The sequence below is a fragment of the Cibotium barometz genome, chromosome 57 (genome assembly GCF_041138505.1).
Source record: "Cibotium barometz isolate CiBa-2024 chromosome 57, ASM4113850v1, whole genome shotgun sequence".
NCBI classification, from domain to species: Eukaryota; Viridiplantae; Streptophyta; class Polypodiopsida; order Cyatheales; family Cibotiaceae; genus Cibotium; species Cibotium barometz.
The window spans coordinates 34,724,722-34,796,810 of record NC_141102.1 but is presented as its reverse complement, the minus strand read 5'-3'; the positions used below and the strand labels follow the sequence as shown (position 1 = coordinate 34,796,810).

The following is a 72,089-nucleotide window of genomic DNA, read 5'->3' as shown; positions in this document are numbered from 1 at the left end:
TCAAGAGGTTTGGGATGGTAATCCCTTAGTAGAGCGTCTATATATCCTTGAGTGGCTAAACGAAGAAAGACAATTAGCTGTATACAATGCCCTTGTGGAGAAGGATAGAAGGAAAAAATGGTTTGATCGCCACCTGAAGGACAAGGACATCAAGGTTGGGGATAAAGTCCTGATGTATGGAGTGCGTAACAAAAAGAAGAAGCTCAAATATGCTGGTAAGGGACCGTATAGAGTATGTGAAATTACCCCACAAGGTACCATCCGAGTGGAGACTCTCGCGACGGAGTTGAAACCATTGGATTCCTTAATGGGAGTAAATTCAAAAGGTACTATGACCCCCTGAGCCAAGAGGAGTTACATGCAATCCATCAAAAGAAGGCAGCTAAAGAACAAGCTGAGCTTAAAAAGATACAAGCAAGAATTGAAGCCAAAGAACGTCAACAGCGTGCTAGGCACCAACGAGAAGCCAACTTGGGGATTACACAAGCATTTTTCGAGGAGGCAAACAAGGATTCACTGGAATCTGACCCACCTCTAAGATACCCAATTGAGTTACAGAGTCCTTACGGGGAGGTGCTGTATAATGCATTATTGGATACAGGAGCTCAACACAATTTGTTATCATATGGCATGTGGTGTCAACTTGGAAAACCACCTTTATCCAAGGGTGCTATCCAAGTTCAAGGAATCAACAAGAAGAAAACCCCTGTCTTAGGAATTCTGCACACTCCGGTTGCCTATGACAAGGGGACCGTAATTCAAAGTTTTTTTGTTATGCCTACGGATACCATGGAAGGGACTGTAAACTTAGGGCGCAAATGGATGATGGCCACCAAGTGCAATATCGATTGGGCAACCAGACGAGTCACAACGCAAGAACCAACACTAGGTCTGACCGCTCAAAATCCCGCACCTAAGTCATCCACTCAAATGTTCAATAATGAAAAATCACAAAGTCCAGTGGCAAAACCATCTTTGATTGTTTGCCACCCCTCTAACGCTTCAACGCCAAGAGTGGAAACATGCAGGGTGGTCTCTAAAACTCCGCTTACTATGCCAAAAAATACATACAAATGGGTCCCAAAAGCTTCGTTAACAGCTACTTCCCCTGCTCAATCTCGTTCAGACAAGAAGCCTCGTAGGAAGAAAACAGCTACCCACCCGAGAAAGGGCAATGTAACATCACGATGGATCCCTAAAAAATTATTAGTAACCCAAGGGTCCTACGAGGGGAATGACCAGATTTGGGTCCCTAAACATAAGCTGAATCCCTCTACATCACCTGTAAAACCTTGCAAACCAATTGTTGCCACCCCAACGACAATTCAAGACCGTGGTAAAAAAGGGAAAGGTAACAGAGTGCTCCGCACCACTTCTTCCAGAGTTAGTTTGGATTCCCAAACGATATCGATCATTACCACCTAGCTCAAGAAGGGGGGAGCCACATGAAGCTTCTAGCTCCTCATGCCAGGCACACACTGATATAGAAGTTTCTACATGCTCTACACCTACTCTTGTCAACACCCAACAAAAGACCGATGAGCCTACGTCTCCCCTTGTAATAGTATCGTCGGAAACCATTTCCTCCATTCGTCAATGGAGAGCGTACACTAACATCTCTGTAATTGGATGTGGCCACAAGGGTCATAAAAAGCTATCTGCCCACATCACAACCTATGACCCGCTGGACAAATTGGTTCCGAGAGGCTGCAACATCATTGCAAAAAATATGATCTACCCAAGGAAAGGGGGAGCATGTACTCACGCTCGACATTCTAATGCTTCCTCCTTAACCTTCTCCCCTGACCATGTAATTGCCAAATTCAAGGGGATGTATATATATAGCTTCATACACAGAAAAGAAAAGCAAAAAATAGTAAAAAAAGCAAGAGCATGTTAAGAGCAGAAATATCCGTATATACAATCAAGAACTAGATTGACCTGTCATAAACCTACTGATGCTATATCTATGTTTGCAGATATGGCAAATGCACGATCATCATACACTTCATCCACTCCCACCTTTGGTGAGAGGTATCATCTGTACCTTTCTCAGATATTTCACATGTGCTATCCTCTAATTGAAAATGAATGGGATCATATAGATGTGCTAGCCAAAGAGGAAAATGTTGAGGAATTAGAATGGCTAATTCGCCTGTTGACCATGACTGACCCCTACTCCGTAGAGGACATATCCCCGATAGCCCAATGCTTTCCTTTTCCACAAGATGACTATCCTCGCATGGTTACATTCTTGATGAGTTTATGTGGATGGGAAAATGAAAAGGAAATATCTGACAATGATGAATAGACGGATGAAACTCATGGCACTACTGAGGCTGACTTTATTTATTTGGATGATGCGGATAGAGGCTTAGCCTTAGGGCTAGAGCCAGGACTCTACAACATCCTCTTACCATATCCTCAGTAGTAGTGTGGTGACTGGTAGGTAGGTTAGTATTTTTAAGTTTTTTCTAGTTTGGATTCCTTAAACGAGTCTTTAATTTTTCACACTGATGTGCCTCTCGAGGTATAGTGCTTGTTAGTTGGTTGTACAGGTGGAAAAGTTTGAGGTGGGTTTGCTTTCAAGTCCTGAGATAGCCGCAACGCTCATACATAAATATCTCATCAAATTGCAGGCATTTTTCTCATCGAATCAAGGAGATCTCCAAAATACAGGTGTAATTCTTCCATACCCACTCTCTTTCATTTTTACTGTTCAATTAATTGCATGAACTATAATGCATGACCACATGGAAATTGTCAATGTACTACTTAGTTTTTGAAGTTGCTTGACGTGCTAGTGTAAATCATTAATGAGCTTAACTTTATTGGATATATTCCTAGGCAGCATGATGTCTTTAGTTAACCTTGGAATACGATTGTCTTAGGTCTAGGGTCAAACCATCTTAATGTTTGACACCTCGCCATGTGTGTGTTGACCTCTAGGACATAGCTTTTACCCCTTTGTCGAAAGGATGCAAGACAAATTATAGTTCAGGAGCGAAGATCAAAAGAAATATATTTTTTTTTAAAAGCCTACAATAAATGGCAATACAAGTCTATGATGTGCTTTAATGTTGGCCTATCGCCTTATTGATACTCGGTAGGCGAGGAGTATTCTACTCCAGACCGATGCCTTGGTTGGTAGGGGGTAGCCTTGCCTAAGGTGAACTAATAGATTCTTGGATAATGCCTTGTGTTAAACATGGTACCAAGATCGATGTTAGTTTTGCCTTAGGAAGATCGCCATTGTGTGTAAAAATTGTCACGTGCATAAAAAAATAAAGGCAAAAGGCTCTTGTAACTCTGATGTTTCTTGTGTCCCTAGGCTCGCGGTATTAACATGTTCTTAGAGTAGACACAGTGTGGTCATCTGTTTATTTATTAAGCTTGGTTATTTTCCTTGACTTAGGCTAGTTATAAACCTTGATTAACCTTTGACACCTTGCTAACTCTTGATTTACTTTCAATAATTTTAAACTCTTATTAATTTGCTACACTAGCTCATTCATGTGACCCCTTAAACTAAGTCTCAAGCAACATCCATTGTGGTCTAACATGCTTGAATTTATACACTTTATATCTTTTGAATTCCAGCATACTTTCACTCTACTTCCCTGTTTTGCAGACGGTCTACCACAACAACCCTATCGAGCTTACCATACCATAGCTTCCGAGGACAGAATCTACATCAGGAAGGGGGGCATGTTAACCTATGACATGTTGCCATATATATATATAGGCAGTGATGTGTGTGAACACACTTAGGACCGCCGGGGCACTTTTTCCCTCTTTAGGAGGTTTTTTCCCCCAGCTTGTATATACGCCCATCCTTCTAGGGCTAACTTATCTTTTGTACATTGACACAATCTAATACACTTTGTGTTGTGTGCATTTTTTCTTCTTCTTCTCCAAGCTTTGTGTGCTTTCCTGCAACCCGAATTCCAAGAATTGGTATCAGAGCAGGCATCGGCTCCCAGGGCTACGCCGCCAGCACCCTCCGACTCACGTTCTCTGATTGAGGTGAGTTTTCACGAGCGCTTGCAGGTCTCTATACTCTGCAAATAAGCCCATAGGGCTTAGCGTTCTCAGAATTTGCATCTGAGGTCATTTCGGGCTCCTTTTTTGCATTTCAAGTTCTGCACAGGTGCTTTCGTCATTTTCTGCAGAAATTTCGACAGTGCAGTTTTTTGCAAAACAGGCATACGTATTCTATTGTGGACCGTGCTACATAGCACGAGTTGTTTTCTGTTCAGTCTTTGCTTCATTATAGGCAGCTTTTGCATCAGTCTCAGTCAGTGGCCATGGCTGATAACAGCAATGATGTATTTCGCATGTTGTCTGCTGATGACAAACTGGATGGAGACATCAACTACCCACTTTGGGCATACATGATGCAGCATGTTTTGGTTGCAAAAGGAGTGTGGAACATTGTGCAGGGTACGGATGTACGTCCAGGTTCTGTGGATGTAGGATCTGTTGAGGATGTTGTAGGTTCTAGCAGCTCTACTGTTGCTGTTGTTTTACCCACTGCTGAACAAGCTCGTTGGGATGGTAAAGATGCGCAGGCTCATGCCTTGATTGCACTTTCTGTCAAACGTAACATCACCCCACATATTCGTTCATCTAAAACAGCAAAACAGGCTTGGGATATTCTAGCTGGTTTGTATGCAGGTCGTAACGAGGTAAAAATCGCTTACCTGCGTAAAGAGCTAGAATTGAAGATTATGCAAGAAGATGATGACATGAATGTTTTTCTTGCTGAGATTAAAGATCTCAAAGAACAGTTGATTTCTGTAGGTGAGATTATTCCTGATCATTCTCTTGTGCAGACTGTTCTTGATGCTTTACCTAAGACATATCAGACTTTTGCTTCCACGTGGAGACTTCTTAATGAGGATAGACCTGATGCTGTCAAGTATGATACTTTAGTCAACAAGCTCTTGCAAGAAGCGCAGTCCAGGCAAAACAGGGCCAGGCAACGTGCAGTTGATCAAGCATTTATTGCTGCCCAGCAACAAAGAAGAAGTGGTAAGGCAGCCCCTTCCACTGTTTCTTCTCCTATTAGTAGGTCTGCAACTTCTTCTCCTTCCACAGGTAGCAACAATAAGTCTGAGAAGGCTCTTGATAAAGACAAGAAAAAGACCAGGTGCAACTATTGTAAGGCAAATGATCATGTCATTAAGAATTGCCCTAAGCTAAAGACTAAAGAGGCAAAGAAGAAAGAGTCAAATGCAACCACAATAGCGGATGCTTCTACAAATGCCGATTCTGCAAATGTTGTGCAGGATACAGAATGGGCGTTTAGCGTGTATTGCCAGTATGACCCATCTGTACATGATGCATGTTTGGCAGTTTCTGTTGACTCTCATGTATGGTATTTTGACAGTGGTGCTACAAAGCACAATACCTTGCATCGTGATATGTTCACTTCTCTTGAGGCTGTCCCTAATGGGAATACTGTCACATGTGCCAATAATGCTTCTTACCCAGTGAAGGGCATTGGTAAAATTATGCTTACTGCTGCAAATGGCAGCGCTTTCACACTTTCAGATGCTTTGTATGTGCCAGGGATAAAGAAGAATCTATTGTCTGTCTCTGCGCGCTTGCTAGACTTGGACTTGTAGTCAAATTTGTGGATGACAGATGTACTCTTCATGATTTGACTTCTGGTGATACGATTATTGTATCTGGCACCTTGTTTCGTGGGCTGTATAGGCTCAATTCTTATGACAAGTGTGTGGAAGATTCGACAAATGCAGTTTCTGATGAAAAGGCAGTTTCAGATGCAAAACTATGGCATGCTTGTTTTGGTCATCTGAACTTTGCTACTTTGCTGCGTTTGCAGAAATTTGATATGGTTGCTTCATTGTCCCCTCTTGAGGCACCATTGAAACATGTTTGTGAAGGCTGTATTTTGGGCAAAATGCAGTGTTCTGCGTTTCCAAAGGATGGTTCTGTGCGGGCCACTCGCAAATTGCAGCTTGTACATAGTGATGTATGTAGGCCTATGCAAACTCCGTCATTTGGTAAACACTTGTACTTCGTGACTTTCATTGATGATTACTCAAGGCATGCATGGATATATCCACTGAAGGCAAAGTCCGAAGTGTTTTTGTGCTTCAAACAGTTTTTTCTTATGGTTGAAAATGTATCCAATTGTACTGTGGGCACCCTCCGTACTGATCGAGGGGGGGAGTACATGTCTAAAGAGTTTGATGCATTTCTGGCTAGTCGTGGGATAAAACACCAATGCACAGTGCTGTATACCCCTCAGCAAAATGGTGTTGCTGAGAGGAAAAACAGGTCACTTATGGAGAACAAGAGCCAAGCTTTGCCACATGCGTTTTGGCTTGAGGCTGTCATGTGTGCTGCATATGTACTCAACAGGTGTCCCACTAAGGCCTTGCAGTCTATTACTCCATACGAAGCTTGGCATGGCAGGAAGCCTTCTATTGGTCACTTGCATGTCTTTGGTTGCTTGGCCTATGCTTTAGTGCCTGTGCAACAACACAAAAAATTGGATGATAAGGCTGTCAAATGCATTTTTGTTGGTTACAGTGTTGAGAGCAAGGGTTACAGATTGTATCATCCGCAGTCAAAGCGTATCTTGATTAGTCGAGATGTTGTTTTTGTGGAAGATGTTGTGCAGCCTTTGTTATCATGTACCAAAGAGACAGGTGTGAGCTCACGGGATGTATTTGATACATTGTTGCCTCTCTTTACAGGTGGGAATTCAAATGTAAGTCCTAATGAGGCAAATATTCAGCCTATGCAGATTTCAAATGACATCATAGATCAGCCTATTTCTCTGATGCAGATTTACAGGATGTAATTCATGAGGATAGGGCTGAAAATGAGCAGGCTAGAGGTATGCCTAAATGGTTGGTGCCCCTGGGGCTTTAGACACTCCTTTCTGACAGACCCGTTGAGACACAAATCTGTGTGTTGTTTTCCATTTGTTTCATGCATCAGGAGCGCATACCAACAACTGGCACAAGTCATGTGGTTTTTGGGTAGGCTTTGTACCCACCTCGACTTGGCACGCAGAGTTGAGGCTTTCGAGTGGATCCCGAGGGACACTCCAGTCCGCTGTCTGGGATACCGGGTGGGCAACCTATGACTAGTCGTACTCGTTCAGGTTTTCAGCATGCCTCTTATGCATCAGATTGTTATGCTTTGGCTGTGTCTAGTATGTGTGAAGAGGAAGAACCTCTTTCATTTGATGAGGCACAAAATTCAGAAAATTGGTTGGCTACAATGCAAAGTGAATATGATGCTATAATGAAGAATGGTACATGGTCTTTGTGTGATTTGCCTATTGGTAAAAAGGCCATTGGATGTAAGTGGGTTTTTAAGTTGAAACGAAAGCCAGATGGCAGTGTTGATCGCTATAAGGCTAGACTTGTTGCAAAGGGTTATGCTCAAGAAAAGGGCATTGATTTTGATGAGACCTTTGCTCCCACTTGTCGTATGACTACCATTCGTAGCATTTGTGCATTGGCAGCTCATAATGGTTGGAATGTACATCAGTTGGACATAAAGACTGCGTTCTTGAATGGAGATTTGCATGAGGAGGTGTATGTATCGCAGCCTCGTGGTTTTGTTCAAAGAGGGTAGGAAAACAAAGTGTGCAGGTTGAAAAAGGCTTTATATGGTTTAAAGCAAGCTCCACGAGCTTGGTATGAAAAGATACATGCATATTTGACTGCACATGGTTTTCACAATAGTCCAACAGAAAGCACTTTGTATGTTAAACGTGTGGATGATGTACATCTAATCATTGCTCTCTATGTCGATGACATGCTGCTCACAGGACCAAATGAGAGTCATATTGCTGATTTTAAGGCTGATTTGAATGCCTCTTTTGAGATGTCAGATTTGGGGCATTTGCATCATTATTTGGGGATACAATTTAAGCAGTGTGATGGAGGTATTGCTTTGTGTCAGACAAAGTATATTGAGACATTGTTGCGGAGATTGGCCTTAGACTGCAAGCCTATTGCTACTCCAATGGAGACAGGTTTGAAATTGAGTCTTCATGATGCTGGAGATCACTTTGATGTCACACTCTAGCTGTTGGTTGCCTCATTTATGTATGCATTACGAGGCCGAACATTCAATTTGCAGTCTCACAGGTGAGCAGGTTTATGCATAGCCCAGGGTCTTAACATTGGAAGGCAGTTAAACGTATCTTTCGCTACTTGAGTGGCACCATACATCTTGGGTTGTTTTATCCCAAGGGGGGATCGTTGCCGCCAGATTTACATGCTTTTTCGGACTCAGATTGGACTGGTTGCTATGACACAAGAGTGTCCACAAGTGGTTTTTGTTTCATGCTCGGTAGCTCATGCATATCTTGGTTGAGCAAGAAGCAACCTACTGTGGCCACTTCTAGTTGTGAAGCTGAGTACAGGGCAACTTTCACAGCTACGGTTGAGTGTGTGTGGCTCAGACGGCTTATGGCTGACTTGGGTGTTGGACAGGAGTCTGCCACCTCTATCTTCACTGACAGTCAGAGCGCATTGGCAGTTGCGAGAAACCCAGTTTTTCATGCTCGCACAAAGCACATTGAGGTGCATTATCACTATGTCAGGGAGAGACTCTCAGCAGGAGAGATCAGCTTGGCCTATGTGCCAACACAGGACAACCTCGTCGATCTTTTCACAAAGGCGCTTCCTCGTGAGAAGTTCGAAGCTTTCCGCAAAGCTTTGGGCTTGCTGCCCTTTGTGGACTGATCTACTTCGGGCATGGCACTCCCCTATACATGAGTGCCAGCTCTCGTTCACACCATCACTCCCAGGGGGGATTTGTTGCCATATATATATATAGGCAGTGATGTGTGTGAACACACTTAGGACCGCCGGGGCACTTTTTCCCTCTTTAGGAGGTTTTTTCCCCCAGCTTGTATATACGCCCATCCTTCTAGGGCTAACTTATCTTTTGTACATTGACACAATCTAATACACTTTGTGTTGTGTGCATTCTTGCTTCTTCTTCTCCAAGCTTTGTGTGCTTTCCTGCAACCCTAATTCCAAGATGACGGACATTGAGACGTACTATGTTTTACGTCATTAATTTAAATATTCTGAGTCATGGGCCGGCTTGTCGGCACCATATGTTAAGGATAAAGGGATTGGGTGATCGAGGCGCACCTTGAATATCAGCAGGGTAAGGGTTAGGATCGGCCGGCCATGTATGGACGCCCATGTGTGAACGGACAAGTCACCTATAAGAGTCAAATGTAACCCTAAAACTCTCATTCTCATGTGTTGAATACAAGAGTGCTCTTGCCTTATCCTCTTGGTTTCCTTCTCTTGCGTGTGTGTGTGTGAGAGAGAGAGAGAGTGAGAGATCGATCGAGCACTGTGTAGCGGCACGGCGGCGGAGGCGGTAGAGCGGCGACGGGGCGGCTCCTTCTTCATTGCGATGCGGGAATCCTTCACGGCGACGGTTTTAGCGGTGAGTGATACACCTTTGCATTCTGTTTGAGCTTGCTTTCCTGGTTGTATGCTTGCAGCCATTCGTGGCTCGCATACGGTGTTTGGCAAGTCCCCAGCTACGACTCGTGCAGCAAAAAGTGCACATATATATATATGTACATAAGTATATATGTATTTATGTTTCTTTCTTTCAACATAGCTATTTTTTTGTTGCGGTTCCGTCCTGCCACCTGGCCGCATGTGTCAACAATAATCCCACATGCGAATTCAATGGTTCTTGACCATGATATATAAGGGCTATAAGCCCATAGCCCTTCCTAACCCTCCACCTTTATGGTGCTGGATGGGTTTGAGGAGGTCAGGGGGGGTGGCTGCATCTGAGAGTTGGCCTATGCACGTAAGCCCATAGCCCTTCCTAACCCTCCACCTTTATGGGTTTGAGGAGGGAAGGGGGGGGGTGGCTGCATCTGAGAGTTGGCCTATGCACGTAAGACCATAGCCCTTCCTAACCCTCCACCTTTATGGTGTTGCATGGGTTTGAGGAGGGAAGGGGGGGTGGCTGCATCTGAGAGTTGGCCTATGCACGTGTGGCTGTTGTCCACTTCTATGCTACTTGTGAGCATTGATTATGGCCATGCTTCAGCTCTAATATGGTATTAAAGTGGGGGGCCTACTCCCTCACCCCTTCTACGTTGCCACACTGCTTGACTACCATCGATACAAGCCAAAAAAGGGGTTGTGTTCACATTTGATATCGTAAGCACCATTGTAAGCCTAACTAAATGTAAGACCTACAGGCATCTAGCATGGCCGTCATAACTGCTATTGTAATTAGTAATCAAATGTGCCAGTAGTGCCTCTGTCATAAGCAAAACAAAAGGCTTCATCCATGTTGGATGTAAGCACATGTCAGTAGTAATCCCGCTTCAAAGTAACGTACTTTAATCTATGGAGAGGGGGTGTGTAAATGCTAGAGAAAAAACATAGATATAAGGAAGGGGGGTGACATAGTCATTTTTTAAGGTATCCTTATAAGCTTAAATAGGGGGGGTGTTATCATCTTATGAGCATCATATATAGGAGGTTTTCTTGAGGTTCATGCACGCAGGTGACGTCCCCCTTTATTATGAGTGAATACCCAGGCGAGCATTGACTGTGGCCATGCTTTAACTCTAATATGGTATCAGAGCAGGGGGACTTCTCCCTCACCCCTTCTGCATTGCTACACTTCTCAGGTGACGTCCCCCTTTATCATGAGTGAATCCCCTAGGTGAGCATTGACTGTGGCCATGCTTCAACTCTAATATGGTATCAGAGCGAGTGGGCTGCTCCCTCACCCCTTCTACATTGCCACACTTCTCATTTACATCCTCATTAATCCCACTAATCTTGCTTAATCTAAAATTAGTCCATTATCACATATTTAGTCCTTTTTCCTCTTCTCCTCTTCTAGTGGAGCTCTCCACAATCATCCATTGCTCAAGCCACTTGAGCAGCATCAAAAAGGCTCATAGGCACTACCATCCCAACAGTTCAATGGTTGCATGAATCGTGCACAATAGCCCGCCATTGTCATCCTGATTTGTAGAGAGCTTGTTATTTGGGAAAATTGACCTTGCACGTCACTTCCTTCATTTTAATCTAATTCTTAGTAGCCCCCTGGGTTTTCAAGGGTGGTGAACATGCTTGTGGTCAGATTTTTTAAAACATAACTCCAACTATGAAATCTTGCTCTGGGTGCATCACAAAAGCTAGTTTGGCAAAAGTGACATTAACACATGATTATAAGTGTTAATCATGTGCTTATGGGTTAAGACATCAGTAGACTCATTGCTCCTCTTAGACCTAAAAGCTTTTTTGAATTTTGCTCAAGCAGGGTGGGTCATTATTTTCCCTCTCCAAGTTGCCCCTTTTTTTGCACTGTTATAGAGCAGAAAACTTTGTCCATTAATTGAGCTTTAATTGTTGCTAATCATCTCTGATTTTTTTGAACCATTGGGGGATTCAAATATGACATTGGGCACTTGCTACAACTCCCTACAACATCACAATCAATTTTCCCTTTGGTTTAGTGCTCAAATCTTGTACTTCAAATCACACTATTTTTCTGCACATGCTTTTGGGAGTGCATTTGTTAATCATTGCTTAATACTTTCATTTAGCAAATCTCTGCTGTCAAGGGATTAAACACTACCACGGGAATTGTTATCAGTGGTTAGACCTTCCCAAACCCTAAAATCATTATGGGGTTTCTTATGCATACATTGTTGATGACCAAGGTCATCATTCTTATCATCCTCATGATTTTTATTAATGAAGTTCAGGTAATCATTGAAGATGTAATGAAAGCTTCATCAAGAAGGGTTGAACCAACACATGCTTTAATCAAGAAGATCAAGAGCTTCAGCAATATGAGGAAGACCAAGAGCTACATCGAAAAACAACAAGAAGAAGAGCACAAAGGAGAGGCCTCCACTGGGGCCAACTGCATCAAGGATAACCGGGCTTGCTAAGACTATCTAGGACCTGCCCACTTGTAGTCACCCCTCTATCCTAAGTGAAATGTAATCATAATGAGATGTCTAACATCTATCATCATAACTGGCATTATAAACCTCCATGAGTAAGACCTAGATGGTCATCATAATTAGCATTGTAATAAACAGTAACTAGAGCTAGCATTGACATCATGTTAGCCATAAATATTTTGTCGAGGGAGGGTGTTGAAAGAATACACCAAAATATCATACATGTGACATTGGGGGTATGGGCATATGGTTCAAAGATCTTATAGCCATCATACATATGGTGTATTCTAGTCAAAGAAGGATCCAAATTAGCATATTCTAGGCGCCTATTGTTGCAAGTGGAGGAGGATCTTGCTTTCCCTCAAAACTAGGCAATGGGTGCTCAGTTTTAGGTGCTCAAATCAAGGAGAATGGTTGAGAGATTCTAGGAGAGATTATGGATTAATCTCATTACTAATTACTTGTACTCAAAGCCTATATAAGACACTCACATCTAATGGAAGAGTACACCAATCTCATTCTGTCTCACACATTGTCATTATGTTATCATTAGCCGTAATATCATAGATTAGTCTTAATCTCTTTTGCTTAGTCTTAATGGTACCTTCACCACATAAGTCTAATCATCACTTGGAAGCCACCATGAATTCCAACATTTTTCTTTATTATGTTGTATTGACAACCAATTTACTCATGGTTCATGTGTAACATCTCGCTTTTGGATAAGCGATCGTAGATAGCACACACACACACACACTCTCTCTCTCTCCGGTTCTTGCTTGAGGTGTTGGCAAAATAGCAGAGCAATAGGACCGAGCGGATCAGTTGTGGAGGGTTGCACAAGAGTAGTGCTACATTGTAAGGTTATAACCTTAAAAATGTATGGTTACAACTTTAGTTGTATAAAGTTTGAGTGACTATATATATATATATATATATATATATATGTATGTATGTATGTATGTATGTATATATATATATATATATGGATATATCTACCTGTTATAAACTTTGAGTGAACATCTACATTTTATAATAATAGCACTAGTAAAGCAAACAAATATAAAAAAGAAAGAAAAAACATAGGGAAAAAAAGACCGAGCTGGAGCTTGTTGACCCCCCTCCTGCCATTTTTTTGAGCCCAAATTTATCATCTATGCTTTACCCACCCTGCTTTATTTCTTTTGTTTATAAAGCTTTCATGGCATCTTTTCTGTAAATTCTATCCTTTCCAGTCGTCTTGGTTTTCTTTAGGCGTCCTCTTATTGCTGAGCAGGCTTTCCGGAGCTTACCCTAATTTTTTTCAGCTCCTTAAAACCCTAATTTACAGCTTCTGGAAATCCTAATTTCGAGGTTTTTTTTCTTTTTCTTTTCCAACGCTACAATAGTATGCTTGAATAAATTCGCTTATCAAATTTGCCAGGCATTTCCACCCCCTTTTTGACTTCTTTTTTTGTGTACATACTGTGCTTTTTTTTTTCCTCCATCTATTCTCCCAAAAAAGCATAGAAAAAAATAATAATTCCACAAGGTTTTACCCTACTTTGCTTTTCTCTCCTAGCCCCCTTTTTTTTTGGGATAATATTTGAAGAAAAAGCATTTTATTGGCTCCTCCTCATCACAGGCTTCTTTGAGCCTCATCAGAGAGTGCAGAAAGCCTTGAGTAGCCCTTGTATTTGCAGAGGAGACTAATGGGAAAGCAGGGTCCTTGCTGCCATTGCGGAATCTCCAGTAAGTGGCACTCCCATCAAATGTTCCACACAGGCTATCATTTACGCTTCTTTACATCATCTGCAGGCTACTTTCATAATTATCCTATGTGAGCATGCAAATTCGATGTATTTGTTCTTGGTTTGCTGCTAATCCTTGAATGATTTTGTGGTTTTTGGTCTCACACACACACACACACACACACACACACACACACACACACACACACATACAATACATTACACATACACACACACATCCAATACATTACACATACACACATACATACACATGTATGTATGTAATTGCTTATCCTTTTGTGCATGCTGTGTTTGAACAAATTGTAAATGTGAACCAAATTTGGTATGTCATGATGTTGGTAATTAAAGTACACATCATTCTCAACCATGGCAACATCAAAGCTCATGTCAAGAATTTGTGTTCACATGTTGAGACATTTGACTTTACCCATTTTATTCATCGGATGTCTTGACTTAAAAGGGAAATTGAAACGAATTTCCACATTGTTGATAGAGATCACATGATTTTGTGATCTCTATCAACAATGTGGATGGATGTGATGTTAAGGAGCTGTTAGGAAGAGAAATTATGAAAACTTCTTGGAAAATGGTTGGTCACTTTAGTCTAAGGTTGGATAGGAAGATTGGGCTATAAGATTGAGGGTAAGGGGATTGTAAATATAGTTATGGGAACCCGGGAAATAGAAACGGAAGGCTTTTCACAGTCATGAGGTATATTTACAGAAGCCGACTAGGTTTACCCAGTCGTGGAGGCTTCTTGCACCAGCCGACTGCTGTTGGAGGGGGGTATAAAAAGCATGGAGTTATTTCCCACTTCAACATTCAGGTATTCAGCAGAAAGCGACTACAGTTTGCAGCATCCTGCTCATCTCCAGGCAACAAGGAATTTACTCTACAACTCAGCCAGCATATGTGCAGTCCTTCAGTCATCTCGACTTGCATCAGTGGCCAAGGAGAGTCTTCAGCAGAGCCTCGGGATAGTTGGAATTGACAATCTCAGCTAGCTTAGCAGGATCAAGTCGAATGCCTTTTGCACTAATTATGTATCCAAGGTAATGCACCTGGAACAAATAAAATTCCGACTTCTTCTCATTGACGTAGAGCTCGTTGCTTTCCAGCAACTTAAGGACTTTCTCCACATTAATGTCATGCTGCTCAATCGTAGTTGAAAATACCAGTATGTCGTCCAGAAATATGAACACACTTTTCAATTAATTCCCGGAAAACATGCATCATCATGCAGTTGAATGTAGTTGGGGCGTTCGTCAAGCCAACAGACATGACCACAAATTCATAGTGGGCCCGTTCCGTACAGAAGGATGTCTTTGGGATGTCCTCCTCCACAATTCGCACCTGGTGGTACCCACTCTTTAAATCGAGTTTTGAGAACACCTTAGTCCCATTCAGCCTCTCGAGAATATAATCTATTTGAGGCATCGGGAATCTACTCTTGATAGTCAGCTTATTGAGTGCACGATAATCGACACACAAACGAGAAGACCCATCTTTTTTCTTGACAAACAAGATCGGTGCTGCAAATGGCGACACGCTGGGGCGGATGAAGCCAAATTGCAACAATTCTTGGAGTTGGCGGTCCAACTCCGATTCCATTGCCTTGGAAAGGTGATATGGAAACTTGCTCGGGGGTTCCAAGCCTGGGAGGAGGTCAATCTTGTGGTCCTCCGGTCTGGACTGGGGGAGCTGAGGAGGGAGATTGTCCTGAAGAATAATCTTGTGGAACTTTTCATGGAGATCCAAATACTTCTCGGAAGCATTGGCCACCATCTGGGCAGTCTGGAATATCATAAGCCTGCAAGTGGCTTATGAGCGGAAAGTTTGGAATTCCTGGCTCACACTTAATGGTTAGTGGGGCGTTTGACACATTCCGATTAATCTGGAAAGTGTGCTTATCCCACTTGACATCAGGAAGAAACTTGTGAAACCACTGAATGTCCAATATTATGTCTGCTCCTACAAGAGGGGCAACCATAAAATCACGCACAAACTCTATGCCCTGAATAGCCAATTTAGCACCTAGAGCTTCACACTTGACGCTCATTGTCATGCCTGTGCTATAACCCTCAACTTGTTTGTTCATTGAAGTCATGACGAAACGGGCACGCCGAGCGGCTTGTTCCGTGACCACGTCCTCCGTGTTGCCGTTGTCAAACAAGACGACGACTCTCTGGCCACCTATGTAGCCAAAGGTCTTGAGCAATTCGTTGCGCTCATACTCCTGGTTATGGGTGCCCTTTTGCTTATCTTCGAGCTCCCAGCTAATGATTGCTCCAATTGAAGCATTGGGATTTGAAGAACTAGGGGCAACCACTGGGGTCTGTGTGGGAGCTGGGCTCACCACAGAAGCTGTGGAGGTGGTCTTTGGAGCGGTAGTCTTCTTAGGACATTCCCGAGAAGTGTGGCCTTTTGTATGACAAAAGAAACACCTACCCTCCTTGTACTAAGAAATCTCCTTAACACTCAACTTGCCACCCGTCTTGCCTGCGTCCGCTTTCTGGTCTGGAGTAAGCTTGGACACATTGTTCGAGTTCTTGGAGCCAGAGGCTCCCGTGCTCTGTCTTGGAGAAGAACCCATCTAGTTGTGGCCTTTTCCCCCCGAGGCGGTAGCCTTGGGAGTAGTCGTCTGGGAAGTCTTGGGCTTGCCACCATTATGCTTCATTTCAGCACTCTGCGCAAGTGAGAGTGTGTCTTCGAAGGTGGCTGGCCTAAACATACGCACCTCCCACTGGATTTGCATGTCAAGGCCATACAAAAATCGCCCTTTCTTGTCTGAATCAGATAAGCCTAATTGCAAACATAAAGTCGAAATTCTATTGGCAAACTAAAGGACTAGTTGCGAACTCGTCTTCGAGTCGCTCAAGGTAATGGGGCGGTAGAAACCGCTGCTTAAGGTCGCGGACAAACTCGTCCCACACATAAGCTGCCATACCTAATCTGGTGTGGGCATGAGCCCACTGAGTCCACCAAGGAATGGCCTCACCTTCCAAGTACTAATTGGCTAAGATCACTCTGTCAGTATCTGTCTTTCTAACTGCGGCAAAGTAAGCTTCAAACTGATGCAACCATGAATAAAGAGTTGTGGGGTCGAGTTTACCATTATACTGTCAATCTGGCATCCAAAGCTGCAAGGTAATGCTCATGTTCCACCCGTTGCATGGCTTTGTCTTCACGTTGTCGGATCTCCAATGCACACATCTGCAACTCAAGCAAAGAACTCGGCTGCGGTTGTGACCCTGCGAGAGGGTCCTTGTGTAGAGGATCTGGAATCTGGGATACGGAAGGAGAGGGAGATGGAAATCGCGGCGCTGGAGAACGGTACCGGGTACGCTCTTCCAGAGCCAGGATTTGCGCCTTCTGCTCTTCCAACTTGGTCGTCTGGTCTGCGATTACTCGCATCATCTGCTGGAACATCTCTGTAACACTCAAGCCTGTTGCCCTAGCTGGGCTGCCCGGTGCACTCTGGTCCCAAGGTTCTTGGTCTCTCTCGTCGTCAAAGCTTGCCATTGCAGGAAAGCGCACTTTCTTTCCGGAGCGCAATCTGACCATCCACTATGTGTGGGAGACTTCCGGAGGCTGAAAACCAACCGTCCTTCGAGGGACAGGAGTCACTCCGAAAGGGGTAGTCCAACGGAGTCTGAAAACCAACCATACGAGCAAGAAAAAATTCTGGTTTCTTGTTGAATCTTTACACTTGCAAGTAGGCTTTGATACCACTGTAACATGCGGAAGCTTCGGGGGAGATCGGTAACTTCAATGCTTAGAAAGCAGCACACTTTTTGCGACGAAATTAACGCACAAAACTGAATATAGATGTGCAGAAAAATAGAGAGAGAAATGAAATGTTATATTAACGTCTTCAAAAGGCCAAAGTGACCTATGAGACCAAAGTTACAACCATGTGACATCTAATACACTGTCTGGAAAAGAAAAGAAAGAGAGAGAGAGAGAGAAGAGGACACAGTATTGGGTCTTGAATACCCTCTGTAGGGCCCCTACCACGAATGGTGTATTTGCTTTTATTAGAATGATGCAAAATACTGAAATAAAAGACTGACTAAACCTTCTTGGCTGAGATGGATCTCTGCCCTTGACCTTCAATCCTTCACCCCTTCTGCGTTAGCTTGTTCTAGGCTGTCCTGGCCCTTGCGTCAGCTTCAGCACTTGGTAAATGATGAGATGAATGAAATGATCTGTGGGCTGGGGTATTTATACCCATCTGGACAGCAGTCAGCTGGTTCAAAAGCAGTCGGCTGTCTCAATATTGCTCCACGACTGAATAAATACAGCAAAAAGACTAAATAATACTGCGCATGACTGAATATTGGGCTGGGCACTTAGGCGCATGGTAAACTGGAGGCTGGGCATTGTGCGCATGATATCCTGGAGGCAGGGCAGCCTGTATGGGCTGCCCCACACTTGCCCTACAGCCCCTTTAGGGCTGGATAACCAGTCGGCTACCCTTGCAAAGGCACTAGGGCTGTCCTTCAGCCCTCCTATGGCCCTCCCATGGTTGGTGGGTACAACCAGGGCCTTCTTGGACCTTATGGGGGTTGTCTTACACTTTCCCCATGCCCACAAGAGTCCTTGGGGTAGCCCTATCGGCTGCCCCCCTTTCCTACATGCAAACCCTAACTGTCTACACAGTGCTCTGGCATCCAGTATCATACCAGATACACAGAGTCACTGTCATCATTCCAGAGGGAGACTCACAGCGCGGACTGGCACTGTTTCATGTATAGGACAATGCACACCTGACCTTGGACTCATGTGCAGGACAATGCACACCTGACATCGGACGACCAGGATGGAACCCTGGCTGACTCGTCCTGGACTGGGCTCACATGGGACCAGTTTTCCATCCCAAGTCCTGCACTTTCAGTATAGATATGTCTACGTGGCATCCAAGTGCGGGATGCACGTGACAGTTCTCTTCATAGCTTTCCAATGTGAAGTGCATGGGCTGTGCATAAACTTGCTTAATAGGGAAACACCATAAGATATATTCAGTTTGGTGTTACATAGACAAATCAAGCATCTAATAGCTTGACTATAAAGAATGGCATCCATAGAATCCCTTGCATCAAAGCTGCTAAGCTTGACGACTATCTCAATAGGAGTTGCAATTGGCTTGCAGTTTTCCATTTCAATTTACTTCAAAATCCCATTGATGTACTTAGTTTGAGACATAACAATGCCATCCTATTTCTACACAAACTCTATGTCCAAATAATAATATAGCATGGCGAGATTTGTCATCTCAAAAGCTGCCCCCAAATCAGCTTGAAATGCCGAAATTTTCTCTCAAGTATAGGGAATCATGTCTTCAACATATAGCAAAATTTCTGAACTTTGTTTCCAAATGTAAATGGTGATCTTAGTTGGACTATTCTGGAAAGGGAACTCCTTGCCATGTTCAGGCCTTGAAACATTGGAAACATTTCCTATATGGGTGGGAATTTGAGGCTTGCACTTATCATCGGGCATTGTGTTGGCTTCAGGTGATGCCAAGTGTGCAACGGAGTAACTGGCAGCATTGTTGAGCAAGATCTCCAAGCAGTATGGTGGCATGATGGAGTACCTTCCAGGCAAGGCCAATCCAGTGGCTGATGCATTGGGCAAGAAAAGAATCGTTTCCTACATCCAATCCACACGGGTGGATCTCGCTTTGGTACACTAGATAAGATGAAGTAGAAGTACGCGAATTTTGAGAAATTTGGTAGTCATTGGGAACAGGCATTGGATACTACATGACCATGCCATTTCTTGATATGGACGCCCATGATGCCATCACTGGTGGTCATAGGGGCGTTGGAGAAGATAGAGGCAATTCTATTGGCCCACTGTGCAACATTGTCTAGTTTGTCAAGAGGTGAAAGTGTTGCATGGGAAGAAAGCAAGTTTCTAACAACCATTGCCAATTCTCGAACGACCTTTCCAAGATATATCTGTGGGTTTTGTGATGAATTTGCCTCCCAGTGTGGGTAAGTGTAACATGCAGTGTTTAATGATTGTTGATCGGTTTAGCAAAATTGTTATGCTTATTCCATGTAGGGCTAATATTGATGCCGAAGATGTTGCAAAACTGTTTATCTGGCATTGGTACCCAATTGGTGGCATACCTAGGATCACTGTACAAGGTTAGGATGCCAAGTTCACCCCTCATTTTTGGAGGGCGTTGTTTGATAATTTTGGTACTAAGTTGAATTTTTCAGTGCATTCTACCCACAGACTGTCGACAAGACAGATATTTACAATCAATTGGCGTTTGACGTGCTGAAATGTTATGTGTTTATGATCAGCAAGGTAAGTGGGAATAGTATGTGCCTTTGGTTCAAGCAATTCTTAATGACTCTTTTTCTTGGTAGGACTCCATAAGAGGTGGCGTTTTGAAGACCGTTCCATTGTTGACTAGACCATTGTTTTCAATGCCCAACGCTAAGTTCTAACTGATTGGCGAAGTCTTAACAGGCGATCTTTGTTGGGTATTTCGGAGCTCATATATATGTGTGTGCACACCCCCTTTGAGTGTGTGTGAACCCACTCTTAGAGTGGTTAAAATATCTAGATATTATTTGGATTTGACATAGCAGTGATGTCATTCACATAAGCCTCTAAGGCTATAAAAGCATTGTACTTGGTGAAGTTTTCACAACATCATAAAATCATAAAACTATCATTGAGTCGTGCAATACTTTCTCTTTCGTGATCTTTCTGTCTCTGTAGCACTTTCTATGCGTGCAACATGGCTACATTCAATCCACCATAGCTTGGACCTTGCAACCCTAAACGGCACAAATGGTATCAGAGCCCGGCTTTTTGGCTGCTTCCGCTCTTGGCTCAAGAGCTATGGTGGGTGTGTGCGCAAGAGAGCCATATTGAGAGAGAAAGAAAGAACGAAATATATATTAAGCGTCTACTAAAGACCAAGTGGCCTATTGTCAGAATGCACAGCGGAAATGAAGACAACTGCTGTAGAGAGCAATACACAGATGCAAGAGAGAGAAGATAGTGTAACTCTACTATATATACACCAAGAAATCCCAGAGTGCTCAAAATGACAAGTGTGGGGGGCAAGGGGCCATTTTATATGGCCTAAGGCTGCTGGTCGGCTAGCACTAAAACAGTCGACAGCAGCCCCAGATGCCCATGACCAGCACAAAGTGCAGTCGGCCAGCACAAGGGCAGTTGGTGAGGGCTGGATAGCAAGTCGGCCAGCAAATGGAATAGCCGACAGGAAGAGGATAGCTTCCCACATGTAGCAAAAAATGGAAAAAATACAGGGAAGTGAGGGGAAACACCAAAATTGGGCGAGCACACCCACAACAGAGGCCTTGACATAGTGTACAGACAGGAGATGACTGCTAACACCCCCCCTCAGCTCCTGGATGTGGAACCAACCCTAGTGAGCTGGAGTGCCGCTGGAGCATAGCTTGAGGTAGAGACTTCGTGAAGAGGTTTGCCGCATTGTCCTCCATCGAACAATAAAGAAGCAAGATGTCACCAACCAAGATCTTCTCACGAACAAAGTGATATTGTATCGCTATGTGCTTTGTCCGGGCATGGAAGACCGGGTTCCGAGCAATAGCGATACAGCTTTGGTTATTGCACTGGATGACCGTGGGCTCCTTCTGTGGAAACCCAATCTCGCCAAGCAACCTCCGCAGCCACACAACCCGCAAGCAGCACCACAAGCAGCCCGGGTTCCGAGCAATAGCGATACAGCTTTGGTTATTGCACTGGATGACCGTGGGCTCCTTCTGTGGAAACCCAATCTCGCCAAGCAACCTCCGCAGCCACACAACCCGCAAGCAGCACCACAAGCAGCCCGGTACTCTGCCTCTATTGACGACAAGGCAATAGTTGGCTGCCTCTTGCTGCTCCATGAAACCGCTCCTGAGCCGAGGGAAAAACTGTAGCCTGATGTGGATTTCCTCGTGTCTGGATCTCCTCCCCAATTTGAGTCACTCCAGCCTTGGAGTCGAACTCGTTCCTTCATGTCACCTCCAGCGGTGTAGAAGAGTCCAAGATCCTTCGTACCCTGCACATACCGCAAGATCCGCAATCCTGCGTCCCAATGAGACTTCAACGGCGTTTGCATGAATGGGCTCAATAGCCCCACAAGAAAGCTCAAGTCCAATCTGGTGTGTAGCAACCAGATCAATGAACCAACCAACTTTCGGTAGAGAGGCATCAACTGGCTCACAAGGATCATTCATTGTAAGCTTCGTGTTCGGGTCCATCGGTGACGTGATAAGCTTGCAGTTCTCCACCCCAAAGGCCTCAAGCAACTCATGAACATACCGTTGCTGAGAGATAAAAAACCCCCTCTGGGTCTACCAGATCTCCAATCCCAAGAAGAAGTGGAGTAAGCCTAAATCCGTCATCTCAAACTCCTTTGACAAGGCAGCCTTCGTCACTGCAATGTGCTCCATATGACCGCCGGTGAGAATGAGGTCATCCACATAAAGGATGATCATCGTGACCATGCCGCGTTCCTGAAAGAGATATAGGTTGGGATTTGCAACCGATCTTTGAAATCGCCTCCAGGCTTTGAGGTTCCAAGATCAAAGGGGATGGTTTACAAGTTGCGAAAGGCTTTGTATGGTCTTAAGCAAGCTCCTAGGGCTTGGAATGAGAAGATTGATTCCTTCTTTCTACGGACTGTGCTCAACAGACACCTCCTCTTGCAGGTCACCATTAAGAAATCTCTTGAAAGCATTGGAAGAAAATTCACCTCCTTTGTCAACCCGAAGAGTCTTAATCTGTAAGCCAGACTCTTTCTCCACCATCACATGCCACTCCTTGAACCGAGCAAAAGCTTGGTTCTTCTGTGAAAGGAAATAAACCCATGTGAATTTGGAACAATCATCAACAAGCAACATAAAGTACAAAGAACCTCCCAAGGATGCTGTCTGCATAGGTCCACACAAGTCAGTGTGTACCAACTCCAAAGGTTTTGAAGCCCGCCTGGAAGCCTCCGCCTGGAAGCCTGCTTTGGAAAAGATTCCCTGTGCTGCTTACCACGAATGCAAGAACTACAGCGTCCTTGCCTGTTGCCAACATCTGGCAACCACCATCTGGTCCCGGAAAGCTTGCTGTAGCGGATCCACATTCAAGTGGCCAAACCGAAAGTCCTCTGATGATATCTCTTTCCCTGCCTGGAGAACTTCCTGCTGAAGAGCCTGCAGCTTGTTGATGTGCTCCCGCATCGTCAACGACTTTGCAGGATTCATCACCTGCATCTGAACTTCCAAGGAGATTCTCTTCATGGGTGATACCCTGTTGTAGAGAGAAGCTAAATGCTGCCAAATATCTCTGGCCAGCATCATATGCTTTATATGATTGATCACCTGTGGTGTGCAATTGAGGAAGATGAAAGAACGGACTCTGGCATTGACACGAGTCCATAACTGTGCCTGTGCCTCTCGTTCCTTCCGAATAGAGGGTAACTCCCCTTCCTCTAACTCCGGCCGTGGAACCCCAACAACAATGAAATCAGCCAAGTCGTAGGACTCCAAAATAGATTCCATCATTACCTTCCATATGCCATAGTTGTTCCCGTCCAACTGGCGGTCCACCGGGAACGTGGGGAGTGTCGGGATCTTCACGTGCTTCTCAACCATCTCTAGCAAATCTGCCATCTCAAGGGTTCACAAGGTCGGGTGGGTGGGAAAAAAGAAGAAGAGGAGGCTGTAAATAGAATGCAAGGTGGCTGTCCAACGGTGATTGTCACTATTTGGGCATTCTCTGCGCTTCAGGCCTATGGACGAGTTCTGTAGGATGGACTGGCATCTTATGGTTGGGGACTTATGTCTACACCGAGAGCCAGTAGGCTGGATATATGGGTTGGGATTGTGTATCTGTGCCCAAATCCAGAGTGTGGTACCACGGACTACAAGCTAAATGAATAGGGAGACTGTTCAATGCATCCTTGCATAACATGTTTGCAAGTTAAAAAATCCTGTCTTTGCATGAACTATTTGATTGCATGCAAGATTTGTTTGTGTAGTTCACATGTAGGGGACGCCCTCTTGTGAACCGTGCGAGTGAAACTGTATTCTGACCTCGTTTGTGGGCTGTAGACAGGTGGTAAGTACACCACTTTACTCTTTTATGAGTTAAAGCAATGTATTCTTTGTTTTGCAGGTCCACACTTTAATAAGTGTGTCCGCCCAAGTTATAAGTGAGATTGGGCGTCCACACTTCATTAAAGCTCGGGCGGACAAACTATAAGTAAGAATAGACTAGAATTCCCTTCCGGTCGGCTAGGCGAGTGTCCAGGCACCCTTCCCACTAAATTTGTGTGGAAAAGGGATGGTTATGGACTGGGTGGCAGTATGAGGACCTGCCACCATGCTATTACTCATTTTGAAAATTACCTCTCTCTACACTCTCTCTCTAGAAATAGGCGCCCCCCTTCAAGAGAGCCTATTTTTGTTATTCTCTCTAACTTTTTGCTTGGTGAGAGTGCTGATTTTCATTCCCTCTTGCTCCCAGCTCCAATGGAAAGCTTGAAGATTCTTCCTTTCACAGTTAAGCCTCCAGTTGCTCACCTTTTCACTCTATCTCTCTCTTCTAAATGAATATGGAGTCTCCTAACCATTCTACCGCCCCCAAATTCTGCTGAAACCCTAATTTTCAGAAACCCTAATTCTGCAGAAACCCTAATTTCAGAAACCCTAATTTTGGAGGAAACCATACCAAGCTGTGCCCCTTACTCATAGGCATCTAAAGAGCCCAAAATGCCCAATTTTGGACTCATATAACCTGCTTAAAACCCTAAAAATCAGAAACCCTAATTTCAGCCGGAAGTGGAAAACGGTCACATTCAAGCTGTAGTTCGTCCGCACGGAGGTGGAGCTCGACATTGATCGTCCAATACTTGGTAAGAGCATTTTGCAAGCAATTTTCAATTTGAGATTCGAATGCTTTGTCAATATGGTCTCCTATGTCTCGGTCCTGGCACACACACGTGTATGTGTATGGATGCCAGTGGAGCATAGCTGCGTTTGACAAGCTTCAAGGAATCAAGGAACGAAGCTACTCTCAAGTGAAGCTATGGATTCCATCGTCTACGACAAATTTGTTTGCAATGCTGTTTTCATGATCATGGATGCACTTGAACAGTTTGGCATGTGAATGCCCGTGAGGCTTGTAACAGTTTTCCTTGATAATAAAATCTATTACAAGGGGGGTCGGCCCTTTCCGGCCCTAGTGCAGTGTGCAAAAATAAAATTCAGCTTCTTACTCTATTGTGTTGCGCCATTTAAAATTGTTTAATTATGTTAATAGCTTAAGTGTTTGCCAAGATTGTGCTCAACCCCGACCGGGGGAATCTCATTGGTATCAGAGCCTAGGATCTTCCTCCTTTCTGTGTGGAAGACGGTCCTAATCTAGCTTACACTAGCTGTTAGCATTCTTAAGCATTATGGCGAGCCAATTAGGTACTTCACGGGATGTAAATCCAAGGAAGAGTACATATGTGAAGCCAAGAGGAGACAATGTGCATGATGATACTCAAATGCATGAACAATACACTGCTGAAAATGTTTTTCTTGGGTCACATGATGGTATGCAGGCTGAAATTGCAGATCTCAAAAGACAATTATGTATGATGCAAAAACAACTCAAGGATATGCATGAAGACTCACAGTCAAGGCATGTATCTCGTGTGTCAAAGCATTCTCCTTTTGTGAATGATGCATTGGAAAATGTTGCCATGGAATTGGGGGTTCAACCAAGAGATATGGCTGTCTCTTACCTCATGGGACAAGGTGATGTAGTTACTCGAAAGGAAGGAGGGCTTAGGTTTAAAAAGCCTCCTCTTATGAATCAACATGCAGCTGAAACATCAAAGTTTAAATCTATTGTGCGACAGGAAAGAGAAGAGGCGTCTGCTACCTCTCATCATGCCTCTACCGCACATGTTTCTCCTCGCCACAGGTCATCTATTAAAGCTCATGAAAGTCTTCTCAAGGAACCGACTCATAAATCAGCCCCTCCTCATGATGGAATTGAGCGATATGTTCCTACTAATGAAGCAAATAAGCAACCAATCGAGAGAGATGAAGAGGAAACGCATCAACATAAGAAGAAGAAGACTAAAGAGTTTACTGCAGGTGACAAAACAGTTAAGTTTGAGTATTTTCATGGAGAATATGATTCTACCAAAGCTCTATCTTTTATCTCCCAATTTGAAATTGCTTTTCATGAGGGAGAATTTTCAGAATCATCAAAACTCAGACATGTGGGCATGTACATGAAAGGCACTGCTGCTCATTGGTGGTTGGCCGAGAAGCTTTCCGGCAACACCATTTCTACATGGCCTGAATTCAAACAAAAGTTTTATGATCAATTTTTGCCTCCAAATTTTACTCAGGATATATGCAGGAAGTGGGACAGGTTGGAGCAAAAAGAAGGGCAATCCATTACCTCTTACGTCTCCAAATTTTGGGAGGTATTAATGGAAGTGTTACCCTTCATGACCGTTACTGAAGAAGAAAAGAAGAGGAAATTTGAGTCAGGATTGCAACCCATCTTCCAAAGAGGACTACAAATCTATCCAAACCAAACTCTTCGTCAACTCATAAACTCGGTCTTGGCTTCCGAAGAGCTTAATGTCAAATGGGTGCAATCTAGAATTGACCAAAGCTTGGGCAAGGGTAAGGAGAAAGCTGGTTTTAATGTGCAAAAGGGTGGACAGCCCTTTAGAAGAGATTTCAAAGCCATGCACAAAGCTAAATCCTGGTTTGCTTCAGCCTTTGCCTATTCCGGACCAGCCATGGGAAAGCATTGCAATGGATTTTATTATGGATTTGCCCCGCACCCCAAATGGCAATGATGCAATATGGACAATTGTGGACAGGTTTAGTAAACAAGCACATTTTCTACCTGTCAAAAAGACCATAAAACCAGAACATATGGTCAAAATTTTTGTGTCACAGGTATTTAAACACCATGGTATGCCCAAATCAATTGTGGGAGACAGGGATCCCCGAACAACAAGCCTCTTTTGGAGAGCTCTTTTTGATAACATGGGCACAAAGCTGAATTTTTCTTCAGCTTATCATCCTCAAACGGATGGACAAAGTGAAGCTGCAAATTCAGCTGTGTTGGATTTGCTTAAATGCTATGTGACAGATCAGAAATCTTCTTGGGAAAAGTATCTACCGCTTGTAGAATTTGCATACAATAATACGGTACATGCTTCTACAGGCAAGGCCCCATTTGAGATCATTTATGGCAAAGTGGTATTGCCACCTATCTTACGCACAAAAGATGAGATATTTGCTGCTGATGACTTTGTCAGGGACCTTGATATTGCCTTTTCACAAGTTCGGACAGCCATTGCACGCTCTCAAGCAAAGCATAAGAAAGCTGCCGACAAGCATAGAAGGCAATTGGACATTAAAGAGAATGACTTGGTATTGCTAAAATTTGAGAAAGCTAGACTCAGGAAGAGGTCTGGCAAGGAGAGAGCATGCCCAAAACTCTCTACCAGGTATTATGGACCCTTCAAGGTGATCAAGAAGATCAATGATGTGGTTTTTCGACTTGCTTTACCGGATCATTGGAAGATTCATAATGCATTCCATGTGAGCCTCTTGCGCAAATATGTGGGACCGGAACCTTTGGAACCGGTTATGGAAGATCCACCAGAGGTGGAAGAGCTGAAAGAGGTATTGCAGCCAGAGCAAATTGTGTTTCATAAGGAGCGAAAGCTTGCAGGTGGCAAACTCCAGAGGCGCTACCTTGTGAAATTCAAGAACTATTCTCCTATGGATGCAAAATGGATGGATGAAACATACTTCCAGGAGTATCCGCATCTCCTCCAAGCATATTTGGAAGCATTTCAGTTGCGGTCAACTGTTTAGAAGCAGGGGAGGATGTCACTATTTGGGCATTCTCTGCGCTTCAGGCCTATGGACGAGTTCTGTAGGATGGACTGGCATCTTATGGTTGGGGACTTATGTCTACACCGAGAGCCAGTAGGCTGGATATATGGGTTGGGATTGTGTATCTGTGCCCAAATCCAGAGTGTGGTACCACGGACTACAAGCTAAATGAATAGGGAGACTGTTCAATGCATCCTTGCATAACATGTTTGCAAGTTAAAAATCCTGTCTTTGCATGAACTATTTGATTGCATGCAAGATTTGTTTGTGTAGTTCACATGTAGGGGACGCCCTCTTGTGAACCGTGCGAGTGAAACTGTATTCTGACCTCGTTTGTGGGCTGTAGACAGGTGGTAAGTACACCACTTTACTCTTTTATGAGTTAAAGCAATGTATTCTTTGTTTTGCAGGTCCACACTTTAATAAGTGTGTCCGCCCAAGTTATAAGTGAGATTGGGCGTCCACACTTCATTAAAGCTCGGGCGGACAAACTATAAGTAAGAATAGACTAGAATTCCCTTCCGGTCGGCTAGGCGAGTGTCCAGGCACCCTTCCCACTAAATTTGTGTGGAAAAGGGATGGTTATGGACTGGGTGGCAGTATGAGGACCTGCCACCATGCTATTACTCATTTTGAAAATTACCTCTCTCTACACTCTCTCTCTAGAAATAGGCGCCCCCCTTCAAGAGAGCCTATTTTTGTTATTCTCTCTAACTTTTTGCTTGGTGAGAGTGCTGATTTTCATTCCCTCTTGCTCCCAGCTCCAATGGAAAGCTTGAAGATTCTTCCTTTCACAGTTAAGCCTCCAGTTGCTCACCTTTTCACTCTATCTCTCTCTTCTAAATGAATATGGAGTCTCCTAACCATTCTACCGCCCCCAAATTCTGCTGAAACCCTAATTTTCAGAAACCCTAATTCTGCAGAAACCCTAATTTCAGAAACCCTAATTTTGGAGGAAACCATACCAAGCTGTGCCCCTTACTCATAGGCATCTAAAGAGCCCAAAATGCCCAATTTTGGACTCATATAACCTGCTTAAAACCCTAAAAATCAGAAACCCTAATTTCAGCCGGAAGTGGAAAACGGTCACATTCAAGCTGTAGTTCGTCCGCACGGAGGTGGAGCTCGACATTGATCGTCCAATACTTGGTAAGAGCATTTTGCAAGCAATTTTCAATTTGAGATTCGAATGCTTTGTCAATATGGTCTCCTATGTCTCGGTCCTGGCACACACACGTGTATGTGTATGGATGCCAGTGGAGCATAGCTGCGTTTGACAAGCTTCAAGGAATCAAGGAACGAAGCTACTCTCAAGTGAAGCTATGGATTCCATCGTCTACGACAAATTTGTTTGCAATGCTGTTTTCATGATCATGGATGCACTTGAACAGTTTGGCATGTGAATGCCCGTGAGGCTTGTAACAGTTTTCCTTGATAATAAAATCTATTACAAGGGGGGTCGGCCCTTTCCGGCCCTAGTGCAGTGTGCAAAAATAAAATTCAGCTTCTTACTCTATTGTGTTGCGCCATTTAAAATTGTTTAATTATGTTAATAGCTTAAGTGTTTGCCAAGATTGTGCTCAACCCCGACCGGGGGAATCTCAGTGATGGCCGCCTTCTACCCGATCTCCAAGTCCCATACAGCCCAAAACAGTCTCCAATCAAGCTTCAAGCCACCCGGGGCTCTGATATCAGAATGCACAGCAGAAATGAAGGCAACTGCTGTAGAGAGCAATATACAGATGCAAGAGAGAGAAGATAGTGTAACTCTGCTGTATATACACCAAGAAATCCCGGAGTGCTCAAAATGACAAGTGTGGGGGGCAAGGTGCCACTTTATATGGCCCCAGGCTGTTGGTCGGCCAGCACTAAAATAGCTGACAGCAGCCCCAGATGCCCACGACCAGCACAAGGGCAGTCGACCAGGGCTGGACAGCAGGTCGGGGCCGAGGATCCAGTCGACCAGCAAATGGAACAGACGACCACACGTAGCAAAAAATGGGAAAAATACAGGGAAGTGAGGAAAAATGGGGAAACACCAAAACTGGGCGGGCACACCCACAACAGAGGCCCTGACATAGTGTACAAATTGGAGATGACTGCTAACACCTATGAGACCAAAGTGATACAATAATGTCCATGGCATATCTCATCATGGAATGGAAAATAAAACAGAAAGAAAACATAAACATAGCTATCTCACTGGGGTGATACAAAACTGTCCATGGAAACTCATCATGGAAATACTAAGAACATAGAAACATGAGAGTAGCATCAACTCTGAGTAGATGGTATACCACTCTCCAAAATAACAAGCATGGGGCTAATGAGTATGGCCGAGAGGTCTCCCTCAGCTATGTCACGTGGAAAGGTAGCTCGATGGTAGTGGAGCATGTCTTGGATCTGGAGCTGATGAGGTGATTGTGGCCGACGGGGGGGCAGGGGTGTTGGGCATGCTGGAGTACAGAGGCTCGGTCCGGGGTAACTCCTCTCGGGCAAGGTAGGTCTGAAGCAGCTCGTGGAGGGTCCACAAGATCCACTATATCGGTGTGAGAAACAACCACACAGGTGGTTTGTAGTGCCAAATGGGGTCACCGCCTCTATCTGTGAGGAAAGGGCCAGGCTTCCGAAGTCTCAAGAAGGCTTCCCGTCACTTCCGCATGCGGTCAAAACCTCCATGCAGCTTCCCCCACTGACCGCGGAGGACGTGAATGATGTCGAGCCATATGCTCCTGATGGTCTCAACCGGCGGAGTGTGGGTACACTAGATGGCCTTGCTACATCTAGCACGCCAGATGTGCCAGGCTGCTATGCTACTATAAATCTCCCAGCGCTGGCATGAGCCTGGACGCCAAATACCTACAAATGGGGCTGTGACTGGTACTACTGCAATATGATGGTGGGAGACCTAAAGGGCATGGCCTCCCCCATCCTCCTCGTCGTAAGTCCTGACCACTCTAGCCTTGGTGGCCCAAGCGACAATACCCCAAGTGATAATCTGGGTCGCTGCCCTGTCCATAGCAAAGATGTGGAGAATCCGTTGCCAAATTTGCTGAGCCTTTGGGCAATCCCAAAGGCAATGTCGTTGAGACTCTTGGGGGTGGCCGCACCTTGGGCAAGTTGATGGCCGCCCTTCGACTGCTAGCCAAGTACCCATTGCCAGACTCTTGTGTGCCGTCAACCAAAGGAAGAGAGTGATCTTCCTTAGCCGAAAGCTGTCCCAAAGCCTCTTCTAGATATCTGAAAGGAAGCGCTGTGATAGGCCCTGAGATTGCTAGTGTGCTGCTGTTGCCGGTGTGCCATCTATCTCCGACATCTGGATCCTGCGGCTGAGCCTCGCTGTATATGCAAAGAAAGGGGCATCTAGAGTCTCCACCCGATTTGTGGGATCATGCCACGTCCCTATACCATGCCCCACAGCAGCCACCTATACCTCAGCCACAGGAGCCTCGACCTACCACATCTAGCTTCTTTACCCACTCGATGGTACAGGAAGCTATCCGCCGCCTACAGCATGGACGGGCCGCCGACCATATGGGCTTGCAGGGTGAGCATCTCATATATGCAGTAGATTCTTTAGCTCCTTTTCTTGCACACCTGTTTAACAGGGCACTAGCAGAGGGTTTGCCTGCGGAGTGGACGATGCACACCATTGTGCCGATTCACAAAACAGGGGATATGCTCGATCCGAGCAACTACATGACGGTTATGGTTGTCCACGTGCTGGCCAAACTCTATGGTGCAGTGCTGGAGCAAGAGCTTAGCTTATATGCTGAGCGAGCAGGTTTACGCTCATCAGGGCAGGCAGGCTTCAGGAGAGCTTTCTCTACCACTAACCATGTATTCACTTTGAGATGTATGATTGATCAGGCCAGAGTGAGGAAGAGAAAGCTCTATTGCTGCTTTGTGGATTTCCGCAAGGCATTTGACACAGTACCACGAGAGAGGCTCTTTCAGCGCTTGCAGTCTCTTGGCATACCAGCAGATATGACATGGGGCATCTATGCATTATATGAGCAGGTTTTTGGGCGAGTCAGATGTCCAGGAGGTATGTCCGAGACTATTGCTAGCACCATTGGTGTGAAGCAAGGATGCCCACTTTCCCCCACGCTATTTGGGTTATACATTGATGAGGTGGCTGACTTCATTACACGGGGAGGCGGAGATGGAGTTAATTTAGCAGGTACCTTAGTACATATTATGCTCTATGCTGATGATATTGTATTAGTGTCTGAGTCTCCAGGTGGTCTACAGCAGCATCTACATGCACTCGATGATTTCTGCACACAGAGGGGTCTTACTGTGAACCTTGGGAAAACCAAGGTTATGGTCTTTCATACATCGAGACAGGGCAGGAGTCAGCTGACATTCACTCTCGCAGGATGCCAGGTGGAGGTGGTGACATCATATGTGTACCTAGGGGTTACCTTCTCTGCAGCAGCCACACGCTTCACCATGGGTTCAGCAGCCAGAGCTAGATTGACACGGGGATATGCAACATTGGCTATGCTAGAGAGACAGTGCCACCAGGCGCATTTTCAGGAGCCTCGGACGAAGGGGTGGCTATTTGACACATTAGTCACACCGGCATTGATGTATGGAGCAGTGGTATGGGCGCTAGGCCTTGCTACCCATTGGTGGACACAGATAGAGAGACCACAGGCCCTCATGATGGCACGCATGATACGCAGCAAACCGTCAGTACCTCATGACATTATCCGAGCAGAGTTTGCTACGCCTCCTATGATGGTAGAGGCCATATTTCAGACTATATGCCTGCTAGACAGATTCAGAGAGATGTCACAGGACAGATTGTCATACAGAGCTTTTGAGGCATCTAGACAGCTGGCTGAGGCAGGAGACAGAGGATCATGGTATGCACAGGTCACACATTGGTTCTCACAGCATGGCCTAGACATGGATCATCTACCACCATTCCAGTATGACAGGGATGCACCACATATCCACAGACAGCTCCAGAGGGGGGGCGACAGACACAGATTACTACATTTTTTCACAGATCCATCCCCCTCCCAGCCCCTACACGGCAGGGAATTACTCTCCAGAGAGCAGAGACACTTAGAGCCCGCAGGAGACAGAGGACACCTGGCTTTCGGACACCACGCCTATAACAGAGAGAGATGACAGAGATCAGAGCTCAGTTTCACAGAGAGGGTGCGGAGCGACTGGCTCGCTTCAGAGCACACCCAGGCATGTTCTTCAGGGAGCTGTGGACACCCCCTTCATTGATGTACACCATTTTATATCCCCAGTATGGTACAGGATGGAGCTAGCTAGGTTGCATATCATGATTGTATACTCCATGCATATAGCTTTGCATTCTCCTAGTAGTAGAGCTCCATCCCCTGCACACCCAGATTCAGCTTTTTTGTCCAGTACTTTTTCATTTTGTTGGGATGACAGAGGATACCCCATACAGGCACTCCGATTTGTCTCATAGGCCGAGCTCGGTCTTTTGGAAGACGTTAATAAAATCTTTCTTTCTTTCTTTCTTTCTAGGGTCCCACTACAACCACGTGAGAGGTCGGCACTCCCAAATCCATAACTGCCAAAATCTCTCCCTGGCCACCTTGGCCGGTGTTAGATCTATGTGTCATGCACGTGCCCGAAAACCAGTTGTGTGGGAGAAACAGGAATTAGGGTTAGGTTAATTCATGTGTGGGAGACATACACAGAGAAGAACAAGGGAGAGAGAGAGAGAGAGATGTGGGGATAAGTCAACTCATGATATGAGTGTGTGACTCCCCTATCACACATGTATATTGCACTAGTACACAGTGTGCACTTAGTACATTAAAAGTACTAAGTGTACTATGTACTATAACTTATGGGCTTGTACACACTATAAGGGTGGGCATTATGCCTTTACCCCAACAACCTCCCACTTAAAGGCAAAGTGCCCTTAAGTAAAGGAAAAGAAAAAATCAGCATGTACATGATAATATACAAGGCCATATCAAGGCTGAAACTGGCCTCATCCAATGCCCATCAAGTGTCTGCAATGAGCAAACCGCTCCGGAGGCAAACTCTTTGTCAACAGATCAGCCGGGTTGTCATCCGTATGAATCTTAACAAGCTGAATTTGCTTGTTCTCTATCACCTCTCTGATAAAGTGATACTTCACATCCACATGCTTCGTCTTTGCATGAAAGACAGGGTTCTTTGCCAACTGGATGGCACTCTGACTGTCACAATGCAACAATGGAATATCCCCTGTATAACCCAAATCAACCACTAACCGAGATAGCCATAATGCCTCCTTGCAAGCCTCTGTGGCTGCAATATACTCGGCTTCTGTAGTAGATAAGGCAGTGCACTTCTGCATCCTGGATATCCATGACACAGCACCTCTTGTGAATGTAAACACATAACCAGTAGTAGACTTCCGGTTATCTGGATGACCGGCATAATCCGAATCCGTGTAACCATGCATTAATGCATCCTGTTTGCCAAAGCAAATGCACTTATCCTGTGTGCCCTTCAGGTATCTCATGACACCTTTCATTGCTTCCCAATGCTTCTTGCCAGGGTTGGCCATATATCTAGAAACCACTCCCACTGCAAATGCAATGTCCGGCCTAGTAGCAACCATGGCATACATGAGACTGCCACAAGCTGAAGCATACGGAATCTTGGCCATATCAGCCCTGTCACTATCCGACTGTGGGCTGTCCATAGCACTAAGTTTCACATATGGAGGCAAAGGAGTACTAGTCTTCTTCCCCCCGTCCATATTGAACCTCTGCAAGACTTTGCCAATGTATTCCTTCTGAGACAAATACAACACATGCTGATTTCTGTCCCGAAGTATCCGCATACCCAAAATGTGATTTGCATCACCCAAATCCTTCATATCAAAGGTTTGATGCAGCCTCTGCTTCAAGGCATCCATCTCTTTACGAGATTTCCCGGCAATCAACATATCATCAACATACAAGATGAGGATCAATAGACTGCCATCCAAAGCTTTCTTGGTGTATAAGTAGTGATCTATGTCACTTCTCCTGAATTTCTGAGATTTCATGAATGTATCAAATTTATGATACCATTCTCTTGGTGCCTGTTGGAGCCCATAAAGACTCTTTTTCAGCTTGCATACAAGCTTCTCCTTTCCACTCACTGCATAACCCTCTGGCTGCTGCATATATATCTCCTCATGGAGATCACCGTGAAGAAAAGCAGTCTTCACATCCATCTGAATCAAGTCCAGATCATCATGCGCAACCAAAGCCAACACAGCTCTAAGTGTGGTCATTTTGACCACTGGAGAGAAGATCTCATCAAAGTCCACACCATATTCCTGCTTGAAGCCCTTAGCCACTAACCTGGCTTTGTATCTTGGCTTTGCATCTGATGCAACTTTGAGCCTGTAAACCCCACTTGCATGGCAAAACCTTCTTGCTTGCAGGCAAATGCACCAACTTCCAAGTTCCATTTTTATGCAGAGAATCCATCTCTGACTTCATGGCACGCTCCCATAGAGCCTTGTCTGCCCTCTGTAAAGCCTCTTTATAACATGAGGGCTCCCCACAGTCAGTAAGCATCGAGTAGTCAACCCCTGGAACAAACCTGTCAGGGGCTCTGGAGGGTCTTGTGGACCTCCGTACCCAATGACCATCATTTGCAGGTTGCTGTCCAGCCTGCATATCACCCATTGGTGGCTCCTGTTCCATGCCATAAGGCTGAAAAATCATGCCCGGTATCTCCTCTAACTGTGGTATATCCATAGGGATATCTTCTGCCATCTCTGGCTGTCCATTTGGACCATTTTCAGCACCATTTAAGGGCTGGTTTTCCTGCTGTAATGGCTGATTTACAGCCCTTTGTTGTTGTCCATGATGTCCATCATCATCAAAGATGACTCTGCGAGGCTCCTGTTGCCTTGCAGGCTCCTTATACATGCATGTTTCATCAAAAATGACATCATTGCTGCGTATGATCTTTCTATTCATGGGATCCCAAAGTCTATACCCCATTTCACCTCTGTCACCATATCCTAGGAATATGCATTTGTGAGACTTAGGATCAAGTTTGGTGCGCATTTTCCTGCGTACGCAAGGCAACCAAACACTCTGGCACTTTCCCACCAAGCCTCGTGTTAGGTGACCTATTTATAAGGTGAACGGCTGTCATAACAGCTTCAGCCCAAAAACCATGAGGTAATGCAGCATGTGACAACATAGAACGGACCTTCTCCTGAATGGTCCTGTTCATCCTCTCTGCTGTCCCGTTTTGTGGAGGATCATAAGGAGTAGAGAGCTCCCTCTTGATGCCTTTAGCATCACAAAAGTCCTGAAACTGTTTGGACATATACTCTCCACCATTGTCGGAACGCAAAGCCTTCAGTGTTTTGCCAGTTTGATTCTCAACAAGAGCAACAAACTTCTGAAACACTGAGAATGTATCACTCTTCAAACGAAGAGGATAGACCCACACCTTGCGTGTGGCATCATCAATAAAAAACACAAAATATTTTGCCCCTCCCAAAGAAAGCTGAGGCATCTCACATACATCTGTATGCACAAGCTCTAACTGAGTATCTTTCTGTCCAAGAGCTTTCTTGTGGGGGCACTGTAGTTGCCTACCATATATACAATGCTCACAAAACTGAAAACTTGAAAACTTTAGAGAAGGCAAGTAACCCAAATGAGACAATTGCTCCATTCCTTTGACACTCATGTGTCCGAACCGGCTATGCCACAGAGATTTCCGGCAGCTCGGTTGCATTTACATTAGCATGGTGACAAACACCTGCATGCATAAAATAAAGAGTGTCCACCTTAGAGCCTCTGGCAACAACCAGTGAGCCCTTACTAATTTTCCACTTTCCACTACCAAATGTGGTAACATAATCAGCATCATCAAGGTGTCCAGTAGAAAGCAGGTTCTTCTTGATCTCAGGCACATGCCTGACATCATGGAGCATAAGCTGTGAGCCATCTGAAAACACAAGCCTCACATCACCTCTGCCAAGAATCTTGCATGCATGGTTATCACCCAAATAAACCACTCCTTCATTGCCAGCAGTATACCTGACAAACAAGTCTCTGCAACCTGTGACATGAAAGGAGGCACCTGAATCAATGATCCATGAGTGCATACCATGACCACCTGTAAGAAGTAATGCAGATGATTTGAGAGGAAGGAAAGCTTGTTGGGCGGATTTAATGCAAGATTTTGATTTTGAGATCCGTTATCGGAAAGGGTCCATGAATAGTATTGTAGATGCGCTTAGTCGAATTAGAGAGGTGAATACTTTGTCGTTCACCGAGATTTCTATTGACTTATTTCAGTCATTGAGAGGGCTTTGCAGGATTGATAGTTATTTTGGTCCATTTTAGCAGAAGATCCAGGATGAGAGCTCATTGATTGACCAAGACTCGATGACTGAGCAATCTACCATTCAGGCTGCAGGAGGCCAGTGGATGATTCGGAATGTTTTACTATTCGGTAATGACAAAGTTTGTGTACCACAGATCCCGGACATTAGGTCCAAGATTCTTAAGGAGTGTCACGATGCCCCTTCTGCTGGACACCCTGGGGTACACAGGACGCTTTCGTTAGTGAAACACACTTTTTATTGGCCAAAGATGAACGGGTATGTAGAAGATTATGTTCTCAAGTATCAAATTTGTCAGGCAAATAAAGCTGAACGCTTTAGACAGGCTGGGTTGTTGCATCCTTTGCTAATCCCAGGTAATAAATGAGAAAGTATTTCCATGGATTTTATTACCGCAAGACTAGTTTCGAGGCTTGGGGAAGCTTGGAACTAGGCAGGCTGATTGACGAGCTGAGTTAGGGATATACTAACGGGCGGGCATCCAAGTATGGACGGGCGGGCGCCCAAGTGTGGACGCCCGATGACCGGCCAAGAGCCTATAAAAGGGTGGCCAAGGTTAGTTATTGGGATATAGAGAATCTTGCAAGTTTGTGAGAGCTCTATGGTCTTGGAGCCTGGATCTAGTGCAGACGTGCACCTGCTTTATGCAGCCGAGGCCGGCAACGATCTCGAGGCCCGCGAGGGCAGCTTCGTGGCGGCATGGGACGTCGCGAGGAGGAGATTGGTCGGTACGTCATCATAGTTAGCTCAACTCGTGGCTCGGTGGGGACAGCCAAGACTGTGGGCTTGCCCACGGCTGTCATGGTTGGGAGGTGAGTTAGGCTTGCACCCCCTTGTTGTTTGTTTGTTTGTTTGTTTGCAGGATTCGAGTCTCGAACCAAGATCGATCACGAGGGGATCCGAGGGGATTTGACACTTAGGACTGAAGCACTAGAGTTTTTGGCTGAGATTGATGTATGGACAAGACAAGAGTCTCAAAGCACACATGCTTCTGCACTTGTCTACTGCAGGATATGATGAAGAATGAGATGATTTATGCAAGGCTTGAGCTGCTGCTTATATATGGGTTCAGGCTGCTGGTCGATGGGTGTTATTGCTGTTGGCCTGTTTTAATGTGCTCATGACTGCTGTTTTTAGCATTAAAAACTTATCAAATCAAGTCATCACATTTCACACGTGTGGTGTATGCTGCCATAGCAGCACCTCTGTACTTGGCCTCTGTATTGGATAGAGCAACTGTAGGCTGCTTCTTGTTGCTCCAAGTCACAGCAGCACTCCCCAAAGAAAACATGAAGCCACTAGTAGATCTTCTATATCTGAGATACTACCAGCCCAATCAGCATCTGTGTACCCATGTACACATATCTCTGTCCCAGTTTCATAAAATAGTCCACAATGCAAACTAGACCTCACATACCTCAGTATGCGTCTCAATGCATCCAAATGCGGCTTTCGAGGAACCTGCATAAACTGACTCACTAACCCAACAGCATAGCTCAAATCTAGGCTGGTGATCGTCATGTAGATCAAGCTTCCTACTATGCGCCTATACATAGTAGGATCCTCCAAAATCTCTCCTGAATCTGCACTCAACTTTCCATTCTGATCCAATGGCACGGAGATAGGCTTACAGCCTGTCATGTGCTCCATTTCCAAATGGATAGCAAGACAGCCCTTTGGAGATTCCTCCACACGTAATGTGGAGTGGCCAGCCATCATCCACCAATCACTCACAATCCAATGTCAAATGCAAAAGTGACAAGTACACCTAGTAAGAGAGCAAAAACCTTGGCTTTGATGCCAATGAAGTCGGGTTTACTTTAATTGTCACTTAAATACACTTAAACATTAAACCATGAAAATGATTGAAAAGACGATTCCACGACACACTCACTCCTCTAGCACTTGTTCAAAACGCACAAGAGACTACACTAGGGACTGAATGGGCCGCGATGACCCCCCCTCTCTCCTCCCGGGAATTATATAGTCCAATAGAGTGATGAACAAGTATGGGGTGCCAAGCACCAAATCTCCAATTGCATAATGAATACAAAGTAAAACAAGAATTTCCTTGACCATCTAGGTAGCTATGGAAGGTAGCTGGTCAAAGCCCTTCATCCTAGTGACATCACAAGGGACAACCTCCGCCCAAATGGAGAGAAAACTCCCCACAAATGCTACACAGCGAGAGAGAGGGGAGGCACAACCTCTTATTCAAATGACATCGAATGAACAAGAGACAATCCACCGCCTAGATGACAGCATTGAGGGAGAACTCCAAAGTTTTAGGTGTGGCATAGCACCCCAAAGAGTGCTTGGGGGCTATCCAAATGTCTCTCAGCCAAAATCCCTTGACGGGGCCTCCAATGGAACCCTAAAATGGCTCCAAAACCTTAATTATGGTAACAATGCAAACCCTAATGCTGGTTCAGCCTTGTAACAAAAAAAACAACTTGTTTTCCTTGCCTTGGGGACTCTAGGGCTTCATCAAATAAGTGAAAATGCTGTCAAAACCTACAAACCCTAATTTCCAGCCCTAAAACTTTGATTTGCAGATGATCTAGGCATTTTAACGCAATGAAACTTGGTACATAGATGATTCCCACCAAGAAGAAGCATGAGATGGCTGCCCCTCACCTATACTTTCTAATTTATAGCTGATAAATACTAATTTCCCGGAGTTTGGCTCATCTCCCGCCGATGAAACTTTGTGGAGAGGTCAAGGACAGCATGAGGAACCTGTTTGCAGCTGGTCGTACATCATTAGGGTTGGGTCATCCAGGTGTGAATATGAAATTAGGGTTTCTGTCTTGTTTCTTGGTCGTACAACACCTCCACACCCTCCAAAATCAACTTCAAAAACGTCCTGTGCATGTGGAACTAGTGGGGTTAGGTGAAAGAAGGGCTTCCAAGGATAGAAACTAGCCAAATGTCAGGTGGAGAAGGGTGGACATAATTGGGAGGGTGGACAGCCAATAATTGCCAAAAGAGGGTGCCCATGGTTAAAAATTGTGGGAACATGCCAATGAGGTGATAACCCAAGTGGTGAAGGTGTTTGTCTCTTGGGTTCAAAACCCCACAAGGTGTGCTTCCTTAGCGGCATCGCCTAAGGGCATGCCGCCTATCGGCGTATAAAAGCACCACGGGAGGTGAAAATTGGTAACTACGGGAGGATCTTGGGGCTAAGGCTAGTCGGGAAAAAAATTGAAATTGTGGGAACATGCCCAATTCACAAAATCTGGTCTACGTCTCAAAGTTGAGACTTTTTGGCCACACTTCTTGGCCCATTTTCTGATCCTTGCAAAATGCCAACCACCAGTCAACATACAATTACAAGCACACGGTCTTGCACATGGTAGTCCGGCAATGCAAGATTAACCCATAGTAGCACATCCCCAGCACAAGAAAATAGGTCACAAAACTTGTAGTTTGTCTAACTCACAAACAACCATGAATGATGTGAATGCATGTACAACTTGGAGATTTTCCATTCACATATCAAGTACAAATACGTAGAGTCCCAAAGACCCAAGTCTGGTGTATGCGCAGTCACATTTGAAGACACACAGAGGCCATCTGCGACATGTCCAGCCCATGCTATAGACAGCCCCACTAGCCAACGGTGGTAATGAACACTGGAGCCAGCCATCACAAAGCCGGCTTCAATACACACTGGACAAACACATGATAACCACTGGTCCGGCCAGCCATACCATGTGATAAAAAACATAGCTTTTGGCTGTCCACACAAGCCCCAAATCCCTCCAAACAAAATTAGCAACTCTGCCCCATATGATTAGGAAGCCCGTGCGTGACAATGGCCTTGGGGTTTAAATTCTTGTATGTTCTTTAGTGTTTCTTCTCATGACAATGGATTAACAAGTTAAGCTTTCTGATAAGATGGTGGGTTTTCTGCAGCCACCCCCTTATGGCGGAATGGTCCAGCAGAAAAACCTGTACTTTGCAATGCGTGTGGCTCAAGGTGGAGAACAAAAGGCACTCTGGTAAATTACATGCCAATGCATTCAGGAGGTCTTGGACTTAAGAGCGGCTCAACAAAGAAAGGCCCAGCCCCTCAGAAGATTAATGAACATCGCTCTCACAAGAGGAAGGAGCCTTCTGATGGGTTTTCTGAGTTCTACTGTGCTTATCCGGGATCGGATCATAACATGAGCGTGGTGTTTGAGGAGGATGCTAGCACCAGGTCAAGTACAGGATCGGGAATCTCATTTTCAGAAAGTTGTGCACAACATACCGTGACAGCAGGCAGAGCTTCAGGTGCTCTTCTAACAATCAGTTGTATACTTGTGTTGCTAAGTGTGCTTGTGCCCTCCTAAAGCTTTTTTTGATCTTGTTCTCGTGTTTGATCTGACTTCATGCAGAGTGCTGGCCTCCATGGGGATGTCATGTTCCTTCAAAAAGGCGCACTATCATGCACCGGCATCGACCCTATGCAAAGAGATTTTCTTATTCCGTCCCTTTATCAGAACCTTTTGTGTGTAAATATTCCTCTGAAGAGGATTTGCTGGTTGAGTATAAACCTTCATCAATGACAGTTGAAATAGGGCTAGGAGGGGTTTTCATCCGACCGCCTGTATCCAGAGTCCTTGCACAAGAATCCCAAGCAAGCTCACTGATGTGTGATAACAAGGAAGTGGACCGGTCAGTTGCTTTGAAGAGTGATATTACCAGAGAAGTCAGTCCAGGTGTACATTTATTAGACCGAAGCACAAAGCATAGAGGAAAAGAGAAAACAAAGCAGTTAGCAAGGAGTAGTGGAGCCGGTTGCACAAGTTTTGTCAGAAGCTGGTTGCCAAACAAAACTCTTCTGTAAGCATAGTTGCATTTTGTCCGGTGAAGCTATGCCTTTCCTACCCTGAGGATTCTGGGACATTTTGTATGTTTGTGCATGCACATGTACATGTGTGTGTGTGTGTGTGTGTGGATGTATGTGACCATGTATATATTACATGCACGCACACGCATGCAAGTAGGTGTGTTTGTGTATATGATAAAAATATAAATTCTAAAAGTAAATATAATATAATATAGTATAAATGTAAGTACAACCATACATATGAATATAAGTATAAATATATATATAATTATGTACTATATGTATATGTATATCTATACGTGTATATGTGTGTGTGTGTGATATATGTACTGTGTGTGTGTGTGTGCACGCATGTGTACACATACACACAAAACATATCTATCTATCTATCGATATATATATGTGTGTGTGTAAAAAAATTGGTTTTATGTATGAATGAATAAATACATAAATGTGTTTCAAACAGTTTTATAAAATGTGTCAATCACTCACAAAGTTTGGGTGTTGGAATCTGCAGAGAGAATTTTCCTTACAATAAACGTGACGTTTTGCAAAGTTGCCATTCACCGCTGGTCTTTGTGGAACTGAAAGTAAATCCATGCAGTCCCGCTACTCAAAGTTCCCATTTTTTTCTCTAGGATTTCACAGTTAAAGATGACTTCATATCTGATCTTATTTTGGGAAGTAACCTGAAATTTCCATTGACATATTGTACATTGTTTTTTTCCTCACTTACTAACAGCTTTTACCGGCTCTTTGCAGGATATAATCAATTCTGATACATTTATGGGTCTTCTAACAGAACAAGAGCAACATCAATTAGTGAGGCACATATCACCAGCAGACGTACTGGATGACAGGTAATTGAGTGGTTTGTTTTAGTGAGGATCTTTTGCTGTTTATTTGTGGCTGTGGTTAGATCTGTTAAATATTTATCTTGGTATGTTTTCATTAAGATTACTAGCTAAGCGCCTGATAGAATTGTTCTCAAGAAGCATAAAGTAGGAAAATCAAAACAAGCCAAAATATAGCTGGTAGAGATGATTAGCTCTAATGCCACTTAATTAGGGTTAGAAAAAAGTAGAAGTAGAAGTAGAGGAGTTGCAATTTTCTCAAGGATAGTATGATTTCACATAATCACATCTTCCTTGCAGCCTGTACAACAAGACTAATGTACAGCAGCAATATATATGCACAGCAACAAGTATTCTTCTTACAGCTAGGTATATCCACACATTTAGAGGAAATTTTCATGCATGAGCAACTAGAGGCAATCTGCTTATGTAAGGAACAAACATGCAGGGAGTATCGATGCTTGGAGTGATGCAAGAACAGGCATGAGCAAGATATCCTGAGTATCCACTACAGTAGTAATTCCAAAGTGTTATGGATGAAACACCCAGAAAAGAAATCACCATGTCCCATCCAAGACCTTACTCTTTGGAAGAACTATGTGGCCACTTTGTATGATGTCCCCAACCAACCCCAACCTGCCATCTCTGCATTCCCCACCCTACCAACTCCACCCCCTTCACCACTTCCCGGCTGAAGGAAGCAATTAAATTGTAAAGCCAAGGATCAGCCTCCAAGTAGAGATTTTGACTTGTGGCTGGGAGATATGGCTGGGAGATACTGGCACTGATCATGGGCAATATATTTAATAAGGCTTTATGTGTAGGCTCTATTTAATAAGGCTCTATGTATAGGCTTCCCCCCATGTTGAACCATTTACACCATAGTCCTACATTGGTAACTATTGGACCATCATGATGGGCCATCTGATGGCTAAGGTGTAAGGATCAGCGCTTGAGAGGCTTTATGGACATTGGTAACTATTGGACCATCATGATGGGCCATCTGATGGCTAAGGTGTGAGGATCAGCGCTTGAGATACACACCAGTGAGCAGGCCGAGTGGGCAAGTCTATGTGGAGAGGGGAAGGCAGGGTTTAGCTGAGACCATTCCTATTTTCACTCTTAGAGCTCTTATATTGAGGGGCAGGCAGGGTTTAGATGAGACCATTCCACCTTGGACCACATTTTCACTCCTAGAGCTCTCATTGATGAGGAGGCTTGGACCAGAGGCAGAAGGTTTTATGTTGCTTCGTGGAGTTACACAGAGCATTTGACCAAGTTGCACGGGCCTGCCTCATCTCATGACTTTGGCTTTGGGATCACAGGTGATGTCATCTGAGCAATTGTGGCATTGTATAACTGCTCACAGGTAGGGTGCGCACCATCATGGGCATGTATTAGGAGGTGAGTAGCACTATCGGTATCCCCCCACTGGTGTGTAGCATGTATTAGGAGGTGGGTAGCACTATCGGTATCCCCCAACTGGTCTCTATATTGGGTTTCCTCCAGGCAGCCACATGTTAGACAGCTGGATATGGTGGTGTGGATCAAGCGACGAGTATCTGGTTGCAATGCAAAATGCTGGCTGCAGGTGAAGCAAGGGCTTGAGCGGTAGGTGAAGGTGGCTGTAGATAGAGCAACATCATGGTTAGTGGTCTCCTATACAGGCTGTGTGGCTATTCAAAGACAGCAACAGGTGGCGCACAGAAGTAGGTGACGTTTTTCGGGGAAAAAAACATATACACAGGCGACGTCCCTTCTTCGAAAAGCTTAGGCAAGGTCTTTAACTTAACAACCTAAGGTTATATGAAAGATCTCTGTCCCCACCGCGCAACGAATTTAGGGGTGCTAGCAGCGGAAGTAGCACTTCTTGCTGCGTGGGGGAGGGTCCCTCACTCGGGGCCTCGCCCACGGATATCCGGACAAGAGACTAATCCCTCGGTTCTTCCAAAACCGAACCCGGAAAAACTTCCCTCGCCCGGAAAGCACGGGCGATTCCTCCAGGATAATTTTACTCTAACGTAGTCAAGAGCCTTAACTAACTGAACTGATTTGACCGAACCCGTAAGTCCCATAGTTAGATCAAGGAAAAGATTGCACTTGGATCATAGAGACCAACACTTTTTTCCTCATTGAGAGGCACAGTTGTTGATTCTTTTCCTTAGAACAATTTTTTATCCGGGATTTACTTCATCTATCGTACCATAACAGAATTGAGTCTCATTTTAGGGATCCATCAGTCGAGCCTAACCCCATCCAGTCCCGTGGGTTAGCCAACCGCCCAACCACTGTAGTGATGGGATCCAATTAAGAATTTGGTTATGTTTTGTCCGAGATACCAGGGAAAAGAGTTCCCAGGTCTCCTAGCCGGATATTCATGTAAACTTAAAACTAGTCACACTACTTATACACCCAATATGAAATTGCTTTTTTCACAGATTCAGCTGTCTTTAAAACAATATTTTAATAAAACTATAGTATCACTGATCATAATCCTTCATAATTGTCCGGGTGAATCCTAATTTTTAATTTTTTCTTTATCGGTGTACCTATGGCATCATTGGCAACCAGAACGCTCACCACCTGTCCACTCAGGGGTCTTTTCGATAGTTCCTAGCTCATAGTACCCGGCAATATTTTCACTTATAAAAATCAAAATGGAATCTCCGTTGAAGATCAGCAAGATCAACCAACAGATCCATATAAAAGAGCCATGGACTCATCCGTTGAGGACCAGCAAGGTCAATCAACCAGATCCATGCCCGAATTCAAAAAACAACTCTTACTCCTTGTTCCAATATCTTTTCCGACGCACGTGTGGGTATCTTCGGCGACCCAGAGCCCGAGCACCGTATGGTCAGCACCCTCTAGGATCCTTCGCAGGTCACCTAACGCTTCACTCATAGGCAGCTTCCTTGGTCCCTCATCCACCGTACCGGAAGCTTACCATTTAAATTAAATCGAGGCTGGTTAAGACCTCGGCCGACCTGGCTGAAGCTCGCGCTCCCCCCCCCCTGCTCGCGCTCACTGCACGCCCTCCCTCCATTCCCGCCCTCGCGTCTGCTCCCCCCCCCCCCCCCCCCCCCCCGCCTGCCCTCGCGTTTGCCCCCCTTCCCCCGTCGGGTTGTCCTGTGCGTCCCAGCGCTGTAGCGCCCGCCGTCCCCTGCCCCTGCTCCTCTCCTTCGCGCCCTCCCTTCCTTCTTCAGCGCCCCGCTCCCCCTTTCGCCAATCGTCGCCCTATTTTCCTCCCCACCCCCTTTTTCACGCTGCTTCCGCCTCCCCCCTGGGGTTTTTTTTGTCTTCGCCGCCTTACTTCCCCCTCTCCTTTTTTCTGTTTTTTCCGTCCCTTGGGTTTTTCTTTTTGCTTTCCGCCTTCCCCCTCCGTCCTTTGTGTGCAGCTCGGTCCTTGCAGGACTCTCCGCATTTGCTCCGCCTTCGACATAGCTTCAGACACTGATGGAGGCTTCTCCCGCCCCACCTCAGAGGGACTCTCCCACAGCCCCCTCGCCCGCCCTTGAGGATACTCCCATCAGGCTTTCTCTTTCGCCAGAACAGGAAGCGAGCCTCGCCGCAGAGGTGGAACGCCTCCAGGCACATTCCACCATCTGCCGTATAGTCGGCACTCCCTCCAGCAGAGGAGAGATCCGGGATCTTCTCCAGGCTCGCCTTCTTGTAGATGTGGGCAAGATCCTGGACGTTCAGCTACTGGGCCGTGGACACTACTAGATCGAGTTCGAGACAGCCCAGAGCGTGGCCAAGGTCCTAGCCATGAGTCCCCTTGACATCAGGGGTGCTCAGGCATTCTTCAGTCCTTGGCAGCATGGCTTTGACCCAGCAGCGGCCGAGCAGGGAGAGCGCCTTTTCCATGTTACAGTTTGCTTCCCTGTACTCCGCCGTGAGTACCTTCTGCTCCTTTCTAGGCTAGGAGCATTGGTGGGTTCGGTGCTAGAGACTGGCCCCACAGCAGCTTCAGTGGTGGCCAAAGCAGCTGGGCTACCTTCGATCAGAGTTTTGGTTCCTGACATCTCCTTCCTTCCGAAGGTCATTCAGCTACCTAGGATAGGGGGGGGGGATGGATTGATCAGAGAGTGGAGTTCTCGGGGTTCCCGAACCAGTGCTTTATTTGCAGGCAGGTCGGCCATCTGGCCAAGGCCTGCCCTCGCAAGAGACCCCGACCTTCCAAGGCCTGCCCTCGCAAGAGACCCCGACCTTCACCGCAGCAGCAGGTCCCTGATGGCCCGCCCACAGATGCGGCTTGGCAGGCAGCCTCCGGGACACCTGCTCAGCCCACAGAGACCTCGGAGTGGCAGCCTGGAAAGGGGCGCCGTCGAGGGAGACAGCCACAGCAGCACGCCCAGAGACCGATGCAGCAGCAGCCACAGTCTCAGCATCACTGGGTTCCTGTGAGGAACAACTTTGCTCCCCTCCAAGAGGAGATCCCTGCGCCGACTGAGGACCAGGAGATGCCAGCACTCCCTCCTTCACCCCCCCCTCCCCTGTCCCCCCCTCCCGCCTCGCTTCCACCTTCGCCTCCTCCCGTCCCCGCTCCGGTTTCGGCAGCGGCTCCTTCTCCACCCCCTTCTCCCCCCCCTCCTCCCCCCTGCCCGCCTCAGCTCCCCGGGAGGCCCTGGCAAGCCCCTGGCGTTCACCTGTAGTCCGGAGGGCTTTGAGCACCGACCTTGCTCGAGCACCGTAGAGGAGACTTACCATGCCGATTCAGGCTTCACGGATATCATCTTTCCGCAGTCGGCTGAGTCGTCTCGGCACTAGACAGCGCTCGGAGGCTTTTGATTACTCCTTCACACGGCTTTTTGGAGTAGAGGGCCCCCATGAGCCAGCACCCATCAGAGTTCATGTAGTGATACCTCCGGCCCGCGGGGAGGAGGCACTTGATTCAGCGGTGGCCTTCTCGTTCCCTCTCTATGGCCCATGCGACCGGGAGTGTGCAGTTGAGTTTTCTCACCATGTGAGCGATCTGGAGGTGACAGATGTGATAGGCCGACTATGGGAGTTGGCTCATTTTTTCTTGGATCCCGGGAGTGTGGATGCCTCAGGGATTCGTCATTTGGTCGTTCGCATAGTGGCAGACTTAGCACACGACCCTGGATATGTATGCATACACGAGGTTGATCTGTCTGAGCGGGAGGCAGTCGCCATGGGACACAGTCACTGGCGCCTGATCCGTGATTCTTGCAGCACACCAGGTGGGCAGATTCGTAGCCGCTCGGATGGGGACTATTCTCCATCCAAGCCGCTTGCGAAGGCCCGCCGTACGGCTGAGACAGCATCCACCTCAGCAGGTCATCCATGAGGATCATCTCATGGAATGTACAGGGCCTTGGCGGAGCACATTATATACGTTATCGTGGTTGCTTGAGGCAGGAGCTTCAGAGATGCCTGGTTGGGGGCAGTATTGATATTTTGATGATGCAGGAGCACCACTTGGGTGAGAGCAGGATCCGGAGATATGGTTCGGTGATGCCTGGTAGATGGGACACCTTTTGGTCTGCAGGGTTTGGCCCTTTGGGTGGACAGGGAGGAGTGTGTACAAGTCCATAAGTTATAGTACATAGTACACATAGTACATTTAATGTACTAAGTGCACTATGTGTACTAGTGCAATATTCATGTGTGATAGGGGAGTCACACACTCAATCATGAGTTGACTTATCCCCACAACTCTCTCTCTCTCTCTCCCTTGTTTCTCTGTGTATGTTGTTGGGGTAAAGGCATAATGCCCACCCTTATAGTGTGTACAAGCCCATAAGTTATAGTACATAGTACACTTAGTACTTTTAATGTACTATGTGCACACTGTGTACTAGTGCAATATACATGTGTGATAGGGGAGTCACACACTCACACTTGGTGAGTTGACTTATCCCCACAACTCTCTCTCTCTCTCTCTCTCCCTTGTTTCTCTGTGTATGTCTCCCACATGAATTAACCTAACCCTAATTCTTCTCTTCTCCCATTTAACTGGTATCAGAGCCCTGGTTTTGTTCTCGTGTGATAGGGGAGTCACACACTCAATCATGAGTTGACTTATCCCCACAACTCTCTCTCTCTCTCTCCCTTGTTTCTCTGTGTATGTCTCCCACATGAACTCTAACTCTTAACCCTAATTCTCCCATTCAACTGGTATCAGAGCCAGTCTGCAGCTCTCTGCATGTGTAGTATACTTCCAACATGATGGTGGAGCTAGGCGCCTACAACTGTCTGTGTTGAACGTAGGAAAGCGTAGCTCTCTCTCTCTCTCTCTCTGCAATTTACGCAGGCTGCAGCTGAATCAGGTCGACTAGTAGTTGACGTGGTAGAGCTACGTGTAGCATTAGCCACAAGTCAGCAGTCGCGAGAGGTGGCAGCTCGGGCACGTAGAAGGGCAAGCGCTAGGCGAAGGCAGGCGTGTAATCGTGAAGGGCGAATCCAAGGGGGCATCGGCGTGGTACCTGGATTCGACGTTGGGAAGCGTGTAGCGCTACACGGCGCTGGCGACTAGGCGAAGTCGGTGGCGGGTGTCCATACTCAGGCGATGAACCAGTCGCTCGCAGGTAGTCGAGCGAACATGTCTATGAGTCAGCACACGCAGGTGAAGGCGGCGGTGAACGAACACGTGACCACGTGGTAGCGGGCGGCAGCAAGAAGCCACCAAACGAAGGAGAAGGTGGTGCTGCATCCACCCGTGGGCGTCCCAGCGGAGAGGCCTCCTCTTCCCCATCGCGTCTTAACACACAGCTTCAGCCCTGCCCGCTTCTCTTACTGCTGAAGAGTGGGAAGATATGGATGAGCTGGCAAGATCTACTATCATGTTGTCTGTGTCAGACTCATTACTTTTCAGCATTTGTGAAGAGAAGACAGCTTGGAGAATGTGGCACAGATTGCAGGACTTGTATGCCCAACAAAGTGCCTCAAGCAAAGTGTATTGGTTGAAGAAACTCATAGGTCTTCAGATGAAGGAAGGGGCGTCTATGACAGCCCATCTAAATGAGTTTAATGGTATTGTCAGCCAGGTCATTAATCAAAAGTTGGCAATGGATGATGAGTTCAAAGCCACTTTTCTGTTATGCACTTTGCCAGAGAGTTGGGACACATTCAGGACAGCCACTAGCAATTCGCATGCTATGCTGTCATATGCAGATGTTGAGGGTGCTCTTCTTCAAGAAGAGATGAACAGAAAAAACAACTCTGTTGGAAAGTCCAATGCAATGAATGCACGTGGGAGATCCCAGCAAAGGGGGAAAAGCCAAGAAAGGGGAAGGAGCAAGTCTCGCTCCAAAAAGGATTTGGAATGCCATTATTGTGGCAAGAAGGGACACATTAAAAAGCAATGCTACAAATGGAAAAATGATCAAAAGGAAAAGGGATCAGGCAAAGACAAAGAGAAAGATGAAGCCAAAGATGTAAAGCCAAAGGGCAAAAGTGGAGTCAAGATTGAAGAAATCAATGTGTCACATGCAGGTGGCAGTGAGGATGAGGTCCTATTTACGTCTTCACTTGATGCCCATTCACTTCTTACAAGTGGTCATGGTATGCACTCATGGATCATTGATTTAGGTGCCTCCTTTCATGTCACAGGTTGCAGAGACTTGTTTGTCAGGTATAGTGCTGGCAATGAAGGAGTGGTTTATTTGGGTGATAACCATGCATGCAAGATTCTTGGCAGAGGTGATGTAAGGCTTGTATTTTCAGATGGCTCACAGCTTATGCTCCATGATGTCAGGCATGTGCCTGAGATCAAGAAGAATCTGCTTTCTACTGGACAGCTTGATGATGCTGATTATGTTACCACATTTGGTCGTGGAAAGTGGAAGATTAGTAAGGGCTCACTGGTTGTTGCCAAAGGCTCTAAGGTGGACACTCTTTACTTCATGCATGCAGGTGTTTGTCACCATGCTAATGTAAATGCAACCGAGCTGCCGGAAATTTCTATGTGGCATAGCCGGTTGGGACACATGAGTGTCAAGGGAATGGAGCAATTGTCTCGTTTGGGTTACTTGCCTTCTCTAAAGTTTTCAAGTTTTCAGTTTTGTGAGCATTGTATTTATGGCAGGCAACTCCAGTGCCCCCACAAGAAAGCTCTTGGACAGAAAGATGCTCAGTTAGAGCTTGTGCATACAGATGTATGTGAGATGCCTCAGCTTTCTTTGGGAGGGGCAAAATATTTTGTCTTTTATTGATGATGCCACACGCAAGGTGTGGGTTTATCCTCTTCGTTTGAAGAGTGATACATTTTCAGTGTTTGAGAAGTTTGTTGCTCTTGTTGAGAATCAAACTGGCAAAACACTGAAGGCTTTGCGTTCCGACAATGGCGGAGAGTATATGTCCAAACAGTTTCAGGACTTTTGTGATGCTAAAGGCATCAAGAGGGAGCTCTCTACTCCTTATGATCCTCCACAAAACGGGACAGCAGAGAGGATGAACAGGACCATACAGGAGAAGGTCCGTTCTATGTTGTCACATGGTGCGTTACCTCATGGTTTTTGGGCTGAAGCTGTTATGACAGCCGTTCACCTTATAAACAGGTCACCTAACACGAGGCTTGGTGGGAAAGTGCCAGAAGAAGTATGGACTAGAAAGCCTCCGTCATACAAGCACTTGAGAGTGTTTGGTTGCGTTGCGTACGTGCACATACGCAGGGAAATGCGCACCAAACTTGATCCTAAGTCTCACAAATGCATATTCCTAGGATATGGTGACAGAGGTGAAATGGGGTATAGACTTTGGGATCCCGTGAATAGAAAGATTATACGCAGCAATGATGTCATTTTTGATGAAACATGCATGTATAAGGAGCCTGCAAGGCAACAGGAGCCTGGCAGAGTCATCTTTGATGATGATGGACATCATGGACAACAACCAAGGGCTGTAAATCAGCCATTACAGCAGGAAAACCAGCCCTTAAATGGTGCTGAAAATGGTCCAAATGGACAGCCAGAGATGGCAGAAGATATCCCTATGGATATACCACAGTTAGAAGAAATACCGGGCATGATATTTCAGCCTTATGGCATGGAACAGGAGCCACCAATGGGTGATATGCAGGCTGGACAGCAACCTGCAAATGATGGTCATTGGGTACGGAGGTCCACTAGACCCTCCAGAGCCCCTGACAGGTTTGTTCCAGGGGTTGACTACTTGATGCTCACTGACTGTGGGGAGCCCTCATGTTATAAGGAGGCTTTACAGAGGGCAGACAAGGCTCTTTGGGAGCGTGCCATGAAGTCAAAGATGGATTCTCTGCATAAAAATGGAACATGGAAGTTGGTGCATTTGCCTGCAAGCAAGAAGGTTTTGCCATGCAAGTGGGTTTACAGGCTCAAAGTTGCACCAGATGCAAAGCCAAGATACAAAGCCAGGTTAGTGGCTAAGGGCTTCAAGCAGGAATATGGTGTGGACTTTGATGAGATCTTCTCTCCAGTGGTCAAAATGACCACACTTGGAGCTGTGTTGGCTTTGGTTGCGCATGATGATCTGGACTTGATTCAGATGGATGTGAAGACTGCTTTTCTTCACGGTGATCTCCATGAGGAGATATATATGCAACAGCCAGAGGGTTATGCAGTAAGTGGAAAGGAGAAGCTTGTATGCAAGCTGAAAAAGAGTCTTTATGGGCTCAAACAGGCACCAAGGGAATGGTATCATAAATTTGATACATTTATGAAATCTCAGAAATTCAGGAGAAGTGACATAGATCACTGCTTGTACACCAAGAAAGCTTTGGATGGCAGTCTATTGATCCTCATCTTGTATGTTGATGATATGTTGATTGCCGGGAAATCTCGTAAGGAGATGGATACCTTGAAGCAGAGGCTGCATCAAACCTTTGATATGAAGGATTTGGGTGATGCCAATCACATATTGGGTATGCGGATACTTCGGGACAGAAATCAGCATGTGTTGTATTTGTCTCAGAAGGAATACATTGGCAAAGTCTTGCAGAGGTTCAATATGGACGGGGGGGAAGAAGACTAGTACTCCTTTGCCTCCATATGTGAAACTCAGTGCTATGGACAGCCCACAGTCAGATAGAGACAGGGCTGATATGGCCAAGATTCCGTATGCTTCAGCTTGTGGCAGTCTCATGTATGCCATGGTTGCTACTAGGCCGGACATTGCATTTGCAGTGGGAGTGGTTTCTAGATACATGGCCAACCCTGGCAAGAAGCATTGGGAAGCAGTGAAAGGTGTCATGAGATACCTGAAGGACACACAGGATATGTGCATTTGTTTTGGCAAACAGGATGCATTAGTGCATGGTTACACGGATTCGGATTATGCCGGTCATCCAGATAATCGGAAGTCTACTACCGGTTATGTGTTTACATTCACAGGAGGTGCTGTGTCATGGATATCCAGGATGCAGAAGTGCACTGCCTTATCTACTACAGAGGCCGAGTATATTGCAGCCACAGAGGCTTGCAAGGAGGCATTATGGCTATCTCGGTTAGTGGTTGATTTGGGTTATACAGGGGATATTCCATTGTTGCATTGTGACAGTCAGAGTGCCATCCAGTTGGCAAAGAACCCTGTCTTTCATTCCAAGACGAAGCATGTGGATGTGAAGTATCACTTCATCAGAGAGGTGATAGAGAACAAGCAAATTCAGCTTGTTAAGATTCATACGGCGGATGACAACCCGGCTGATCTCTTGACAAAGAGTTTGCCTCCGGAGCGGTTTGCTCATTGCAGACACTTGATGGGCATTGGATGAGGCCAGTTTCAGCCTTGATATGGCCTTGTATATTATCATGTACATGCTGATTTTTTCTTTTCCTTCATTTAAGGGCACTTTGCCTTTAAGTGGGAGGTTGTTGGGGTAAAGGCATAATGCCCACCCTTATAGTGTGTACAAGCCCATAAGTTATAGTACATAGTATACTTAGTACATTTAATGTACTAAGTGCACTATGTGTACTAGTGCAATATACATGTGTGATAGGGGAGTCACACACTCAATCATGAGTTGACTTATCCCCACAACTCTCTCTCTCTCTCTCTCTCTCCCTTGTTTCTCTGTGTATGTCTCCCACATGAACTCTAACTCTTAACCCTAATTCTCCCATTCACAACCCAATGCCTCTGTTATCCTGCACAAACTGTATGCCCAAATAGTAGTGTACAAGCCCCAAATCAGACATGTCAAATGTTTGTTGCAGTATCTCTTTAAAAGCTGCAATTTTGTCATCATTTGATCCCATGAGCAAAAGATCATCTACATAAAGACTGATGACCAGCAGATGTTTCTCTTCTTTCTTTACATACAAAGTGGCTTCTGATGGACTGTTCACAAAACCTTGAGTGAGTAGGAAAGCATCTATCTTTGCATACCAAGCTCGTGGAGCTTATTTCAAACCATACAAGGCCTTTTTCAGCCTGCATACTTTCCCTTCATGACCATGTTCTGCAAAACCTATGGGCTGATGTACATAAACTTTCTCCTCGAGGTCCCCATGTAGGAAAGCAGTCTTGATGTCCAAGTGGTGAACAACACAACCACGATGTGCAGCCAATGCAATGACACACCTAAGTGTCGACATACGGGATGTAGGAGCAAATGTCTCCTCATAATCAATGCCCCTCTTCTGTGCATAGCCCTTTGCAACTAGACGGGCTTTGTACCTGTCAATGGATCCATCTGCATGTCTTTTCAACTTATAGACCCACTTAGTACCAATGGCTTTCTTGCCTTTGGGCAGATCAACTAAATCCCATGTTCGATTCCTTTTAATAGAATCAAGCTCATCCTGCATGGCTTTATTCCAATGTACATTGTCTCGTGCATCCACAAATGAATCAGGCTCATCATCATCCTGTAAACTGGGTGCCATAACTATATTCAAATCCATGATGTGTGCATGCTCATTGGTCCGTGTCTCCCTACGAGTACAACCAGCAAGAGGACCCTCTAGATGGCTGTCCTGTAATGTCCTCAAATACCATCTAGGTATGTGTCTGACGTGTGGAGCCTGCTGCCCCATATTTGGCTCAACTTCTGGCTCAATTTGCTGCTGAATTTCTGCACCATCTTCATGATTAGCTGGCTGTCCTGTACCCTCATGGGTTGGATCACCAACTGTGGAATGAAACTCCATAGGCAGTAGACCTTCAAACACATCATTTTCAGCCTGATTTACATCATAACCAGCCATGGATATTTCTGATTTTTCATCAAAAATCACATCCCGACTAGTGAATATCTTCTTGGATAGTGGGTCATATAACCGGTAGCCCTCGCTCTCACGGCTATACCCAACAAAAATACATTTTGTGGCTTTATCATCCTCCTCAACTCTTTGGGTATGTGTGCATATGCAAGACACCCAAAAGTACGAAAATGTGATACCGAAGGTTTGCGGCCATGCCAAGCCTCAAAAGGAGTAATGGAAACCAATGCCTTTGTGGGACATCGATTCAAAATATGACAAGCACACATGACAGCTTCCACCCAAAAGATATGTGGTAGCTTCTTTGCCTTTAACATACATCTGGCCATCTCCATGAGTGACCGATTCTTCCTTTCTGCAACCCCATTCTGCTGTGGAGTATAAGGAGTAGTATACTGATGTTTGATACCTTTACTCTCAAGAAAGGAATTCAACATGTGTGACACATATTCCCCCCCTCGGTCAGAACGGAGAGTCTTGACCTTGCATCCTGACTCTGTTTCAGCAAGTGCTACAAAGGCCAAAAATGCATCATATACCTGTGATTTCTGCGTCAATGGATAGACCCAGCATATACGAGAGAAGTCATCAATAAATGTAGCTAAAGACTTCGTCTGCATGGGACCACAAAGATCACTGTGTATAAGCTGCAACTTTGCAGTTGCTCGTAGAGCTTGATCACGTGGGAAGGAAAACCGATGCATTTTTCCCAAAATACACCCTTCACACATGTGATCTGGAGACATGTGTGATCTGGAGGCTTCTCCATAAGAGGTAGGTCTGTCAACATGTTATGTCGCTGACATAAGCATAAGACTACCAAAATTTACATGCCCCATACGAGCATGCCATAACTCCGCATCAACCATAGCTGGAGTAAGAGTGAATGCATTATAAGCAGACTGATCCACTGGCTGAAATGCATCCAACTGATAAAGTCCATGACATAATGTACCAGTTAGCATCAAGGTCAAAGCATTAGCTTTGTCTCTGACCATGCATTTGTCATTATCAAAGTGAACTTGCATACCACACTGTGCTAAAGAAGAAATGGACAACAAATTCTTCTTTATTCCTAGTACATATAAGGCATCTGTAAGGCGAAGAATAGAGCCATCAATGGCTGTGAGCTGAATCTCCCCAATGCCACGAACTGGATATGAAGCATTATTGGCACATTGAACGGTTTTGCCAACAGGGGCAGGGCCTACATGACAAAACAAATCCCTGCGAGATGTAATATGCTTTTAAGCACCACTATCAAAATACCAAGTACATGCATGCTCTGTCACACAAAGTGCCTGTGAAGACCAAGAGGCATCATAGCTGCATGTGTAGAAACAATAATCCCTGTCCTCAACAAAAGAAGCAGTCTCCGGAGGAGCTTTAGAGGCATCATTTACAGACATCCCAGATTCCTTTGCCTTCTCTTTGGCAATCCTCTTCCTACACTCTGTGATGTAGTGACCTGGCTTCTTACAGTAATGGCATTTGCCCTTCTTCTTGGGCTATCCATCACCTTTCTTGGTATCCTGAGATGAACCACCATCACCTGAATTCTGATTTGAACTCTTTGGCTGAGATTTGCCTTTCCCTTTTGTGAGTGAGAGACGGTGTGGAGCACGCGAAGAAACAGAAGAAAAACGTGTGGAGGCCTGGAGCAAAACGATGGAGCTCAAATTATGAAGATAAGATTGTTACAAAACTTAGGGCATATAATAACCCTAACTGGTGCCCGTTTCACATAACGGTAAGTTGGGCGCCTTATTGGGCGCGGGGAAAAAACCTCACTTAAAGTGAGTAAAAAGTGCCCGGCCGGTCCTAATACATTGGCCACTGCCCATAATAATGTCAGGACATTATTTCTAACACCCCCCTGCAGTGCCAATGTGGGTACAAGGCATGATGTCAATCACCAAAAGGAAGTAAGCCTAAAGCTTTGCGGAAAGCTTCAAACTTTTCTCGAGGTAAAGCTTTGGTGAAAATGTCTGCGACATTGTCATGTGTTGGACAATAGATCATGCTGATCTCCCCTGCATGAAGTCTCTCTCTGACATAATGATAATGTATCTCTATGTGTTTCGTTCGTGCATGAAACACAGGATTCCGTGCTACTGCAATAGCACTCTGACTGTCAGTGAGAATCGGAGTAGGCTCCTCCAATAAAGGATGAAGATCTGCCAAGAGTCTGCGTAGCCAAACACATTCCACTGTCGTTGTGAAAGCTGCCCTGTACTCAGCCTCACAAGACGAGGTAGCTACTGTAGATTGTTTCTTGCTCAACCATGAAATGCATGAGTGTCCCAAAAAGAAACAATTACCACTGGTAGACTGCCTTGTGTCGAAGTCACCAGCCCAATCTGAATCACTGTATGCATGTAAATGCAAGTCACCCCCCGTGGGAAACATCAAGCCATAAGACTTGGTGCCTTGCAAGTAACGAAACACACGCTTTACAGCTTGCCAATGAAGCATCCGTGGGCTGTGCATATATCTGCTCACCTGGGATACTGCATACTGAATATCCGGTCTGGTGTTGCACAAGTAAATCAGGCACCCAACAGCCTGACAATAGAGAATAGCATCAAAAGATTCACTGCCATCATGTACTGTAAGTTTCAGCCCTGGTTCCATAGGAGTGGAAATAGGCTTACAATCTTGAAATTTGAATCTTTCCAACAGTCTCTGTACATACTTCGACTGTAACATAAAGATACCCTTCTCACTTTGTATGAACTGTATGCCCAAGTAATAGTGCAACATACCCATATCTGACATCTCAAATGCAGATTTGAGTTTGGACTTAAAATCTGAAATTTTATCCGCATCAGTACCTGTGAGCAACATATCATCTACATAAAGAATGATTATCAAAATATCCCCCCCATCTCTCTTGATGTAGAGGGTGCTTTCAGTTGGACTGTTGGTGAACCCCTGGCTAGTCAAAAATGCATCAATCTTTGCATACCAGGCACGCGGTGCTTGTTTTAAGCCATACAAAGCTTTCCTCAACTTGCACACCTTGTGCTCTTGACCAGACATAGCAAAACCAAGAGGTTGTATCACATAAACCTCTTCCTCAAGATCACCATTCAAAAAGGCTGTTTTTATGTCCAACTGATGTACAAACCAGCCATAATGTGCAGCCATAGCAACAACAACACGGATGGTGGTCATCCGAGAAGTGGGGGCAAAAGTTTCTTCATAATCTATGCCCTTTTTCTGAGCATAGCCCTTAGCAACCAGCCTTGCTTTGTACCTGTCAATGGTACCATCTGGTTTGCGTTTAACCTTATAAACCCACTTTGTACCAATTGCCTTCTTGCCAGGAGGCAAATCCACCAAATCCCATGTATGATTCTTATCAATAGAATCCAATTCAGCTTGCATGGCCTGCATCCAATGCTGATTTTCACTTGCATCTTCAAAACTCTCAGGTTCCTCTTCATCCATAAGAGCCCAAGCTGACTCTGAAAAGTGAGAGCTTTCAGCCTCACGTGTACTCCTACGTGTCCTACCTGGTAATGGAGCAGCAAGTCTACTCTCTTGAAGAGTCTGTATAGCCCAACGAGGAATGGTTCTAGCTTCTTGCAAAGCTGTCCTCTCTTGTACAACAATATCCTCTTCTGCTTGCTGTATGTCAGGCTCAGCCTGGGGCTGATTTAAAGCATCAAACACACGAGGTGGTGGCTGCAAATTCTGAAATTCAGCCGGTATATCAGCTGTGGTTCCCATGCCAATGGGTAACAACCCTTCAAATACATCAAAAGACTCCTGAGGTTGCTGAAATTTAAATTCAGCAATGCGTTGTGCTGAATTCTCTGCAAAAACAACATCTCTGCTCACAAAAATCCTCCGTGTGACAGGATTATAGAGACGGTACCCTTTACTTTGACTGCTGTAGCCAACAAATATGCACTTTATGGCTTTATCATCAAGCTTCCCACGAAGCTCCTGTGGTACATGTGCATAAGCCAAGCAACCAAACACACGAAAATAATCAACACTAGGTTTCCGATCAAACCGAGCTTCATAGGGTGTAACATATCTGAGTGCCTTTGTAGGGCACCTGTTCAACACATGAGTGGCACACATAAGAGCTTCCACCCAAAACTTATGTGGCAATCCCTTTGCTTTCAGCATACACCTGGCCATCTCCATGAGTGACCTATTCTTTCGTTCGGCCACACCATTCTGCTGAGGTGTATATGGTGTAGTACACTGGTGTACTATGCCCTTCTCTAAACAAAAAGCATCAAATACTTTAGATAAGTATTCCCCCCCTCTGTCAGTTCTGAGAGTCTGCACTTTTTGTCCTGTTGCATTTTCAACCATGTTGACATAATGTCGGAAATGCATAAAGACATCAGATTTGTTCTTCAAAGCATACACCCAGGCATATCTGGAAAAGTCATCAATAAAAGTAACAAAATACCAATGACCTCCCAAGGATTGTGTCCTCATTGGACCACATACATCACTGTGAATGAGCTGCAATTTGCGGACAGCTCTAACAACTCCATCCTTTTTGAAAGCCTGACGATGCATCTTTCCCAAAATACATCCCTCACACACATGTCTGGGAGGAGTCTCTAAATTAGGTAGGGCATCTACCATTTTCAGCTTCTGAAGTGCCATGAGACTGCCATAATTTACATGCCCAAACCTGGCATGCCACAACTCTGCATCCTGCATAGCAGATGTAGAGGTAGAAACAACACATGCACTGTGCCTCTCATAAGGATCAAGACGGTACAAACCGCGACATAAGGTCCCTGTAGCAACCAAAGCAAAGTCACTTTCCCTGTCACACGGACCATACATTTAGTATCCTCAAAGGAAACAACCAGCCCTCTCTTTGCAAAAGAAGACACTGAGAGAAGATTATCAAGGGATTTATTATGCCAATATTTCTGCATTGAGAAGGATGCTAACATAGTCCATACTCACCTCTTAGACCTTCCTTGTGAGAAAAATTAACGGTATTATGCTAGACATTTTATAATTTTTTGTCTACAGTATATGTGCTGATCTTTGTGTTGGATTCAACTAGGATTTTCCATTGGATAAACATGTTGATTTGCTATCTTTGCTAAAATATGTATTTTGAGAATCTATAGTTTTTTTCTCCATTAATTATATGCACATGCACTCGCATGACATTTTTCCGAGTCTGCTCTTCCTGCAACAAAAGTCCAACCAATTCCTGAAAGGATAGAGGGACAGGATTACCCCTCATGGACAAGTGAAGAGATGTATGAAAACCCAAATAAGAGCTCGGTAAAGAGTTAAGTGTAGTGGTGACCATCTCAGCATCAGAAATGATTTCATCAATATTCAAGAGCTGTTCTCTCAAATCCTGAATCTTCGTAAGATGATCCTGCATAGAATCACCCTCATCCATGCACAAGTGTGATAGTTCCCGCTTCAAAAAGGCAACTCTAGCCTCATTGCGAGCCTGATACATAGTATCCCATGCAGCCTGAGATGTCCTGCATGAACGGATATGCGGAATAATGGACCTCTTAACTGAAAGTGCAATCAAAGAGAGTGCCTGAGCATCCCTGGAATCCCACCTAGTTTGTTCCTGTGTAGGTGCCTGAGGAGCTGGTAGTACAACCTGCTGCCTGCCATGTTGTGGAGGGGTAGCTGGGGCCACATGCATAGGCCTTGCCTCAGCTCCACTTACATAATTCCACAAATTCTATGCAACTAGCAGATTCCTGATCATAAAGCTCCACAGGGAATAGTTGGTTCCATCCAACTTATCTTCCTGGGCTAAAATCCCAAACACATCAGCAGTGTTCTGTGCCATGAGAGCAAACTGTAACCTGCAAAAGAGACTGACTGCACAAGAGTCCACAAATATTGCTGGAGACTGTCTGTTTCACACAGATAGACAGCACAGCAACAAAAGCCCCAAATTTCTGGTGGCTCAAATTTCTCTGATTCCCACAAAAAAACCTGTGGGAGCTGTCACAGATTGTGCAGCAACACAAAAACAGCAAAAGCCCCAAATTTCGGACTTGATTTGCTGACAAAATTCACAGTTAAGCTCCAAAATTCAGCAGGTAGACTCACCCGAGTAGCTGCTGCAGATTGCTGAGGTACGAACTGATGCAGAAGACGGTACAACGCTGTACGGAAGGCTGTACGGACAGCAAACAGCAACCAGCAGGTGCTGTACGGAACTGTACGGACAGAAAACAGCAGATAGGGCTGTACGACAGCTGTACGGCTGCTGTACGATCAGAAAACAGCAGCAAAACTGGTCGTACAGACCTGTACGGACAGAAAAACAGCAACCAGCAGCCACACGTGCTGCACAGATGCTGTACGGCCTGTAGAAAAGCGACCAGCACTGCTTTTTGCACCAGAACAGTGCCCGAGACACACAGAAAGCAGTCGCCCAGGTCTGTAGAAGGAGGGCGACCTGTTTTTCAGCACCAGAAGCAGGCGACCAGCACAGTAGAGAGTGTTCTTCGCGACGAAAGTGCTTCACCAGCAGTAGGGAAGGCGGGAGCAGGAACAACAACCAGCTCTGATACCAATTGTGAGTGAGAGACGGTGTGGAGCACGCGAAGAAACAGAAGAAAAACGTGTGGAGGCCTGGAGCAAAACGATGGAGCTCAAATTATGAAGATAAGATTGTTACAAAACTTAGGGCATATAATAACCCTAACTGGTGCCCGTTTCACATAACGGTAAGTTGGGCGCCTTATTGGGCGCGGGGAAAAAACCTCACTTAAAGTGAGTAAAAAGTGCCCGGCCGGTCCTAATACATTGGCCACTGCCCATAATAATGTCAGGACATTATTTCTAACACCTTTTTGACCTGTAGAGTAAATGCTTGTTCAGCACTTGTGTTCATATTCATGTTCTTCCTGATTTGCTCTTCTTGTAGCAAGAGAGCGACAAGTTCCTGATACTTAAGGGGTTCAATAGCATTCCTCATGCTGAGGTTCAAAGAGGTATGAAAAGCCAAGTAAGATCTTGGCAAAGAGTTCAAGATGGTGGACACAAGCTGTGTCTCAGGAATAATCTCATCCACATTGATGAGTTGCTCTCTCAAATCCTGCAGCTTGTTCAAGTGACTAGACATATCATCTCCTTCATGCATTTTCTGATTTTCCAGCTCAGATCCGAGCCTCATTACGAGCAGCATACATCTGCTCCAAAGTCACCCATGCATTCCGTGAAGAGCCAGCTGAACGAATATGAGGTATAATAGACCTCTGTACTGACAATGCAATAAGTGACAAGGCTTGTGCATCTCTGGCATCCCATGTCTTCTGAGCATTTGTTCTTTGAACAGGCAATGGCTGACCTGGTGTGTGTACCTGTTGTCCTCGTCCACGAGCACCCCCTCGGGGAGGAGTCTCTGGAGCCAATGGACCTGGACGTGGTTCATCACCACTAACAAAATCCCAAAGACCTTTTGCCACGAGCACATTTCTCAGCATAAAACTCCACAAGTAGTTCATGCCGTCCAACTTGTCTTCCTTAGACAAGTACGTGAATACATCACTCTGCTGTTGATTTGCCATTATGCCAATGCACAATGTTGTACCTGTGTATCAAAAAACCCAATAGCAACAACCTTGAAAGCAACTGTGCTCCACTGAATACAACTAACCCAAATATGCCTGCACTCTCAATCCTCTGAATGTGCAACACAATGCACCACTGACTGAGTAGAGCAGCAAAAATGGCTTACACAGTGCCAAATTGCCCAAAAATGTCCAAAGTTACTGCACCCAAAAACTTTGCAAAAAACTTGTAGAGATTTCTTTGCAAGAAAATTTGCCTGTATCTGCCAGAAAATTTTCACAGAGAAAATGCCCAAATTTCAGAACTTGTAAAGCTTACCACAAATGTGATTTTGCAGGTACAGGCGGCTGTAGACTGTACGGAACTAGTGTATGGTACAGTGCAGGTACAGGTCGACTGCACGCTGTACGGAACAGTTGTACGGAAGCTGGTCAGCTGTACGGCGACTGTACGGAGCAGGTACACGCAGCATGTATGTACAGAAACAGGTACTGTATGCAGTCGACAGGTACTGTACGGAGCTGGGCGAGCAGGTACACGGCAGCAGGTACTGTACGGAAAACAGGTGCTGTATGCAGTCGACTGGTACTGTACGGAGCTGGGCGAGCGGGTACACGGCAGCAGGTATTGTACGGGACTGTGCGTGCAACTGACGGGTACAGTACAGAACAGGCGAAGAGCCTGTACGTTTGGTGCAGCTGGTGGCGGGGACCAGTACGGACAGAGTACGGAGCAGAGTACGGGAAGGGCAATGTACGGAACAATGTACGGACTCTGATGGCATGGAACAGTACGGCGGGCCATGTGGAGCAGTACGGGCAGGGCAGGCCAACCTGGGAGCTCTGATACCAAATGAAGGAGCTCAGCTGTTAGGGTTAGGGTTTGGAAGGTACTTCAGCAAGAAACGTAAGAAGCAGAGAGAGGAACACGACTGCTCATGTATTCAGTAGTGATAAAATGAAGTACAATAGCCACATAAAGAAGTGACCTAAAAGATGTGTTCACATGGTCCGGCCATAAAGTGTGCCAGGTGGACCAAATCACTTATAAACTATTATAAGTGAAACTAAGCTAAAACTGGGGGGAAAAAACTCCACTAACTGAAGTAAAAAGTGCCCCAGTAACCTACTGATGATCACTAGCACTCCTCTGGGTGCATACACAGCATAAAACCCAACAAGAGAGTCGTGGGCTGCTGGTAGGTGGCACATTTACCTACGTGGTGCCACATGGGAGGCTACCCCTCACTTACTCAAGGTGTGGATCCCCACGTCAATGGCCTCAAAAGGGTTAGCAACACTTGGCCTTGGGCCCCGGGCACTAATAAATGGGCACCTTGGGTTTTTAATGGGAGTGTGAACCTGCAAAGGCTATAACACATTGCATTTGACCTTATAAAATAACACAAGGGTTTAGTCAATACTTACCACCTATTCACATGCCATAAACCAAGTCAGAAGACGGCATTCTCACGATCCTTGGGTACATCATAGCAGGCATTCACACGAAAACAATTCATGCGAAAACAGTTTTAGGCAAATGTAAGGAACGATTCACAGCAGGAATCGTTATCTCGGTCAAGGGTGGTGACTAGGAGTTTTGCAACTCATACGCAGGGTTTGATTGTCGTTGTTGCTCTTGTTTTTGGGGTGGGTGGGGCCTCCAGCCCTGGAGTGTCGCATGGGTGAAGTAGGTGGGGAAAGTTGCTAGTTGGAGGGGGGGCTTGCTGAAGTAGGGGCGGAAGGCTGCTAGTGGGGGGGCGCACTTTGCTGGTCACCGCTATTTGCCAGGCCTTTGGGATGTAGCGTGGGGGGGCGTATGCTGGTTGCCTTTTGCTCGAGCGGCGGCAAGGACGTGTGATGTGTGCAGATGAGGCAATGCCTAGGTAAGGCAAAGAGCTTGACTCGATTGAGAGCCATGCAAGCTGCGGGATCTGAGGTGCTGAGGGAGGTTCTCTAGAGATGCAATGAGCACTTGCACAGGGTAGGGAGGCCGTGTTGACAAAAGTGGTGCCAAAGTGTAGCACTAGGAGATTTCCACAAAATGGATAGACTGGAGATCCTCCATCTCCTCAAGGTTTTGGGGTTTGGATGGCTAGACCAATTTGTAGAAATCTCTAGTTAGGCACGCATTGGCGTGAACACAACTGGGAAGGGTGACCTATTGGAACTTGGTCCCTCACCCAATTTCCAACATGGTATCAGAGCCATGGGTTGAAGTGTAACCTCTGAGCCACTAGAGAAGCCAAGTTGAGCCAAGAAAACATGGACAAGTTCAACCTCTAAACATGGCCATGGGTGCGAGTTTGGTTTTGATGAATTTGCAGACACAAGGTTGTGGCCTCCAGGGAGGCCCCAGACGAGGAAAGGAGCTGGAGGTCCGCTTCAGAAAATCGGCAGCTGAGGGTGGCCTTGGTTGGGGAAGATGGAACGGTGGAAAGACAAAAATCTGAAGAACAATCATGAAGCTAAGAAGCAACATGGAAGAGAAGGACAAATGAAGGGGAAGGAAGGGAAAACATCTTTGGCTAGCTTGCTTCACAACACGTTTCCTGTGTTTCTTGGCTGCTCATGTGCCCTGCAAGTTGCCCACACTGCTATTTATCTCTTCCAAAGCAAGGAATCTTCTGCCCAACTCATCGACCTTGATGTCCCTGCGCCCGTCACTTGGTGTAACAAGCGTCCTGGACATCCGTACAACAATTCAACATCAAGTTACAAAACTGTGCGAGACTAAAAAAGGTTATGTTACATTAACAGGATCTGGAGATCCCCGTGAGCTAGTCCACCCCCCCAAACCCCCGATCCACCGCTGCAACCACCCCCTCTTCACTCCAATAGGCGCCCGTCATCGCTTACCAACTTCTATCCTACTCAGCATCCCATCCTCTCCACCCTCCTTTCAGCTCTCGCAGCAATTCTGTGCTGCAGACAGCTGCCCCCCCTTTTCCCTCTGTTTCTTGTTAATGCATTTGGGAAGCCTGATTTGGCAGGCACTAGGTCCGGGTGGCCATGTGTGTACACTTAACATTATTTAAAGGCTGATTAAGGTCCACGACCTGCCCACCAGCCCATGACCTGCATGACCAGCAAATCAGGGGGCAAATCACCCTTTTAAAAAGGTCCCTCCTCTTTCCCATTCAATCATCCAAGACAATTCAAGGCAAATCAGGAGTCTTCTTGAGCAAGGGAGCACAAGGAAGTCAACATTTTGCTTCAGCCCTGCAAAATAGGCATCCGTAAGTCCAACATTTACAAGGCAGCCTACTCGGGTCCAACTCCCGCCTGGATTAGCAAGTTTTGGCCTCTTGCTCAGCCCAGATTAACACTCAGCCCGGCAAGAAAGAGGTATTTTCACGTCAAGGATCAAATCTGCATTGTACTCATAGTGAAGCAAATACACTGAAAGGTCTGGGCATTTCACTGAGTTTTTGGGGTTCAATTGGGTGTCTGGTGTGCTCTCTCTCCTCTCTAGTCTTCAGTATTAACGTTAATGCACCAAAGAAGTTAATCACATGCCTTACCACACATCTTTCACTAGTCCATGTAACAGATGTACATGGATTTTGGTTTCATAGGCCTTTGTGATCTTTCTCAAAGGCTAATAAACCTCTCTCTCTCTCTCTCTCTCTCTCTCTCTCTCTCTCTCCCCCCCATTTTTTATAAGACTAGTTTTCTTGATTTAAAACATAACTCGCTACGTTTCTTGTTTTAGCAGTTACTCTATGAGTTGGACATGAATTTCAGAAATTTTTATTTTCACTTCATGTTCTTATATTCTTTGCAAATTCTAGTGTTTTCCTTGCTTGTATAAGTGCAGTTACTCTCTTCAATATATTCTGATATTATGAAATTATACTCTTGTTAATCAGTGATTAGAGAAAAGTCATTGTTTATATTCATGTAAAGACAAGATTTGTAGATTTAATGCTCTTTGTGAAGCATTTTTAAAATGTGCGTAGGTATTTTAACTATAGGGGTTAGCATTTTGGATGTGATTGTTCGAACCATCTTTGTCTTGTTCTTGATAGATTTCACATGAGGAATGTGGTTCAGTAGCATACTACAAAGTCTTTTGTCAAAAATCAAAGTGTAGTTATGAACATCCTTTTCTTATATATCGCTGATTACATTTGCTCCTTATTGTGACCTCACCCTGCCATATCCCCTTCCACGGCATGCAATACATGTGGAACTCCAAACTACCTCAACTTACTGCTCCCTACGTGGCTGTCTTTCCTTCTTCACAAGGCACTTATATAGGTGCATTGATAGCTCTAGCATGCCATGAAGAAGTGATGCCTGTGGTATTGCTTCCTCCTTATCTTTGAACAGGAGTGGGGATGGAGTTCTTGGTGCAGATCCACCATTTGATCGCAGGTGATGGTGCTAGATCTACTAAGCATTGAACTGCTTGTGAAGCTCTTGTGCGCTCAGAGGTTTCAGGCTGTGTAGAGGGCAAGGTCGCCTTCTATAATCCTCTCTCAACTGCTGCAATAGCAAGGGGGAGAGGGTTTTATTTATAGACCTCAAAAGTGGTAGGCCTACTTGCACATTCTTTGCATTCACATTTGTCACTTTGGTAGGTGGCACATTGAAGTTTCTTGTCTTAGTTGCAAACTCCCAAAATTGGGCTGCAAAATGAGCCAAGAGAGACCCTTTTTATACTGATAGGTGTTAATTGGAAAAAACTCATTTTTAGAGCCCCCTTTTCTTGGTATACTATACAAATCACATACGCTTGCTTCACTTTTCGTGGATTTTTAAAATTAGTTTCTGTATCACAGGCACTTGCATGCACATGTGTCCCTGCATAGTGCATGCCCACGAAATTGATGACGAAGAGAGAGATATGCATGGTGTTTGTGTGCTGTGAATGGCTCCGAGTGCTTTTGCATGAGTAACATTACCTTCTAAGCTAGTAATAGTTCATTTACATGATCATGTGACTTTGAATGCCTTGGTGGCAAAAGTTGATCAGATCTTCTGTTCAAATCTTACCCTGAGCATTTTCCTTGCAGTCTGAGGTGCATGTTCAGCAGTGCTCAATTCGAGAGTGCTTTGAGAGGTTTCCAAGCTCTTCTGTCAGAGGGTATGTTTGATTCATTAGAGTCTGGACTGAGCCCCAGAGTGTTGCAGCACTATCAACAACTTCTAACACTTCCAGACCTGACAACATCGGGCTGGATGGAACAGTGCTCCCAAATTTTGAACCGGGGCAGACGCAAGAGTTCAATGGACTATGCAAAGGTAATGGAACTTATGTTTTCTGCTCATTTTTTCACTTTCAAAACAGTACTTATGATGCTGTAAAGATCTCCAGGATAATGGGTAAGTTAGCCAATCTCGTAAACTGACATGGATGGAAGCATTCCTTGTGTTAATTTTAATGCTGAATTGTACATATCTTCAATAGAGCTCATAATTTTTGCACATGTTTCAGGTGGATTTCCTAACTCTTGTTGTTTGAGGGGGGGGAAATCAGATCATGCAAGGCAAGGAGTACTTGAAAGAAAAGCTGAAGGGCTTGGGTGCATCGGGGGCGGACGTGCTATCCTCTTTGGATGATGTTGTGGTCACCAAGAATCTGCCAGCTGGCTCTGTTACAGCTGGTATGATCTTGACGTGGACAGATCACCTTTTATTTCATCTTCAAGTGTGTGCGCGCATGCTTGGTTGGCTGAGGACAGATCTATGCTCAGCCCACACGATGTTGTGCATACGACAAATGCACCACACACAGATCTATCCTCAGCCAACCAGTTTAAAGAAAATGCATGGTGGGAACGATGCGGGTGCATACGACTAGTGCACGGGTTAGAAGTATCCTTGGCCCACTGCTGGCTGAGGATATATCTTCGCACGGTGCCATTTGCTGTAGGCACCATGTCACGTAGGTCCCACCATGCCCACACGCACTTTTCCGATTGCTGAAGTATCCTGGCTGAGTGTGTGCTACTTATGAGATGGTATTATGTTGCATTTAACTGAGTTACGTGACTGATGCAGAATTGGAAGAGACACCTATTCTATCGGTTCCAAGCACTAGTTGTAAAGCTCGTTCATGGTCCATGCTCTCAGATGTTACATTCCAGAAAGACCATCAGGGAGCTGAGCCTACCAGCAGACAAAGACGAAGCTGTGTCAAAAGCGATGGCATGGAAGGAGAAGGAAAAAGTCGTCCCCGTCCAAATGCCAAAAGTTTTTACCCTTCTAATCATTGCAAGTCCATGGAAGCACCTACTTATGGAGTGCCAGAGCACGACATTCTGCTTGATCTCCCCTCGACTCTTTCCTTTCAACAAGCAGAGCTACTGCAGCAGCCTGTATGGAGCAAGTTGTCACCAAGAGAAACAGTAAACGATGCAAATCAAACCAATAACAACGATGATACACACATGCAGAACATATGGCCTAGCGAGACGGACTTGGATTGGAGCAGACTTCTGTGGAACTCGCCCTCAACGGGATCGGTTAATGATACTTTGTAGGAAGTAAATACAGGGACACTGTCTCTCCGAGTTGCTGTAATGTGCATACGTCCCCATGATTTTGGATTTGCTCGGCTTTTGGTTTCATGTATCTCCTCCCTTCGTTTCTTGGAGGAATAGTTTGCTACAACTTGTTAGAGTGTACGATAGTGTATCCGGATCTGTTGTACAATGATCTGTTGACACAGTGGTAAACAACCTTTTTGAGAGTCGTGGATGACTAAACCCTGTCCCCACAGTAAATTTTTCGTATTGAAAAAATCCAATAATAGAGATATTTCTCTAGGTGCCTTTTGAGGCATTGGTGTGTGTGTGTGCAAGCTGTTTTATCATATCAGTTGATGATGAGACTGAAGATCCGTCGGGTCGCTTATATCCTTCTACCTTGTTTTTTGAGTAGGTGCAGCTCTTTGTAACTGTAAAAGTACAGAGAGCTAAAGACAAGCAAAGTTTATAATTTGACTGTAAAAGTTTCTTTAGTGTAACAAAGCTACCTTTTGGAGGGAAGGGTGCTACCATTGGGATAAACCACAAGAGGCAAGGAGGGGGGGGGGGGGGGGTGGGGGGAGGTTATCCATAGTTGATGTGAGGTTTTTTTTTTGGTTATGATCGTTGGTTGTTAGAGGGAGAATCTCAACAGTCAAAACAACACGCTTTCTTCCGCAGAATTTACTGCAGATTCTGAACACACAACAGCAGGTGTTGGACTTTTTGCTGCCAATGCTGATGTGCAGATCATCAGTCAAAGCTCTGAGTCACATCATGGCTGGAATTCTGACAAAGATATGTAAATAATTCATCAGAGTTTAGGTAGGTTTGTTAAGGATATGGCAGCTAGGATAGCTTAACAGTTTTTTTAAAGAAAAGAACAACGTTTGAAAGTTCTGGATTGTTAAATTCTGGAGAGTTGGCCAAATGACGTGTGGTTGCTATTACAAAAGGGGAAAAAAGCTGTCGTTTGGACATTTTTGTTTCACAAAGGGTCGGCAAAATCAAGATATGAAATTACCTTTTGGAATTTAGCATAGGTCACTTCCAAGAAAAGCCCCATAAAATAGTAGCATAATTTCACATGTTGCCATGATGGGCTAATGGGCACAGTATTTGTGCAGTATGTAACACGGCCAGGGTGTGTGTGTGTGTGTGTGTGGATGCCAAGGGTTGTGCTAGGGGGGAGCTGAGTTCAATTCAAACATGGGAAGGCTGCCATTCTAAAATATGGTAATGATCTTTTTGTGTTTGTGCATGATGTTTTTAATCCATTCTTTCTTTTCCACTATGGTGGTGGTGTTGATAGATGCTCGCGTACTCCCACATTTTGTAGGCTCTCTATGAAGGTGGGCAACTATCCTTTAATTGATGTTTGCTATTAGGAGTTTAGTCTAGTGCAATGCTAAGCGGCTATGAAAAGACTACTCATTGATAGGTGTGATTGCAAGATTCTACAACTCCATTCAAGAGATTCTATCAAAAAGCTTATTAAAATCTTTAATTTTTAACTATGTTTTGATTCCAAAATAGATCTTTGTTATGTTCATGTTTTATCTCCACGCTTATCTACTTATTTTATCCCTAATTTTTAACAAGGTCTTGCCAGTTCATATCCAATCTAAGGGCCTTGTTTTTGTTGGTGTTTTAGCATGCTAGTTAATCCATTTTGATGGTATAAAAATTGCAACGAGTCTGTTGATTTGTTTAAAATTTAAATACCAACACTTTATAAAAGGTAATTTTTAAATTGAGCATATTATTTGCAGCCATTTTCAACGTATTCATTGGCATGTGAAGACTTGGATCTAAATATGTTGGTTCATTGTAGATATTTTTGTTGATTGACTTTGCATGTCATTGGTTTAGTAGTGCACAAGGTCAACCCTAACCTTTGATTTCATGCATACGTATACACGTACATACAGACATGTATGCATATGTACATGCGTGCATATTTATATATACATGCATAACGTATTTATGTATGTTCGTGTATGAATGCATGCATGATGTTAGCATGGCTTCACCCGCTCAAGTCTTGACCTACCATAAGTTGCTTTGCCATCTTGCCTGTTCGAGAGACTTAGCCATCTTACCCGCTTGAACAAGTACTTATTTTTTGTAAGATAGCAGAGAAACATATAAAGTGGCCTTACCTTGAGCTTAATGTCAAATAGGGAAAGTCTAAGGACTTTGTGTATTTACTTGCTTAAGACTAGTAATAGAGATCGGAGCATTTTTAATTTTACCGTCAGCCTAGTATGAAAATTAGCCACTTATATATAAGAGTTATTTTTGACAATAAGCAATATATGATCATTCCCTTGCAATAGAATACTTGTGAGCTCTTCTCTTCTCCACTCTTGCATTCTTGTATACTATTGAATCTTGCTTGCTTGATAGATGCATGCTAGATAGGTTTGTTTATAGGTTTTTTTCTTGCATTAGCTTTCTTTTTTTCAACCTCCTTTTGTGAGAGAGAACCATCGCCAAGGACCATCTCCATTAGTAAGGGGCATTCCAGTGTCAAAAATGGAGTGGTGATGTGACAAGCTAGCACATCCACACATCCACACACGAAAGTTGTAATTACGACTCTAAGGCAAGGTCCAATGACACATACTTCGGTAAGGCTAAGGTAATCTCTTGACTTGAACATATTGGTGCTACTGTTGGGGACTTAGCTTGCCTAGGGCTTGCTCAGTTCATCCGTCCATTCCAAGCTATTGGTATTGTCAATGTTTGATTAGAAGGTCTCACTTCGAAAAACATATAGTTTTGGAGTTTTGTTTTGTAGCTTATTGTCTTTGGACATTCTATTTTCATTTCTTAGAAAGGGACAACCTTGGTTTCTTGGTGATTTGCATGATTTTGAAGCTCATAAGGCTTTGATCTTGTTGCATTGAGTCACTGAATAGCTTAGCATTCGTGATTAGGAGTGGAGTCCACTCCAAAAACATAAGCATTAAGCTCCATTAGGTGTGGATTAGAGTGGGATAGTTAATTTTTGTTCATGCATATCATAATTTTTCAAGCATTGTTAGAATCGATAGCTTAGTAGCATGTAAATTAATTAAAAAACAATTAAACACTTACATAACCACTATTAACTAGGATTAAGATCCTTAATCACCTTTGATCAAGTTTAAAAGATCTCAAAAAGCTCTTAAAATTAGATCAAATGAGCTCTCGGGTTAGGAGAT

The 72,089-nt window shown here is 45.0% G+C and overlaps 1 protein-coding gene across 2 annotated transcripts; it reads left to right on the top strand.

Annotated features, from left to right (window-relative positions):
- The first annotated feature begins 13,094 nt into the window (after window positions 1–13,094).
- Window positions 13,095–69,402, top strand: LOC147606690 (GATA transcription factor 26-like). Of its 2 annotated transcripts, XM_086791684.1 has the most exons (9): window positions 13,197–13,327; window positions 13,599–13,705; window positions 40,918–41,277; window positions 41,382–41,829; window positions 42,354–42,426; window positions 42,599–42,696; window positions 67,426–67,654; window positions 67,890–68,016; window positions 68,414–69,402. In XM_086791684.1, exons 2-9 carry the CDS (start codon window positions 13,666–13,668, stop codon window positions 68,893–68,895), a joined length of 1,857 nt encoding a protein of 618 aa, XP_086647810.1. In that variant the 5' UTR covers window positions 13,197–13,327; window positions 13,599–13,665; the 3' UTR covers window positions 68,896–69,402. The 2 variants fall into 2 exon arrangements, with proteins under 2 accessions (XP_086647809.1, XP_086647810.1); XM_086791683.1 differs by having other exon boundaries at window positions 13,095–13,705.
- Window positions 69,403–72,089: the final 2,687 nt, after the last annotated feature.

What these genes read in the sequence shown, in the direction of transcription:
- LOC147606690 (XM_086791683.1), top strand. Translation starts at nt 13,666, where the DNA reads ATGGGAAAGCAGGGTCCTTGCTGCCATTGCGGAATCTCCA. An exon ending in TTGCCAAACAAAACTCTTCT is followed by an intron (nt 41,830 to 42,353) that starts GTAAGCATAGTT and finishes TGGAATCTGCAG; the next exon opens with AGAGAATTTTCCTTACAATA. An exon ending in GTTCAATGGACTATGCAAAG is followed by an intron (nt 67,655 to 67,889) that starts GTAATGGAACTT and finishes GGGGGAAATCAG; the next exon opens with ATCATGCAAGGCAAGGAGTA.